The 72,089-nt window shown below is 42.7% G+C and overlaps 3 protein-coding genes and 1 long non-coding RNA gene across 6 annotated transcripts in view; 1 reads left to right on the top strand and 3 right to left on the bottom strand.

The window, feature by feature from the left end:
- Positions 1–11,550, top strand: part of acsl2 (acyl-CoA synthetase long chain family member 2) — a 20,254-nt gene extending 8,704 nt beyond the window's left edge. For 2 of the 3 annotated variants that reach the window (XM_047823063.1, XM_047823064.1), the window contains exons 3-21: positions 227–341; positions 1,117–1,181; positions 1,654–1,755; positions 2,782–2,881; positions 3,305–3,483; positions 3,605–3,637; positions 3,898–3,949; positions 4,045–4,118; positions 5,677–5,754; positions 6,213–6,347; positions 6,615–6,749; positions 7,419–7,514; positions 7,914–7,986; positions 9,241–9,329; positions 9,438–9,554; positions 9,936–10,079; positions 10,271–10,372; positions 10,505–10,576; positions 10,776–11,550. In XM_047823063.1, the coding sequence (XP_047679019.1) occupies positions 227–341; positions 1,117–1,181; positions 1,654–1,755; positions 2,782–2,881; positions 3,305–3,483; positions 3,605–3,637; positions 3,898–3,949; positions 4,045–4,118; positions 5,677–5,754; positions 6,213–6,347; positions 6,615–6,749; positions 7,419–7,514; positions 7,914–7,986; positions 9,241–9,329; positions 9,438–9,554; positions 9,936–10,079; positions 10,271–10,372; positions 10,505–10,576; positions 10,776–10,916 (1,902 nt within the window). In that variant the 3' untranslated portion in view covers positions 10,917–11,550. The remainder of the gene's footprint in view (positions 1–226; positions 342–1,116; positions 1,182–1,653; positions 1,756–2,781; positions 2,882–3,304; positions 3,484–3,604; positions 3,638–3,897; positions 3,950–4,044; positions 4,119–5,676; positions 5,755–6,212; positions 6,348–6,614; positions 6,750–7,418; positions 7,515–7,913; positions 7,987–9,240; positions 9,330–9,437; positions 9,555–9,935; positions 10,080–10,270; positions 10,373–10,504; positions 10,577–10,775) is intronic. The other variant, XM_047823065.1, reaches the window with a different exon arrangement.
- An 897-nt stretch (positions 11,551–12,447) lies between these two features.
- On the bottom strand, positions 12,448–54,140 carry bin3 (bridging integrator 3). The gene is made up of 9 exons (XM_027152756.2): positions 53,986–54,140; positions 44,591–44,639; positions 42,011–42,051; positions 38,787–38,848; positions 37,532–37,668; positions 33,315–33,355; positions 21,445–21,586; positions 19,501–19,635; positions 12,448–13,692 (listed from the first exon to the last, which is right to left on the bottom strand). The coding sequence occupies exons 1-9, from the start codon at positions 53,991–53,993 to the stop codon at positions 13,546–13,548; spliced, it is 762 nt and encodes a 253-aa protein (XP_027008557.1). The 5' UTR covers positions 53,994–54,140; the 3' UTR covers positions 12,448–13,545.
- A 5,816-nt stretch (positions 54,141–59,956) lies between these two features.
- egr3 (early growth response 3) lies at positions 59,957–67,652 on the bottom strand. The gene is made up of 2 exons (XM_027152786.2): positions 66,509–67,652; positions 59,957–63,267 (listed from the first exon to the last, which is right to left on the bottom strand). Exons 1-2 carry the CDS (start codon positions 66,663–66,665, stop codon positions 62,132–62,134), a joined length of 1,293 nt encoding a protein of 430 aa, XP_027008587.2. The 5' UTR covers positions 66,666–67,652; the 3' UTR covers positions 59,957–62,131.
- Positions 67,653–68,877: 1,225 nt separating this feature from the next.
- LOC125146319 overlaps positions 68,878–72,089 on the bottom strand; it is a 3,556-nt gene continuing 344 nt past the window's right edge. Inside the window, exons 2-3 of the long non-coding RNA XR_007144771.1 lie at positions 71,457–71,655; positions 68,878–70,615 (exon numbers count right to left, since the gene is read on the bottom strand). This is a non-coding gene — a long non-coding RNA (uncharacterized LOC125146319). The remainder of the gene's footprint in view (positions 70,616–71,456; positions 71,656–72,089) is intronic.

Raw genomic sequence — 72,089 nt, 5'->3', positions numbered from 1 at the left:
AGCCATCCCAGTAGTATATTTTTTTTTATACGTGTGGGAGTCTGAATAATTATCAATTTAATTTTGTAATAAAGAGCTTCAGGATAAGTTTCCAAAGAGAGTCCGTAAAGAATTTGAACCGTGAATCATCCGAATGAATCGGCGTTTTTTTATTTTTTTTAAGCGTACTCGGAGCTACTTATTTTCCGTATACAGATGTTGTACAGAAACGATGCTGTGATTCCAGGGAGACGCCAGTTGCAGACGTTCCGCCTTACTGAAGGACGACAAACTGCTAGACTTCTACTTTGAAGATACCAAGACCGTGTACGACATGTTTCAGAGAGGCCTGAGGATCGCAGGTAAACGGCTCAGGATGCAGTTTAAGCACCACAAGACACACAGCTGAGCTCATTTAGCCAGTGGGGTCGTAATAGCGCTCATCTCCTGTATTTACCCACATCTCGCTCGAGGCTGCAGGAAATTGCACATCACAGATATCCAACCGGCCGAATCCACTTTTTTTTTTTTTTTTTTGACGAGCTTTCTGGCCAAAAAGCGTTGTAAAAATGCACTTGTGTCTGTTAGAGAGAAGGGCTGTCATTATTTAAAGGCATTATGACCTGAAGCTGTGTTCAGGTCTACGTCCGTAAGACACACACAGTAACACACAGGAAAACATATTGGATTTTGCCTTTAGACTGAAGGGGCTGGATTCATTGTGAAAGAAAAGGAGGTCATTTGGCAGATACTGAATGCAGCCAGTGAAGGTTTGGATTTCACAGCTGACCTGGGAATTGTGTGTGTGTGTGTGTGTGTGTGTGTGTGTGTGTGTGTGTGTGTGTGTGTGTGTGTGTGTGTGTGTGTGTGTGTGTGTGTGTGTGTGTGTGTGTGTGTGTGTGTGTGTGTGTGTGTGTGTGTGTGTGTGTGTGTGTGTGTGTGTGTGTGTGCACAGTGTCACTTGTAATGTAATGCAGCACTGGGACTGGGCTTTTCTTACACACTTCCAGTGTATTCAAGGAACTATGTAATTTAGCATGAGTGTTATTTTCTAGCTTTAAATGGAGCTGGGAAATAAAGAGAAAAAGGTGTGAATACTTTGTGCAAATCGTGTTTCTGATGACGTGACGTTCGCAGGTGACGGGCCGTGCCTTGGCTTCAGGAAACCGGGAAAACCGTATCAGTGGATCTCCTACGCCGAGGTAAGACTACAGCCTTTTAGGAAAATCTGAGATGTTCTAAACTTTGCTCTTGGTATTCATACTTTTCTACGGATTTACACAGAACGACGATTTCTAGACCAGACAACCTAAAGCCTTGAGCTGGGCATGAGCCGTAACCATGACGACAACCGTTTAATAATAGCCTATCGATCTGTACTTTTGATTTGGTTATGAGTAAGAGAAATGTGTGTGAAGCGTCTGGTCGTAAGATGCTAACATCTGGTCAGGTTATAATTGAGAGATCTGAAGCCGTAAATCTCTCAGCGCTCGGCTTCAAGGTACGGTGTTTTGTTTACCACCTCCGGCTCTTCTGTCATCTTCTGCTATTAGGTCCCATCACTGGGTCTTTTTGGTCTAACGTAAGCTGGAATAGGTTCTTGTTTTTTGTTTGTGTTTCACACGCTGCACCTTGTTTTTGTACTGAACGTTGTCATTTCCTGTCCTGCTGCAGGTGGCAGAGAGGGCACAGGTGCTGGGCTCCGGCCTGCTGGCTAAAGGATGCAAGCCTACTCCTAAACAGTTCATCGGCATCTTCGCCCAGAACAGGCCAGAGGTACAGAACACACACACACACACACACACACACAAACACGGCATCGTCATCTTCGCCCAGATCAGGCCAGAGGTACAGAACACACACACACACACACACACACACACAAACACGGCATCGTCATCTTCGCCCAGATCAGGCCAGAGGTACAGAACACACACACACACACACACACACACACACAAACACGGCATCGTCATCTTCGCCCAGATCAGGCCAGAGGTACAGAACACACACACACACACACACACACACACACACACACACACACACACACACACACAAACACGGCATCGTCATCTTTGCCCAGATCAGGCCAGAGGTACAGAACACACACACACACACACACGGCATCGGCATCTTCGTACAGGCCAGAGGTACAGAACACACACACACACACACACACACAGCATCGGCGCCTTTGCCCAGAACAGGCCATAGGTACAGAACACACACACGCACACACACACACACCTTCTATTGACAGTGATGACTGCAGCTAATTAATACCTCCACCCTGAACTTCACCCTAATCTTAGTCTCTGTATCCAGAAGGAAATATTTTGACTCTAGAAGCTGACGTCTGGAAGCAACTCCAGATGTTTGTATTCGTTGATTGAGACTCCAAAGCACTTTTGTAATTCGCTCTGAATAAGGGCATCTGCCAAACGCCGGACATGTAGAAGCTAGAAGTACAAACCGGATCCTATACACAAAGGACTTAGACGTAATTCTTAGGCTCGGCTAATTAATTCTATCCTACAGCCAAAACAAAAACCTTAACCCCAGTGGAAAAAAAGGAAACTTGTTTACGTTTCCATCTCTCCTCATGCAACCAGTAACACACACACACACACACCAAACTGGCCTTCCTCTATTCTGTTAAAAGTAAATAAGTCTATAGGTAAGACCTGTGTGAAGTGTGTAAGTAGCAGTGGGGTGTGTGTGTGTGAGAGAGAGTGAGCTTACAGGATGGACTGTAACTGTGCTGACACTAACGTTGTTGTCTCCCCCTGCTGGCTGCAGTGGGTTATTACAGAGTTGGCGTGCTACACCTTCTCCATGGCTTTAGTGCCTCTGTATGACACACTGGGCCTGGAGGCCATGGTGCACATCCTCTACTTGGGTGAGTGGGTTTTAACCTTACTGCGTGATGGACAACTAGGCTTCTGTTATTGTTGTTTTTTTTTCTCCTTCTTCTTCTACAATTCAAGAATTGTGACCGAAATAGATGCAAAAGCTCTTGGGGATACTTCTGATGACTTATGAGTGTTCGTGGCAATGTAGGTGGTCACGTGATGATGAAAATATCCTGGATTTTAAGGCCATTTCTCTGTTCTGTATATCTTTTCTTTCTGTGAGTTGTTATCGCCCCCTTGTGGCTCAAAGTGTGTTTCGCGTTATAAAATATTAAGCATTTTATTCCTGAATGTGCTTTTCCTTAAGATGATTTCAAGAGACATTAGCAGTGCTCTGTGAAATAAAATTTTTTTGAGATTAAATATGTAACTAAAGTTCAACATACCACCATCTCTCTCTCTCTCTCTAGCGGAGATCTCTCTGGTGGCCTGTGATAAAGAGGAGAAGGCCGAGTCTCTGTTGGTCAATAAGGAGAATGGTTTGATTCCTACTCTGTCCTGTCTGGTGATCTTTAACCCTGTGAGCGCCGCCCTGGTGGAGAGAGGGAGGAAGTGTGGTGTGGAGATTTTGCAGCTCGAACAGCTCATGGTCAGAAAACAGCGTGAAATTTTAAACAAATATGACACGTTAGTAGCGACTGCTTCGTTATGTTTACGTCCTGCTGTAGCGTGTGTGTGTGTGTGTGTGTGTGTGTGTGTGTTTTCTGCAGGATTTGGGCAGGGAAAATCTCCAGGCTCCAGTAGTAAGTAACCTCTGAACTCTCTTCTGCCCTTCCCAAAATGTATAGTGTTCAGAATTGTATCCTGTTGTACAGAAAACATAATTGCACTACAATCAAAACATACAATCGCCCTTCATCCCATCACTGCATAGACGCCTCAACTCACACCCACAGCGTTTTCTCCATCGCTCACGGCCGCCCCACCTATGACTTGTCCGAGAAAGATGCCTCGTTTCCGTTTCATTAATAAGCGAAAGTTGTTTTCTGTATTTGTGTCTTAGCCTCCTCAGCCTGAGGACCTGGCTGTGGTGTGCTTCACCAGCGGAACTACAGGTACACCGCTTTCCCACTTCCGTCAGTCACTCACTCTAATCAGATATGATGGAGGAGAAACCCATGTTAACTTCTCTGACTTGCTGCTCACTTAGGAAAGCCAAAAGGAGCCATGATCACGCACGGCAACATCACCTCCAACACCTCGTCCGTCATTAAGATCCTGGAGGTCAGTCACACGTTGTCACACTTTTTTTTTTTTTTTTTTTTTTGCCAACGAAGGCCTCCTTTTTCTCTATTGTGTTCCTTCTCCTAGACACAAGTATATTGTTATTGAGAGACACGAACAACCGGCAAACAGTAGAGTAGAGTAGAGTTGGTGACCGTGAGTCAGGAGACCTGTGAAGAATCCTAAGCCTAAACCCGTCATGAAGAATGAAATGAAATAAATAGTAGTAGCCTTTGCCACTGGTCACAGGTACCAGCGAAATTTAGCCATCAACCAGCCCATACATACAATACGTACAATGGGGGGTGAAAGAGAGGATGGGGGGTGGACAGGACAGGAAGACAAGGAATTGAAAAGAAATACAGCATAACATGAGGGAAGGGAGGAGAAAAAAAACAACAACCCCCAGACTATGCTCCGGAGGGGACTACAGTGTGGGAACAGGATAAACACCTCAGCAACATAAGCACATAAACAGTACGCCATAAACACACGACCTGCAACAGGGGAGGGGAGTAGGGGGTGGGGAGGTGGAGGTAATCCAGCACAGGCAAGCAGCCATCAGGTCCCGCAGCCTTTATTTTCGGCGCTGGTCACAAATATAAAGTCAGAGGAAAATTATTAAAGGCGAACACTTCCTTCGTTAGCTTTCTACCTAGCGAGGTTCTTCAGTAGGAACGGAAGTGTTCTATTAAATTGTAGCAGAAAAGCCGAGCACGTCATGAGTGAAGGGGTAAAAATACTGACTGACTGACGGGCCTCAATTACTGCCTCGTTTAATCACCACCGATTGATTTCTACCCGACTTTTGCGCAACTTTCTTAAAGATTAAAGGTTTCTGTGAACATTTGTGTGTTATGGTGTTTAAACATTTTGTAAATTTTGCACACAGGTTTGGTCACATTTACTGCACTTCTCTAGAGTGACTTACATTTTATCTCAATTTGTATACAACGGAACAGTTGAGGGTTAAAGGCAAGGCGGCGGCGGCGGCGGCTTCGAAACGTGCCCAAACATTTGAATCCGAGACCCGCCGTACTGTACGTCTCGCACTGAGACGGTGTTACTTGGTTTGTTTGCGAATCAAATATTCATGTAAATCTCCAAATCAGGCTAGAATTAAACCGATGATATCTCTGATGTCCGATAACTGCAGAATTCACACTAGGTTGAATCGGTGGTGGGTTTGAATCGTCTCCTCTGCTATTTGTTTTGTTTTTTTTCCCTTCATTTCTTTTCTTTTTTTTTTTAATCTTCATGTCTATTCATTAGAATCTGTTTATTTCCTTCGGGACACATTCCCTCTCTTCTCGCTCTGCGGCTCTCTCTCGCCGTCTTCCTCTGAGAATTGTGTGGTAAATAAATGGTGCGTCGCACCACCCAGTAAATTCTAAACTCCTCCTTAAACCAGGAGCGTAGAAGACAAACTGCATGTTTAGCTGCGGCTGTAAGTGCTGAACGCTCGCCTTAATCACCCTCTTCATCCGTAACGCCTCGGATATCTCATGCGGCTGATGATCTGTGCAGGATTTACGGCGACGTTTCTGTTTGTCCGCAGGGCTTTTTCGAGATTCGTCAGGAGGACGTGTCGATCTCGTACCTGCCCCTCGCTCACATGTTTGAACGCATGATTCAGGTAACCGTGTTCCAGTTCGGTGTAGTAGGTCAAAGGTCATAATTTACATTTACATTCATGGCATTTAGCAGACACCTTTATCCAGAGTGACTTGCAACTGAGGGTTAAGGGCCTTGCTCAGGGGCCCAGCAGTGGCGGCTTGGTGGACCTTGGGGTCGAACCCATGACCTTCCGCTCAGTAGCCCAACACCTTAAACACTGAGCTACTACACCCCTATAAATACCCCCAGCACAATAAAAGCTGAGCGCAGTATTAGACAAAGGATCATAACTGCAGCACATAACGAGCTACATGTTCATCATCGGGAACAAAAGACGTACGAACGTTATCGGTTTTATTACTTTTTTGTTATTACCTCCTTAGAAAAGTCTGGAAACGAAAGCACAAGGGTGTTATAAAGCCAACATCCGTGTCTTACTCATCACGCTGATCCCTCTTCCTCCCTTCCTGCATTCAGGTGTCTATGTTCTGTCACGGAGCGAGAGTGGGCTTCTACCAGGGGGACATCTCGCTGCTCATGGACGACATCAAAACTCTGAAGCCCACCTTCTTCCCCGTGGTGCCCCGCCTACTCAACCGCATCTACGATAAGGTCGGTGTCTGTGTACAAAAAACACGCATGAAGGTCGGCAGGTCTGACGTGAGAACGTGATTGAAGCCCACTTATTACCCTTACACACACACACACACACACACACCCAGTGGTGATCTTTAGTATCTGATTGATCTTGAACTGATGATTCTAGAACTTTAACTTGAGTAATGATGTGACACATTGCTGTTTCAGAGTAAGAGAGGCTGAGCTATTCTGGTGTGTGTGTGTGTGTGTGTGTGTGTGTGTGTGTGTGTGTGTGTGTAGATCCAGGGTTCAGTGACATCCGTGTTGAAGAGGGCCATCCTACACTACGCCGTGAGCCGGAAACAGGCCGAGCTGAGCAGCGGAATCGTCCGTAATGACAGTGTGTGGGACAGACTAGTGTTCAGTAAGATCCAGGTATGTCCCTCACAGTCAGTAGTGACGCCTCGTGTCCTCTCTGCATCTCACAGCATTCACTGCGTCTCAAACCAACACTTTCCTTCCGGTCTGTTTACGTCGGCTAAACTCTCCGGCGTCCGGATTTTAATCACACTGTTTATACGGTCAGATTCGAACGAGAAGAAATGCTTCCTTTTCCCTCTCTTTCTCCCTCCTCCTCCTCCTCTTCTTACTTATTTTAATCTTCTGCCTTTTCACCCTCTTCTTGTCCTCCCCCCCCCGACCACTTCTCTGTCCTGCGCTTCCTCTTCTTCCTCTCATTCCTTTTCATTCTCTTCTTCTTCATTCATTCTTTCTTCTTCTTCCTTTCCTTTGACTTGCACGTATTCATGTCGTCTCTGTCCTACGCGCCCTCTTCCTCTCCTTCCTTTTCCTCCTCTCCTTCTGAAGCATTATTAAGGCTGATGGTCTTGACTGCTCCTGCGTCATGTGGTCAAGTTTGATCGTCATCTTTCTGAGTGATTATTTTAGTATAATGATCAGTGACTGCATTGAATTTTGTGCTCAGTCCTTTACTCTCTCTCTCTCTCTCTCTCTCTCTCCTTTCTCACACCCCACTCTCTCGCTCTCTCTCTCCTTTCTCTCACTCCCCTCTAACTTTCTCTCTCTCTCTCCCCCTCTCTCTAGGCCAGTCTGGGAGGAAACCTGCGCTTCATGCTGACCGCCTCGGCTCCCATCTCGCCCACAGTGCTGTCCTTCCTCAGAGCTGCCCTCGGCTGCCTGGTCAGAGCTCTCCTTCGAAATAAAGAAATAATAATAATAAATCAACTAATAACATTTACTTCAATTATACTTCTGAAACATCATTACACCGTAAGGCAAGTTTCTAATTGAATTGAATGCAGTAGGAACGGTAATGCGTAAGTGTAAAGCCGACACAAGTGAGTTACATGTTAGCGATTAAATCAGATATATGGAGGAAAAACGCAGTGGGAAAAGCAGGGAAATGAACAGAATACAGGAGCCCACGCATCCTGGAACACCTGGCTGCTTCCAGTCACAGGGGAAATGAGGGAAAATAGATGAAATGACTTCGAATATTAGTGAGGTCTCGGAAAAGGGTAGTTAAGACGTTGTAGTCTTCATAAACACGTGTGTGTGTGTGTGTGTGTGTGTGTGTAGATATTCGAAGGCTACGGTCAGACTGAGTGCACGGCTGGCTGTACGTTCTCTATGCCTGGAGACTGGAGTGCAGGTAACACGCTAGCTTCATGAGGAGGAGATGACGGCGTCCGGCCATTTCATTCTCTAGTGAAAGTCGGACCGCGTCTCTCTGCCCCTTTTCCACCAAAAACAACCGAGTGCTGGTTCAGAGCTGATGCTGGTTCAAAGTTGGTTTCACTGGCGAACCTTCTAAGAACCGGTTTGCCTTTCCACCGGCTAGAGAGCCGTCACGGAGCCGAGTCTGACGTCACTGTATACCGTACGTCTTGCGTTTCCCAGCGCAGCAACGTCAGCGCAGCAGCGACAAACACAAACACAACAATGGCGGATGTTACTTTACTGATAATGCTCATGGCTTTGTGAACCTACATTAACATCCAAACGCTGCGAATCCGACGTGTACGTGCGGCTCCGTGTAATCTGTATAAACAGAGGTTGTAATCGAGAAAGTACATAACGTTACTTTATCGTTATCACAGGAAAAACGTTAGCCTTAGCATGTAGCTCCCTACTATCATGTGTGCTGATAATGTATCATATCGCGGTAAAGTAAAAGTGTATTAAACATTAGTAAACTTTAGGTACATTATCAAATGCGCTAACGGTAGCCCCGCCCCCAGCCCCTGACGCAAGCGGTTCTTAAGTCTAGACCAGCGACGTTTTTTGGTGCTACTTAAGAACCACTTTTCCTGGATCAGAGCCGGTGCTTTGGCGGTCGAAACAGAAAAGAACTGGTTCTAAATTAGGCTCCGAACCAGCACTCAAACTGCCTCGGGGGGGAAAGGGGCAATTGTACTTATCTGTGTAATCCAGACCAGTGTGAAATGTTTAAAGAAACCCAATTCTCCTCCAAATCAACTCCATCAGACGAGACTGGTGTGAGCGGTGGTTTAGTTTTAGCCACCGGAGCTGACGCTCTCTCTCTCTAGCAGATGTCTATAGAACAGATGGGATACGATGATAAAAGCCAGCAGTTTAGTACTTTACACTGAATTCTTCACCCACTTAAGAGTTGTGTAAAATTTCAGAATACAGTTGATTTGTTTAAATAAAGTTATATTAGTATTTAAATGACTGGGATGACGTGGCGGTGGTGATGAACCCCGGATGTTGTTCAGGATAATCAGCTCTTAATGTTTATTCTTTTATGATATGAGGAGGTTTGAGGGATTCTGGGTGGCTGCTCACTCTAGTACAAAAATAAAGAAAGAAATAAAAGTTTATCCTTTGGAGAATTGTGTAAATTTCATGGCAGTAATGTCGAACTGGTGAAATTGTGTCTCAGGTCATGTTGGAGCTCCTCTTCCTTGTTCCATGGTGAAACTGACCAACATTCCAGACATGAACTATTACGCCAAGAACGGACAAGGAGAGGTAAGACGCGTTGGATGTCTAATCTGACCTGATCTGATCCGATCTAATCTGTCAGATGCCACTGAAGATGCTACTGTGTGTGTGTGTGTGTGTGTGTGTGTGAGATAGATCTGTATCCGGGGACCCAGTGTATTTCAGGGTTACCTGAGGGATGAGGACAGGACGGCTGAAGCTCTGGACAGTGACGGCTGGTTACACACGGGAGATGTGGGACAGTGGCTGCCGGTGAGCCCACTCTCTCACACACACACACACACACACACACACACACACACACACACACAGCAGATTTCAATGAGTAAAATCCAATCAGGTCAAAAAAAAAAAATCACCAGATAAATAAAACATGGCAAAAAAATTGGCAAGCTTTATTGACATTCTTCCACATACACAGTATATAAAAGAAGGGAATGCCGTTACTATGGACACGAGGTGCATAAGCGGACACGAGAAGTAACAAACAACAACAGTAAACAATAAACCTAACCTACTGTAGCTCTATTATCCATCCTGAAGTCAGGAAGCATTTTTATTAGTAGGTCCAGATATTATAGAGTCTGTGTGTGTGTGTGTGTGTGTGTGTGTGTGTGTGTGTGTGTGTGTTAGAATGGGACTCTTCGCATCATAGACAGAAAGAAGAATATCTTTAAACTGTCTCAGGGAGAATACATCGCTCCAGAGAAGATCGAGAACGTCTACATGCGTTGTGTACCTGTGCTGCAGGTGTTTGTGCATGGAGACAGTCTACAGGTAAACACGCACGCACGCACACACGCACACACACGCACACACACACACACACGCACACACACACACACACACACACACACACAACTACTCTGCATAATGCTAGTCTGATGCATACTGTTTTATGGAGTCAGTTAGTGTGTTTGGCCCCTTATTTAATAACGTGTGTGTGTGTGTGTGTGTGTGTGTTTCAGTCTTATTTAATAGGTATCGTGGTTCCAGACCCAGAAGTTTTTGTAAACTGGGTCAAAGAGAGAGGAATTGTGGGATCGTATGAAGAGCTCTGTCAGAATCCTGTGAGTTATAATATGTGGGCATAGTGTGTGTGTGTGTGTGTGTGTGTGTTTGTAATCTAATTATGTTCTTTATAGTGAACATACTGTACACAGACCTAATGTAGCGGTGTGCTGTTTGTCTCTTTACCGCAGGACGTGAAGAAAGCCGTGCTGGAGGACATGACCGCAGAGGGCAAGAAAGCAGGACTGAAGTCTTTTGAGCAGGTACAAGGCGCACACACACACACACACACACACACACACACTTTCCTGATAACATTGGATTTTGTGTTATTATTATTATTATTATTATTATTATTATTATTATTATTATTAACTCCAAGCTAGAACAGGAAGATGAATGCAAGGCAAAGACAAGTTTAACTAACACACCACGTACGTTCTCCATCCTTTTCTGTCCCAGGTGAAGGATTTGTATCTGCACCCAGAGATGTTCAGCATCAGTAACGGCCTCCTCACTCCCACCCTGAAGAGCAAGCGCGTGGACCTGCGGCGCGTCTTCAGCGAGCAGATCGCACACATGTACAGCGAATCGGCCTTATAAAGACACGGCACCGGCTGCTGAATTTTATTAACAACATTTTAACTTTATCGACTTTTAGTATCCATGCTGAACTGGAAATAAGCTCTGGGGATCATAAGCTAGGTATCACACAGGACGCACCGCCGCGCTCCAACCTCTTACGCTAACTCACCGCGTACGTAACCGAACACAAAGAACAGGTGAGGAAGCAGCGAAGCGTGTCGAAAAGAGTTTCTTACCAACTTCGGTTAAATCTCGTGCGACTTTTATCAGATCTACAAACGTGCGCCGATCCCTCGGGTCGCTCTGACTTTTGACGCCATCGTGTCCGTCCACTACCTGCCGCTTTAACGGCCGCCGTTTGTTAAATAGTTCTTTATTCCTAACAGTTCTCGATCACGTCACGTGTTTTTTTTTATTTAGTTAAAAGCAAAGAAGTCGCACGTTCATCGAAAGGCCGAGACGGACGACGGTAATTTCTCTGTAATTTATATAAACGTGTGTGTGTATAATAAACATTTGTGTGCTGTACAGATCGAGACTTAGACCTGCAGATGAGGGAAAAGTCCCACTAATTCCAACCAGCCTAGAACCGTACTGTATTTTATACATGCTGTCTCATCAAGCAGATGAATAAAGAGATGTTCTAATCGTGTCGTGTCGAGGTGTCTGCTAACTAGAAAACCTTTTAAAGTGCCGCCGAAGTCTCGAATCCTTTTATTTCCGTAGCGACAGCTTACGGCGGGGATCGTACGGACGACAGGCCACACGGATCGACGAGGGATACGGTGGAGTTTTCTCTGAGGAGAAACGAGTCTCCGGGGTTTGTGCCGTGTAACAGACACGTTTTCCTGCACGTCTTTTTTTGGTGTCTGAGTGCGGCTTCTAGTATCAGAGGGGAAAACTGAGAGATGAAGTGAAGTGACATACGGCTAAGTACGGTGAACCATACTCAGAATTCGTTCTCTGCATTTAACCCATCCAAAGTGCGCACACACACACACCGTGAACACACACCCGGAGCAGTGGGCAGCCATTTATGCTTGCTGAGAGAACAAAGATTTATAGCTGCAAGTCGTAAACGTTTTATAGAGGCTCCACAATATTAAACCCAACTATAACCAGATTCAATTAGTTCTGGCTTTAGGGTTGTTCCAGTAACTCTGAAACTCAGTGTTTTATTCCACACCTCGTTGTTTTTGGTGAAATCTTTCCTCTTTGTTTGGGGAGAAACGTGCTTCGCTACTTACTTCGTATCTCAACACCAGGTGTTTAGTACGTGGGGATGTGGTAGCCTAGCGGTTAAAGCGTCGGAAGGTCGTGAGTTCAAAACCCGGGGTCGATCGAGCTACCACCGCTGGGCCCCTGAACAAGGCCCTTAATTGAGAAAATGAGATTGTAAAGTGGCTCTGAATAAAGTGTCTGCTTTACAGCAAAAGGCTTTATAAAGTCAACAAATTTAATGACAAATGACATTTCAGGGTTTTTTTTTTTGTTTTTTTTAAACCAACAACCGATTTATTGTACAAGTTGATAAAACAAATACAAAATGTGACCGATACAAATAACAGATTTAAAAGTACAGGGGATTATAACGAAAGCAAACAAACGCAAGTTTTAAAAGACGGGCGCACACACACACACACAAAAAAAACATTTTAACAGGTAAACAAATAAAAAGGAGATGAATGCTGTGAGAGATGATGATGATATCAGGAGAATAAAAAGGATTCCTGAAGAGAAAGGCACGTATTTGAGCAAAAATGACACGGAGATGCGGTTACAGGCGGCGATGAAGCGCCGAAAGCGACACAAACATCTGTATGGGAGGAAACAGCTGTGGCTTTTTCAGAGGTTGGTCCCCAAATACGGTCGTATGACATCTGAAACTGTAGGGCTGCAGCCAAAACAATATGACCTTCTTAAGCCCCAAAGACACAGAGATAAAGAAGTTCAGTGTATTTTTGGTTCAGTAGAGGGCGCTACAGTACCGGGCAACATGTTTGAATTCGCTTCACACACTTTAAATACTCGACCAACGATGAATAAATACTTAATGAATAAAAGCTAGTATTAAAAGTTACTACATATTGCTATTTTTTCCTCAGAGATTTGTTTCGGTCTAGTCTTGATTCAGACAGACAGACAGAGATGAGGGGTTGAGAGATGGAGGGGTGCAGACAGAGACAATGGGGTTTAGTGTTCAGAGCGAAGGCCGGACGTTTAACGAACACGTCGTGGTTCCTGACGTACACTTTATACATAAAGAACAAGCACGGTTCCAGTGATGCTCTGCTCTGATCTGATCTACTCACCATCAGATCTTTCACTTCTCACAAACTGCGCTCCCTTCCTTCCAGCTCATGGTGTAGTGAATCTGCCTGACGAAGCCCTTCCTCTCCTTTTACTGTCGTCAAGGAACAAACCGGGAATCGAACTAGAACCCTGATCACAAAAGAGACTCGACCTTCTGAACAGAGGTCGAAAAACAAACAGAGGGACAATTCTCTACCTCTTCGCTACGTCTGACCTGCCGCTGTTGCGTGTCACAGCCGTCTGACCGATCGATGAGAGAAAGAAGAAGAAGAAGAAGAAGAAGAAGAAGAAACCTGGGACAGAAACCAGAGACACCCGCTTTTTTTTTTTTGCTTCAGTCGTCTGCTACGATAGACAGAGCACGCAGTTCGTTGAGCTTGGACTCGTTCTGCTGTTCCCGCTCTTGGTCCGTCAGGCCGCCTTGATCGATCTGATCCGTCAGGTCACTGAAGATCTTGTGCATCTCTGTGAAGTAGATCACCTGAGACGAACGGACGAAAAGAAAGAAAGAGAAAGATTTCATTTTTATTAAAAACATGAGTTTTTCGCTGTCCTGCTCCTCCTGTGAGTTTGGGGTCCTGCCTGAGATGCAGAGATGATTAATAGCTATTAATCACATTACAAGACACCAGGAGGAGTGGGCTACGACAAACCGGCTGGGAAATACAGTCGTTCCACCGGAAACACACACACACACACACACAGGCCACTGCTCTTGCTAGTACAAAGCAAGTTTAAGTGTCTGAGAATAACTTTTTTAAATGATATTTAAACAGATTTTTTGGCTGCATAAGAGTACGTTCACATTTCACCGAATTCTAGCGGTTCATTAGTAGCTTATATATTTATTTAACTTTATAGGTTATTTAATTGAGGAGCCGATGCACGTCTTTTGTTCCGCTGCTCAATTAACAAACGGTAAATTATATGGTTAAAGCAATCCGTTAAACACTCCAACAAAACAAACTTCCTCGATCCTCCACCTCCAATTCCAATATTTATCCACGAGGACGACCACAAAGCCCCGAGTCCCCTTTATCCCCGGACCTTAATAAACATTCTGGACGCTGGAAGTAGGCATAATTCATCCTGACTGGGAGTCGCGCGGTCTCTGTCGCTGCTTATTATCCTGTGCTCTAATTAAAAGATCAATCCGAGTCGGTGCCATGCTGTGATGTTAGAGAGACCGGTTCCTGCCCGGGGGCTCATGGGAAACGGATACCACTCTGTCCTGTTTATGTATCTAACTGGCAGATTTGCCACATCAAGCGCTGCCTGACGATCCGTTTACATGCAGCACGTGGGAGCGGCGTGGAGACATAGGGGCTCCCGTCACACGCTCCGAGAGACGGTCGAAACACGATGGAGCCACTGGGTGTGGGGAAAACATGTAGTCCTACGCGTGCATCCGCTCGTGTCCGTCTACGCCTAGGCCTGACTGCTCAAAACCAAAATTGGCACAGAAATATACATTCCGGACTTTTTTCTTTATTTATTTAAAACAAAATCATGACGGGTTAATACGACAGCCGATTCTTAAGACTTTTAAACTGTCGCGGCCAACAGCAGCTATCATTTACTGGGGACGGATTCGAGCCGTGATCAGAGACTGATGAAACAATGCCACATCCTCCCTGAGTTTACTAACACCGTCTGAAACCTGGCCATGGGGTCACGGAAACATTCAAAATTAGCTAAGAGTGCTCGGGAACTGAGGACGCTCGAGGGCTTTTAGTCAAGAAGCGCTTTTAATTTATAGAGTAGTACGAAAGTCGAAGGGGTTCCACGGTTGGTCTGTAGTGTGTGTGTGTGTGTGTGTGTGTGCGATTCCGACACACGAGAGGAGAAAAGAACAACAAAACAAAACACTTTACTCTTAACTCTAAAAATAAAAACCCTTAGATTAAACATTACGTCTGTTCACTTAGCTGACGCTTTTATCCAAAGTGATTTACAAACGAAGAAATACGAGCAAAGCGGTAAGCTAAACAGAGGACAACGTATGTAGTGACAGCACACAATGTTTTTAATTGAGCGCACAAAGAAGAGATGTGTAAGAGCTTAGGGTTTAGTGCAGTGTTCACTTAAGAGGTGGGACTTAGCTTACGGGCTATAGGCAAGTGATGAATAACCGAACGACATTGAGGTAATGTAAGAAAAGTGAGGAGCAAAAAAAAAAAAAGGTGCTGAGGATTAAACGATCGTTTGAAGAGGAACGTACGAGTCGTTAGGAAGGATGTTTCGGTGCATGATGTTTAATAAGCGAGTGAATGTTACAGATTAAAAAAAAAAGAAAGAAAAAAGAAAAAAAAGCTGGCTTTCCCCACATATTATTTAAACACATGTGAGTGATGCAGGAGCTCAAGAACGCAGTCTCTACAGACGGTGAATAACGGTTACGAGTGTGTGCGGGTGTGTAAGACGCAAGACTCGGACCCGGTGGACTATCTGTCCCTGGTGCAGACGGACATCCTTATGAAGACTCTCCAATTTTGACAGAGGTCCTAAACACCACCTGTGTGTGTGTGTGTGTGTGTGTGTGTGTGTGTGTGTGTGTGTGTGTGTGTGTGTGTGTGTGTGTGTGTGTGTGTGTGTGTGTGTGTGTGTGTGTGTGTGTGTGTGTGTGTGTGTGTGTGTGTGTGTGTATTTGTTCCGGAACGGTGAGTGATGTGGTGGAGCTCTGAAAGGAAACGGGTGAGTTTTTGCTTCTATCTGAGCAGAGGCGATCTCTGAACTGTGTGTGTATGATTCAGCAGGATGAGGGGACTCTCAGTTCCAGCAGATCGATGAGTCAGAGTGTTTAAGATATGTCCATCGTGGACTGTGGGCGCACACACTCACACACACACACACACACACACATACACACACAGGCTAATCTCTGACTATAAGAGTCTGTTAGTTGAGAAATCAGGCTTGATAGCTGTTGCACATCTCAGTGAGTCTAAATACAGCATGTGTGATAGCGAGTCTCTGCGGTCCACCTACACACTGCCTCTTTAACGCAGCGATTCTCCTCTCTCGAACCGATGTACTATTCATACCTCTCTGAGCTTAAGCACCACTGTGTGTGTGTGTGTGTGTGTGTGTGTGTGTGTGTGTGGAAGAGGCTATTCATTTCCACCGATACAGCTAGTTGACTGGTTAAGGGTCGTTTGTAGGGGCCGTTTTCGTAGCATTGCCCCTCCAGTAAGCGGTCAGTAGCATGGCTTTTCCTGTAGCTCAGACTCCACTACGGTCTTATAAAAATGTACAACGGATTTCACTTTTTTTTTCCCCTCGTGATCTAATCTGTGGAATCAAACCTGGTCTCGCAGTCGCTTCTCTATTGATCGTGATGTACGCCATTGGCTTAAAGCTTCTGCTTCTCTCTTCCTCCTACTCTTTCGCCATCTCTGACAGGAAGGAGGCTCTGCCGATCATGTTGGATGCACGACGAGTGATTCATGCTAAGGCTCCACGTTAATCAGCTAATAAGATTACACAAACTGGGGACGCGACGGGAACGACGCTAATCCGGGCTAATACGGGAGGAGAATCGCCAAGGCGCTGCTTGATCTTGTTGATCTCTCTCAGCTTGGTTGGAGTAAATTCGGGATGGAGAGAAGAACAGGATTGGCTGCAGGACAGGATTCTGAGACAGACACCTCGACTAACCACATCACCTAGTCGGGCCCTGCTACAACACCTAAAGTCAAATGGACGCTAATTTCATCCCAGATTCCACCACCCCACCGGCTCGACTAACCCCACACCGGCTCGACTAACCCCACACCGGCTCGACTAACCCCACACCGGCTCGACTAACCCCACCACTTATCATTAACTTCTCCTGACTGGGCCAGCTCCTGGTTTAAAAGGTTCTAGTAATAAGAAGGGTTAAAACATAAACAGTGTGAGTTAACCTTCAGCACCCACTGCAACAGCTGTTCCCACTGCCCCGTATCAAAACGCCGAGCTTTTATAAAGCCTCAGGAACATTATGTCTACTGCCGAGCCAAAGATAAACACACACAAACAATCACAAGGTTACAACCGAGTAAGGACCGAGTAAGCCACATGATGTGTCTGTCCATTTAAAGCTCATCATCAGTGCGTGGGGCAGAAAGTCAGTGGTAAAAACAAAACTGTGGTATAGAGAGAGAGAGAGAGAGAGAGAGAGAGAGAGAGAGAGAGAAAGAAAGAGAGCAAGAGAGAGAGAGAGAGAGCAAGAGAGAGAAAGAAAGAAAAAGATAGATAGATAGATAGATAGATAGATAGATAGATAGATAGATAGATAGATAGATAGATAGAGACAGTAAGAGAAAGAAAGAAATACAGAAAAAGAGATATAGAGAGAAATAGAGAAAGAGAGAGAGGGAGAAAGATAGATAGAGTGAGTGAGAGAAAGAAAGAAAGAAAGAAAGAAAAAGAGAGAGAGAAAAATAGAGAGAGATAGGGAGAAAGATAGATAAAGAGAGCGAGAGAAAGAAAGAAAGAAAGAAAGAAAGAAAGAAAGAAAGAAAGAAAGAAAGAAAGAAAGAGAGAGAGAGATCAGCACAAAGAAAAAAGCAAATAATTATGAACTTCCTGAAGTGACAGCCTGAGCTGATGCAGGATTGTGGGGGTTAATCACATTACAGACAGCAGGAGGGTGGGGAGTGTGTACATCTAAGTGTGTGTGTGTGTGTGTGTGTGTGTGTGTGTGTGTGTGTGTGTGTGTGTGTGTGTGTGTGCGCGTGCATGCGTGTTTGACCATTTCTACGAGGTGGTCAAGGTTAATCACATTAGAACTGGGTGGAGAGAGCAGTAGAGGGGATTACGGCGCTGTGTGTGTGTGTGTGTGTGTGTGTGTGTGTGTGTGTGTGTGTGTGTGTGTGTGTGTGTGTGTATAGTGTTTAAGAAAAAGAGACAGGAATCCAGAGTGTGTTGTCTTCTCCAACATTAAACGTCAGAGCCATGTTTTGATGATCCGCTGCACAACGTACAGGTCTAGAAAGACCGGCGTCTGACGTTAATCCCTTAATTACTTTACAGACGTGTAGAGAGAGAGAGAAGAATAAGAAGAATAACCACGATGATGACAGTGATGCGGTTGAGTAATTAACTCCAGCTACCCAATTATATTTATTGCTAATTAAAGATGTAGCTAATTACACGCTGCGCTAAGTGGCAAGCGGGTGACATTTTTAAAACGAATACAAAACTTGTCGTGTAGGCCGTTTTTAACAGAGGCCTCCTTTAATAAAGCCACAGTGACACTTTTATTGGCTCGTAATTGGCTCGTATAATTACGATGCGACGTAACGCCACCTGTGTTCCATAGGTTTAACATTCGGCGACGGAAATCGAAATCGCTCGTTCCCTGATGGCCCGACGTTTCTGCTTCACTTTTTTTTTTAGCGTATATCTGTGTGATTTCACTGGAGTGTGAAGTGAAGCTTTCACCCGGTCGTGTTCGGTCTCGGAGTCGACACCGCGTCCTGTCGGACGGTGAGGTCCTCGTAACGTCACCGGCAGGAACCGTGGCTGTGTTAATCGCTATTAATCTATCGTCGCTACTTTATATGGCTCGGCTTGCTGCGGGAAGGAGAATAAATGCAGGTCTGTGGTGTGTTTTTTGTGAAATATTATCTTCTTAGCGCTGAATATTTACCGGAAAAGAAAAAAAGAAAAAAGTTTTGGCTTGAAATTTTTTTTTGGTCATGTTTGGATATGAGCCAACATTTTTACACACGATAACATCTGAAGTTTTTTTTCCCCCCCAAAAGCGCCACACGTTTAAATAAGAAACGGTTAATTAAACATAAACGCCATGATGTACTGTGTAGTAAAATCCTGGTCAGGTTTATTAAAAGTTCAAGCTTAAAAAAAAAAGTTTAAAAAGGAGTTGAGATTAACTGGTATGTGTGTGTATGCATGTGTGTGTGTGTGTGTGTGTGTGTGTGTGTGTATGTATGTATGTATGTATGTGTGTGTGTGGCTTCGAAATCCTCCCTGAGTTGAGAATAACTGGTGTGTGTATGTATGTATGTATGTATGTATGTATGTATGTATGTATGTGTGTATGTATGTATGTATGTGTGTGTGTGTGTGTGTGTGTGTGTGTGTGTGTGTGCGCGTATGTTTGTGTGTGTGTGTGTGTGTGTGTGTATGTATGTATGTGTGTGTGGCTTCGAAATCCTCGGTGAGTTGAGATTAACTGGTGTGTGTGTGTGTGTATGTATGTATGTGTGTGTATGTATGTGTGTGTGTGTATGTGTGTGTGTGTGTATGTGTGTGTATGTGTGTGTATGTGTGCGAAACTCACCTGGGCTCGGATAAGTGCCTCGAAGCTCGGCTGAAAGTAGTCGATGCGGCTGTTGTAAAATTTGGGCATCTCTTCCAACAGTTGCTTATTCTTGGCTTCGAAATCCTCCCTGACCGGCCTCAACTCTTCCTTTGCCTAAAAGGGACACACACACACATACACACACACACACACACACACACACACATACATACATACACACACACACACACACACACACACATTACCCTACTATAGAAAGACAGGCAGATTTTTGGGGGAATTCTGAAGTGGTTTGTCACTAGAATAACATTGCTGAACTGGATTCAATGACACAGAGTAGGAAGTGGAGGTGGTGAAAATGAGAGAAAACGAGTGATGCAACGATGTAGTGGTGAGAGCAGAGATGGATAGAGTGAGAAGAACGTGTCTCATAATAGTGAAGCTTTTTTTTTTCCCATTCTTCTTCTTTTTTCTCCTTTATGGCGCAGGAGAGAAAACATTACTGGAAGCGAGGAACACAAACACACACGGGGTATTTAATCAGAAGCTTGTTTAGTGTTACTCTACGGCCCTGATGAAGCCTGCTTTCTCCGTGTGTGTAGGTGGTCAACTCGTATAATTTCTGCACCTAAGCCTTTTGTGTGTCTGTGTGTCGACACACTATTGAGTGTATACATATACATAGAGTGACCTTGCGGCACCCGACTCGGTGAGCAAACACTCGTTCGCTACTACAGTGTCTCAGAGTTAGCGTTCACTCACTCGCGCACGCACGCACACACACACACACACACGCGCACACACACACACACACGCTCTAAACCTAATTATCTGGTTCTGAGCGTGCGCTGGAGCCTCTAAAGTGCAGCAGCGGAGTTGAGAAGCTGCTTCTCTTGCGTGGGTGCTCGAATGCATCCATGTGCTCTATTTCTGTAAAGGCTCCAGTCAGCACTTGTTACTCTGCGCTCTGAAAAACACCGGCGGCAAAGCAGCACAGCGCAGCACAGCGCAGCAAAGAGACTGGGATCGGGCTCGGGAGCCACGACGGGGCAGAACACGCATCGTGCCCTGTTCTATAGGCCGACTGATACGGCCGGACCGGGATAACATCTACGAAGGAATGAGTGCGAACCGGCAGACGGACCTGTAGAGGAGAATATGAATTTTTCGGCCGAACAGAAAAGACACAGGCCTCAAGCATGAGTTTAAATTCAAAGAGACACAAATACTAAACGACTGGTCCTGATTAATTACAAACATATTTTTAAAGAGAGAAAATAAATAAATAAATAAGGCAAGACTAAGTAGCATGATCGAATTATTATTGATTTTCTACCTGTGTGTGTGTGTGTGTGTGTGTGTGTAACAAAGAACTGAGATTTTGTATTAATTCAACACACATGCAAATGATATATATATATATATATATAAAATTAGGGATAAGTATGAATTTAATCCTAAACTTTTTTATATTTCTGTATAAAAGCTGCATGAATGGTCATGTTGTGGTCCGACGTTTCTTCGGTTCCTCGCTCAGAACTACCATGTGCCTCATGCGGATGTTACTCCACCAACTCCCACAATGATTAGAGCTTTATTTTAAGTTGTGTTTAACTGGTTAATTATAGGTTAAACCCTATTGTGGACCTGTGACAGAGACAATCCTCGATCAGCACGAGTGGCAGGCATGAAGCCAGGGCAGGTGTTTTCGTTCCGATCGAGCAGGAGCCACATCTGATTTCACCTTTTTTTTAATCAGACGATCTTGGCTTTCAATAGACTCGGGTGTGGCCTCGACTCGGTTGAATGAGAGGAATGAAAAGCTGCACCCACACCGGCCCTTTGCGGATAAGATCGGACGAACCTCTGAACTCCGGAGACCTGCGCCACCTAAAGCGGCACTGCGGACATTCTTGAACTAAGCCGTTTGTGGTGTAGCAGTGAAGTGGAAGCTGGTTGTACCTGATGGAGTTTGACCATCATGGGTCCAGTCTTCTCCTTCTCCTCGTATTTCTCCACTTTTGCCTGCAGTCTCTTATAATCCTGCAAGGCTTGCTCTCTCCGTTTCACCGCCATGTTCAGACTGGGGAACACACTGCTGTACCTGATACACACACAATGAACAAAATGTTGAAAACACACACACACACACACACACACACACACACACAAACAATTACAATAATGAACATCTCCTTCCGATGTTTTCTAACTTCTCTATTGATTTCCGTCACGATGAGCCGTACAGCGATCGTGTCAGAGATCGATCGCCTGATCGTCAAAAGTCAAGCTTTTGCATGAAGAAGATCGTTCGACGGTTTTGACCTCGGTAACGTCCGGACACTGCCGAACATATTCCAACGTCCTCGCCTAGTTAAAGCGGCGAAGCGACAACGCTATTAATTGTATCTTAACCAAAAGAAAAACGAGTGAAAATGCTGCTATCGGGATACTAAAAATAGAATGGGGAAAAAATAATAATAATAATAACTTCGGTCTGTAACTTAGCAACAGGAGCGGGTGGTTTGGTTCGAGGCCTGACTGTGCTCCTGCTTAGCACTGCCAAGAACCGTCAGGGAAGCAGCACAAACACGTGAGATTCTTTCAGGCCAAAAAACACAACTGAACAACTAGAGAAAATAGCGTTTCTATTATTTTTTGCAAAGGAAACCAATAGGAACGATATGAATGGAGAGTGAGGGCTAGTTCGCGGTTCAGGGTCTTTATACATCTGTAATTTGAATAAAAACACCACTGGAATAAGCAGGTGCCGGATGGAAACATTGATGATGTAACGAGAATTAACTCGCATATCAGTTCTAGTTTTATATTTGTGTTTGTTTAAAGTTTGAACGTCACTCCAGCATTATTTCGACTTCAGGACTCGCTCGTACAGTTGTGTATAATGACGGCGAAATTTGGCTGTTCAGCACTCGCGTTATCTCGGAGTCGTGGGCGACACGAGGAGGACGAACGTGGAGGGTTTTTTTTTTTTTTTTTTTTTTAAATGGATGAATGATAGCTTAAAGGCTTTAGTGGTTTTTAACCACAAACCAAAAAGGAGGGATTGTAGTGTAAACAGAGCACATAGTTATGACATCAGAAACAGTAACAATGCTCACCTAGAGGCAGAGAGAGAGAGAAAGAGGGAGAGAGAGGTAGAGAGAAGAGTGAGAGAGAGTAAGAGAGGGAGAGAGAGTAAGAGAGGTAGAGAGAGAGACAGACAGAGAGAGAGAGAGACAGAGAGACAAAGAGAGAGAGACAGACAGAGAGAGAGAGACAGAGAGAGAGAGAGAGAGAGAGAGAGAGAGAGAGAGAGAGAGAGAGAGAGAGAGAGAGAGAGAGAGAGAGATGGCCCCACTATGCTGGGTTTTGTTAAGACAAGCCCCGAATTGTTTCCAACAGGAACTAAAACAGGGAGCGGCACAATATCATGCAGAACACGTCACCATCAACCCACACACTCCCTTCAACACTACATCACCTTGGCCCACTTACCCCACTGTTTAGCCATTACGGGGGGATAAAGAGTCTCTCTCTCTCTCTCTCTCTCTCTCTGTATCTATCTGTATTAATAAACAGTCTCTCTCTCTCTCTGTATCTATCTATAATGATACAGTATCACTCTCTATCAATCTATAATGATACAGTCTCTCTCTCTCTCTCTGTATCTATTTTGATACAGTCTCTCTCTGTATCTATCTATAATGATAGTCTCTCTCTGTATCTATCTATAATTATACAGTCTCTCTCTCTCTGTATCTATCTATAATTATACAGTCTCTCTCTCTCTGTATCTATCTATAATGATACAGTCTCTCTCTCTCTCTCTCTGTATCTATCTATAATTATACAGTCTCTCTCTCTCTCTGTATCTATCTATAATGATACAGTCTCTCTCTCTCTCTCTGTATCTATCTATAATGATACAGTCTCTCTCTCTGTATCTATCTATAATTATACAGTCTCTCTCTCTCTCTGTCTATCTATAATGATAGTCTCTCTATCAATCTATAATGATACAGTCTCTCTCTCTCTCTGTATCTATCTATTTTGATACAGTCTCTCTCTGTATCTATCTGTAATGGTACAGTCTCTCTCTCTCTGTATCTATCTATAATTATACAGTCTCTCTCTCTCTCTCTGTATCTATCTATAATGATACAGTCTCTCTCTCTCTCTGTATCTATCTATAATTATACAGTCTCTCTCTCTCTCTGTATCTATCTATAATGATACAGTCTCTCTCTCTGTATCTATCTATAATTATACAGTCTCTCTCTCTCTCTGTCTCTCTCTCTGTGTCTATCTATAATGATAGTCTCTCTCTATCAATCTATAATGATACAGTCTCTCTCTATCTCTCTCTCTGTGTAACTATCTATAATGATACAGTATCTCTCTCTCTCTCTCTCTCTCTCTCTCAATCTTTAATGAAAGTCTCTCTCTCTGTATCCATAATGAAACAGTCTCTCTCTCTGTATCAATAATGAAAGTCTCTCTCTCTCTATCTATAATGATACGGTCTCTCTCTCTATCTATCTATAATAATAATAATAATAATAATAATATATATAATACAGCACAGTAAGAGATATATATGGAGAATGTTGATGTGATTAATAAGTAAACAAATGAAGACTTAAGTCCTGAGTGAGTTTTTTTATAAGCACAGTTTTTACTCTCATCATTTTTGGTATTTTCTTGAATCGGGTTTCTCAAAGCCTCCACTGCATCACTTAAATGTCCTGAGCGCTAAATATCCTGTGATTACTCTGTAATTATTCAGTGAAATGTCTGTCACTTAATAGTTAAACTAAAATCAGCGCTTAAGACAGAAACACAATTTATTAATTATTGGTAATTAAGCCCTGACAGTAGTGTTACTACAGCCTTCTTCTTATAACTGGTATTGCTGTAAATATCACCTATAGCTGTAAATAGAAGCACTACTTACAGAAATAATAAAATGTGGCTTTTACACTTGACCACAATAACATGATTTTTTTTTTTCCCTCCTACCAAATAAACGTGACTTGCTGCATGTGCAAGTTGTCGGATGCCAGAAAATTACATAAGGACGTTAACACGGAGGAACACGAACACAACGCCGTTATAAACCTAGTCCGCGCTAAACGGAATGTACCTTTAGTATTCATGCATTGGTCCTTTTCCACATCGAAATGCGATGATGTCACACACTGAGTGTCTGAGCCATGACCGTTATGCCATTTACACCGTAATGTCACCTTGGGCTGAAATTCACATCCGTTGCATTGCTCTCTCGGTCCAAATCTTTCCCACCGAGTTAAACTGAATTTGAAAGATTCCAGATTCTTCTAGTGCAACATTTTGATGTGGTGGTAAATCGTATGGTGAACACAAGAGAACAAGCTCAGAGGTATCAGGTTTTGAACAAATATTAAATGTTCATACATTTGTGGGTCAGAAGGTTCACAGGTCCTTTATTTTATAAATAATACTGTTATTACTCAAGTGGCCATAAACTGGAACTGTACAAAGCGCTGACAGAGATGGAGGAGGAGATGGAGAATGGCTGGGTTGCCAGATTGGGGTTATTTAAAAAAGACTCTAGTCACCAAGTTCTTGGTTCATAGCAAACAGAATAATTCGTGATCGAATAGCTTCTAGCACAAGTTTAATCGACTTTCAATTAAATTTGTTTTGAAGCCGTCTTTAGTAAATGTCTTCCTGCCCCACCAAAGTCTAAGAGCCATAGCTGGCTCACAATGTGTGTTTTTGTTTGACATGTAACCTGATGGTGTGGTGACTGCCCAGTTTATTACTGTTTAATGGGTAATTGAGCTGTGGATGTGTGGACTGGGCTGGGGCTCTTTTCTGCTGGTGTTTCTTGGTCATCGTCTTTAGACATATTTTTCTGCTGTTTTTTTTTTTTTTTTAGGGAAAAGACAACAAGCTGGGCTAGACTGGTTCAACCCGACGAGGGCATGGCCTGTCTGACTCACACACAAACACACACACACACACACACACACAGGATTGGGCTCAACATATAATGAAATGTCCTGCTTCTCTTTCGATGTTTCCCTAGACATCCCTAGTTGGTTCAGCAACACGCACACGCACACACACACAGAGACACACGCACACACACACACACACAGAGACACACGCACACACACACAGACACACGCACACACAGACACACACAGACACACGCACACACACACACACAGAGACACACGCACACACACAGACACACGCACACACAGAGACACACACACACACAGAGACACACACACACACACACACACACACAGACAGACACACACAGACAGACACACACACACAGACAGACACACACACACTGACAGACACACACACACTGACAGACACACACACACTGACACAGAGACACAGACACACACACACGCACAGACACACACACAGACACACACAGACACACACACAGACACACACAGACACACGCACACACAGACACACACACACGCACAGACACACACACGCACACACACACACAGACACACGCACACACAGACACACGCACACACAGACACACACACACACAGACACACACACACACAGACACACACACACACAGACACACACACACACACAGACACACACACACACACAGACACACACACACACACAGACACACACACACACACAGACAGACACACACACAGACAGACACACACACAGACAGACACACACACAGACAGACACACACACAGACAGACACACAGACAGACAGACACACACACAGACAGACACACACACAGACAGACACACACACAGACAGACACACAGACAGACAGACACACACACACACACACACACCGATCAAATGTATAATTTTACACTGACTGAGGGTGTGGTGGCTGTTCAGTGTAGATTGAAATAGCAGCTGAGTAAAGGACAACATCGGGGCAAACATGAACACACACACACACACACACACACGTTTGTGAGACACTTGAATTGCCTTGTGCAATTTCATAGCTAGGGCTGGGTAAAAAATCTGTATATAGTCTGGCTGTTCTACATAAAATCAGCAGAGGAAAACACTTCCTGGTGCAATGAGTGCCTTAATCTGGTGTTTGTGAAGTTGGATAATAGATCAGATTTTCTAGAACATTTGATTAAACGCTGGCTTCATTACGGTAACCTGCGCGCTCTGTAGCCTCAAATCCCTTTTCACTGCTGACAGGAACGGGACCTGACGTGGGTTATTGTCCCTCTGCCTCACGCTTTGTTGTTGTTGACTGTAAAGAGTGGTTACGGGAGCGTCCGTAGCCTTCCTGTCAGCTTGAACCCCTACAGACATTCTCTCCTCCGATCTTTCTCACCTAAAAGATGTTTCCCATCATGAACGTGATGATGTTTTCCAGTGTAAACTCTACCGACTGCTGTGTCTCAGAACATTGTGTAACACTCATTTCAGCTGCTTTCCACAGTCACCGAGAACCCAACCATTCCCAGATCAGATGTTTGACATGAACATGAACTGATGCTCTTCACCCGTATGTGCCTGATTTGATTTTATACACTTCACTGCTGCCACACGATTGGCTCACTGTGTAACTGCACGAAGGTCCGAATGTACAGTTGCCCCAAACCCTGGAAGGTCTGGACAAAGTGACCACTAGAGTAAGAGGCAGACAAATGACCAGGATGGACGTTCCATCCACTTATAAGGATCAGTGTTGTATAAAGTACTAGAAAGCAATACTTGAGTAAAAGTACAAGTAGCGTACTAGAAAAAGACTTTGGTAGAAGTGAAAGTCACCTTTTAGAATATTACTCAAGTAAAAGTCTTAAAGTATCTGATATTTACTGTACTTAAGTATCAAAAGTCATTTTCTGATATTTAATGTACTTAAGTATTTGAAGTAAAAGTAAAAAGCAATTTTCGGTTGTATAAAGACCAGGGGCGGTTCTAGGGTTTCATCTTTAGGGGGTTTTAGCCCTTAGTGAGAATTTAAAACAAGAAGAGTTTTATATTATATATTATATGACTACATAGTAAGCCAAAAGTTATGGTATTATTACATGGTAAAAGTGGACACCAAAACATTTACGCATGATGTAACGATGCCAGTTTTGTATCACATCAGTTCATGTATGTGTGCATTCTCTACAAACAGTGTGTCCGATGAATGCAGTCATTAATAAAAAAAAAATACGCACAAGACAAAAACCAAATCAATAAATGTTATTTTTATTTAGTAATTAATGAATTGTTTACATTAATATTTTGTTTGTGCTACAACTCTGGTAATAAGAATAGTGACATTTCACTGCTTTATGTTGCCGACTTTGAGTCTTTCCGCCGATTAACGTTATAGATAAACGCCTCCAGCTCTGACTGCGCGTGCACGCTGCGCGTACCTGTGCGTCTCGGTAGCGCGAGCAGACGTGCGTAATACAATCTAGAGGCAGTGATTCGCCAAACCTCCCTTATTACAGTCGCACACATTTCCTCTGAGTTTATTTTGTAGTAACGAGTAACGAAGATGCTTAGTGGGAATATAACGGAGTAAAAGTTTACATTTTATCTCGGAAATGTAGTGGAGTAAAAGTGAAAGTTGTCATAAATTTAAATAGCGAAGTAAAGTACAGATACGGTAAATTTCTAAGTAAGGTTAAGTACGGTAACAAAGTATTTGTACTCCGTTACATTACAACACTGATAAGGATCGGCGACATCGAAAAGTCTGCAGTTCCTCCGTTTTTCTAAAACAAAACATCACGAGGTGTTTGGGTCTTTCCTCAATTTGGAATTTTGATGAAGTTGCAGTTTGTTTGTGGTTCTGAATGTAAACGGATTGTTAAAATTTATTTGGCAAGATACTGCGCCTCAATAATGACAGCGTGATTAAAGGTTAAGAAGACGACGACGAGGTCACTACTTCAAAAAATAAACAACAAAATAAATAAATAAAAATGTAAAAAATAATAGATAGATAGATAGATAGATAGATAGATAGATAGATAGATAGATAGATAGATAGATAGATAGATAGATAGATAGATAGATAGATAGATAGATCGATCGCTGGCTTTTAAAGCGAAGCTGGATCCGACTGACCCCCGCCCTTCGGGAGCGCACATTTCTTTGCTTCTGCTCCTTTTTTTATTCTCATCCTCGCCCATGATTTAATCACCCATGGGAGTTTACTCACTATTTTAAAAGCAGAAAGGATTGTTTCAGGAAACGGCAAGCACGCAGAGGAGGGCGAGTTCTACCTCAGCTCTTGGGGATTAGCTGAAAATGGTAGCTTTTTTCTACTACTGTTTACAAAACCATGTTTGTGTAACGTCGTTGCCCGCAGACGGTTTGCTAGCGGCCTCTAATTAATCGCTCCGTGTTTACATTAGGATACGATCAGGAGTCTAAACATCGACATCTTCTATTGTTTGGCATTTAAAGTATTTTTGCACCTCTGTGAACTTGGGAGGAAGAAGAAGAAGAAGAAGAAGGAAAAAAAAAAGGAATCACATTTATGGTCGTTACGTTTTCCCGAAAGTTCTAAGTTGAAGTAATTTCATGTAAACCGCGTCGTGTCGCGTTCTCCAATCTTATTGGTCCGAGAGACGACTGGAACACGGAGGTTACTCGTAGGTTATGGTTTCTATAGCAACAGCTTGTCGTGCGATCTAAAGGTGGTGATTAACTAATGTAAGATAATATCTAAATATATTCCATATAATAAACTAGCACTAATAAACGAATACTAAATAAACATCGAGTAAAGCAAAAAAGGAATAGCATTGTTTATTTTTCTCTTAAAAAAAAAAAAAAAAAAAAAAAAGAATTTAATGGAAGATGGGTCTAGTGTCCAGGGCTGCACTTTTTTGGACAGTAACATGTATTAGGTGTTTTTAACGTTTATTTATTTATTTGTTTGTATCAAGGAAATGTTAAAGTGTGATTACAGTATATAATACACTGTATTATATATACAGTACATAAAACAAAGAAAAAAGCCATTCTGATAAGAAGGGACAAAGGTATAGGTGTGTGTGTATGTGTGTGTGTGTGTGTGTACTGGCAGGTGTAATGAAGTGTTATCACAATCCTGTCTCATTATCAGTCATGTAATCAGCATCTATGCTTTAGATATACAATTAAATCTAAAACGAATGAGCAGCGAAAGAGAGAGAGAGAGAGAGAGAGAGAGAGAGAGAGAGAGAGAGAGAGAGAGAGAGAGAGAGAGAGAGAGATTTGCAAACAGGAAGATGAAATGTCAGGCGTTGACATTTCTCCAGTGCTGCAGGATTACAGAATTTCAATCTGGTGAAGAGCCGATATTTATTACGGTGTGAAAAAAGTCTCATTATTTTAAATCAGCCCTAAACCTTCAACTACTATAATGTCCAGTTTAAACAAGCACGACATGTAAATGTGTCTGGATATTCCACACGTGTGCAAACACACACACACACACACACACACACACACACACACACACACACACACACACACACACACACACACACACACACACACACACACACAGATTATTGTATGAATCCCATCAGTGCTTCTGTTCCATCTAATGTAACAAAGAGCAAAGGAGGGAAAGGTCAGCGCCGGCGTCAGTAATGCACATTGTGAAGAGACCCAGCAGCGGTATGGAGTGCAGAGACTGAGAGACGCATGGAAAGTTTGTTAGCCTGCAAATGAATCGCTGCATTTAGAGATTTTGATGGCTGAACAGATGGCTAAATCCATTAGAGATCCGACACCTTTTTTCTTGCGGCTCGCATTAAGGATGTCGTTTGAATACATGAACGGCGAGCGGAATATAAATAATTAAGCCGGTCTGGTTCTTCGTACACTAATGGAATCTGGGCTTTCATTGTTTCTTAGCATATGGTTTGGTTAAGTGCATTTTGGCTCGGGCCAGAAACAAAGCTGATGTTTCGAGCGTTGGATCGGGAGGTGAGAAGACACTGACTACGGAAACGCACAGAAACTTTTGCTGAAAGCCACGAATAGCTCGGCATCTTAAAAAGCCAGCATCTGGCATTTTATACAAAAAAAAAGAATTGTGGAGTAACTTCCTCACAAAACAAGCCTGCGTTATCCTACCGGGGGGAAAAGTGGTCAGTTTTAAATGATCATGTCTGTGTGTGTGTGTGTGTGTGTTCGAGTTTGTCTTCCTGGGCCTGTCCTGATCTTTAAAGCCTTTCCTATAGACCTGGTGTTTGTCAATGAGTAACTGGTTTTGTGTGTCTGTGTCTGTGTGTGTGTGTGTGTGTGTGTGTGCGCGCGCGCCTGGGCTTTGAGCCATGCTAAGAGCCTACACGTCCACCACACACCCACTGGCCAAAGGAAATGAGAATCATTCCGTCTTGCCACTGCATACACACACATATATACACAGTGAAGAGTTTAGTCACAGATTACACACACACACACACACACACACACACACACACACAAACACACACACACTTCCACCAATATGAAATAAAATGAATGTTTAATAAAATTTAAATGATATACACTGAGGGTTCAGTCTCTCGCTCTGGAGACTTGCATCATACTTCAGAACTTTTATCTGAGGCAACAATGAGCAGCTCTTTATAAACAAATAGATAAAATTCCTCCTTTCTTTGTCTAAACCATCACACACACACACACACACACACACACACACACACACACACACACACACACACACACACACACACACACACACACACACACACACACACACACACACACACACACACACGAGTGCTCCAGAGCAGAGGCGTTTGTAAGGAGTGTCTCCGCTCCCACTCCTCTTCCTGCCGGCTCGTTAAGGTCTGCTTCCTGTTCCGGCCCCTCCCACGAGAGCAGGCACAAACGGAATAGCACTCACGGGGGCGGGGGAGAAGGAGTGGAGGGGTGGACGGCCAAATAAACTTTCTTCCAGAAGCCCTCTTTCATTCACTCTCTTTCCTCTCTCATCTGATCACTTACATATGGAATAGCTCCTCTCTCTTTCTCTCTCTCTCTCTCTCTCACACACACACACACACACACACACACACACACACACACACACACACACACACACACACACACACACACACACACACTTATTTCTGAACTTTCATATTAGAAAATCATGCTGTAAATAAATAGATAGACAGATATGTATTCTTATTGGTAGGAGTTATTCAGCAACAAGACGCGGCGTGTAAATGTCCTGAACTCGACCCCACTGAACATCTCTGGGATGAACTTCACCCAAACTTAACATCGGTGTCTCGGCTCACTTATTCTCTTGTGGCTGAACCAACACAAATCCCCACGGAAATACTCCAAAATGTAGTGGAAAACTTTCGCAGCAGACGAAAGAGTTTATTATAAAACCAAAGGAGGAAAAAAAAAGTCTGGACTGGGATGAGATGGTTAGATGTCCACAAACCTTTAGGTCACAAGAGGTTTGCTCTTGGTCTCCAAAAAAAAAAATGTAAATACATCAACTCATATTTATATACTCGCTACAAATAACATTAAGCTAACAAAACACTTTAAAAATAAAATAAAATAAATCACATTACTCCTAGTTTTCCAAAACACAATTCCTTAAAGGTCGGGTCTCCGATGTTTGAAAGCCAATATTGATATTTGAAATCACCAAAACAAACACACCCCTAACCCAAACAGGTCCCACCCCTGTATTGATAGCTCCGCCCACACATACATACGTAACCCAGGCAACTAATGGAAAGAAAAGTGTCTTTATCTCAGCTGAAGGGAAGAACAATACGATTGTAGATAAACAAACAAGCAAAAATGCCACACAAGCATAATCATGTAAAGGACAAAGGCATATATTAGTTCTGTGTAACAAAGCAAAACCAACGTTACTCACCTATCGAGAAGGAAAAAAGCGCCTCGGCATCTTAAGTAAAGTCGGCCACATATTCACAGATTGGAATTTCCCGAGTCAATAACTCCTGAGCTAAACGCTGTTACTACACAAATAACACCTCTTTTCTATCGTAGTAATGTAAAGAGGCAGCTACAACCGTGTTTTGTGTAGTAACAGCGTTTAGCTCAGGAGTTATTGACTCAGGAAACTCCAACCTGTGAATATGTGGCCAACTTCCTGCTCCTTCAGTTCTCTCGCTGGAAAGCTGATCCTATATTAACACGTCCTACTTCTTGCCTTATCGGAATCCTTTCTTCGCTTTCTTTGTTTTTATCCTCCATGTCAATGTTAAAACTGCTTTCTGCTAATGTCACACATGCGCACTGAACACTCTCTCCGTCGCATATTGACAAGCCCCGCCCCTTTCTGCTCATTGGCTGCACGTTTGTTTTGTTTGTCGGCCCGACGCGGTTTTCAGAAGCATTTCTCAAACGACGGAGACCCCACCTTTAAACAAACCTGGAGACACAGTGACTCAGGGCAGCGTCATCGCCTCTCACACATCCCCGATCTAAATTGCCTCTAGGTGTGAACGAGTGAGTAAATGTGTGAATCTGCCACACTTTCTCTCCAATTTACCCCCCCCCAAAAAAAAAAAAAAAAAACAACCAAAACCGTTTGCTCTGATTCGTCCATGCAAACGGTCTGACAGACTGATCAGACTTCAGAACACTGCATTAGACCGATATAATTTGTTGTTTTATATGAAACTTTTCTTTCTTCCTATTGTAAGACCTGCACTTTAACTGTCTGTGAGCTGCTGTGATAAGTGAATTTTCCCACGGTGGGACCAATAAAGTCTAAATGTTAAGATAAGAGCGTCTGTTAAATGAGGTGAATGTAAAGCAGGAGATCTGCAAAGGAACAGAGAAAGAAAAGAACACTTACTTTTTTAAAGGATCGATCACGGTCTTCTGAATCTGATTGACCTACGAGAAAAGAAAGACAAAAAAAAACAACACAGAAAAACAGATTAAATAAACTAAGAGAGAAGAAAGTGTGTTAAGTGGCAACCTTCATATCGAATTAGATTGATCATTAAGCAGAGCAGCACAACAAAACAATGAGCCCATCCTTCTGTAGTGAAGTTAATTGGTAGCAGGATACAACACAGCCTGCCAAAAGAGCGCCGAACCCCACCGAAAGACACGGAGAGGGCGTGAGCGTGCCGCCGATGTCACCTCTTTATCACGCTCGAAACCCTGAGGGGACGGACGAGGATGTGAATATTCATCAAGCGCCGAAATTCAAAAAGACGGAAGCGTCGGGGGACGAGACATGAAAGCGAAGCCCCGGCCGGGTTTGAGAGTGCGGTAGAGGGTGGGACGCCCCGACAACATGAAAGTTCTTAGCAAACAAACATTTTTAACAATAACAGACCAGATTCTCTTCGATGTTGGACACCAGGGAGGAGTCGGGGGTGGGGTGGAACGCCTCGCTTGACCCTGAGGCCTTGAAAGTCTGAATGGAGATGACGATTAAAATAATTTACGTTTGTTTGTCAGGATGCGACAAAGCCGCATCAGCCGTCTCAGCCCGGCGAAGGACGCGAGCAAACAGACACGGTGGAAGATTCGAGCATGTGAAGCTCATGAGGCGAGGCGGTCCGAGAGCCCGAACAGAGCGTGATGAACAATCGACACGTACCAGCTCGTTTATTAGCGCACGAACGCTTTATTAGATGTGAACGGTCTCAAAGAGAGGGGGAAAGAAAAGAAACGGGAAGACTGGTGGTGGAGCTTGAGCGTGTTAAAGATGTGGAAAGCTGGGCGAAGGGTGTAGCGAGTATTCCTTAAGGTAAGCGCGGAGCCTGAGGGCGTCGCTGAAGCACCAGCATCAGTGTGAATCAGAGGGCAAAGATCAGCCCGACTCTCTTTCTCTCCCTCTTTCCTTTACACACAGAGCTAACACACGGAGAAAAAAAAAAAAAAAAAAGCAAAAACCCTGAAAAAAATAAATAAAAAAATCGATAACCCCCCACCGCCGTCATGGCCGCTAGTCGTTAACCACTAACCACTCAGCTTTGCAGGCCTTGAAGCCTTTTATACACAGACTTTAAAATATACACACAGTAGGCCTGGGCTGAAGCTACCTTCATTACCATATCACATTTATTCTCTCTCTCTCTCTCTCTCTCTCTCACACACACACACACACACAGACAGACACGAGCGCACACACACACGCACACAATCTGCCCGTGAGCATATTTTTTTAAATCAGGGAAAAGAGATTTCATTGTCTTTATTTAACACTAGCTCGATTTGGTTAGCCGCTGCACTGTAAGTGGATTTCGGTGCAGGTTTGGCATCTGATTCATGGAAGTCTCATTAACCATTCCGGCATCCTGAGGTGGTAATTTGCCCAGGCGCAGCGAGGAACGCCGAGCGGGAAAAAATCAGCTGTGCTAACATCTCTTGTCGCCCACGGCTAACGCATCACTCGCCTGCCAAGTGCCCATATACTGGAATAGCAGGCCATAGAGCTTAGCTGGAGAGAGCAACGCTGCTGAAAGCGTTCGCTTTAGTGAAACTGACAGTGGGGTCAGTGCAGAGAGAGCGCATTTGCATCACATCTGTTGTCGGAGAGATCTGCTAGGCTGCAGCGTGCATTAAAATCGAGCTGTACTTATAGCCTGGCTCGCAAAGGTTGCTATAATCCCTGTGAATATTTTTTCATCGAATATTACAAACGAGGCCAGGTTCAACCAGGCATGCTAATTCATCCCGAAACGTCTCGAACGCACAGATGTACGCTACAAACAAAAGCTCCCTTCGCATCGAGGTACATGCCGGAGCATTTGACTGCGAATCCCGGCTCTACTGCACAGACGTGTCTTGGAATCTTTAACTGTAAATATGCACTTTCACAATGGGGCTATGTGAAGGAGCAGTAGCGCTTATATTCCTGACACTTTTTTATTGTGTTCCCCGCTTTAAGAAACGTCACTGCATGCAAGTTATATGTATATAAGAATTGTAATTTCAACAAAGAGGCATGGTGGCTTAGTGGTTAGCACGTTCGCCTCACACCTCCAGGGTTGGGGGTTCGATTCCCGCCTCCGCCTTGTGTGTGTGGAGTTTGCATGTTCTCCCCGTGCCTCGGGGGTTTCCTTCGGGTACTCCGGTTTCCTCCCCCGGTCCAAAGACATGCATGGTAGGTTGATTGGCATCTCTGGAAAATTGTCCATAGTGTGTGAGTGTGTGAGTGAATGAGTGTGTATGTGTGTGTGCCCTGCAATGGGTTGGCACTCCGTCCAGGGTGTATCCTGCCTCGATGCCCGATGACGCCTGAGATAGGCACAGGCTCCCCGTGACCGAGAAGTTCGGATAAGCGGTAGAAAATGAAGGAATGAATTTCAACAAGTTACTGAGTAACTAAAAGGTTTTGAGAAGTTAGTGCTTGGATCCGTGCTGCTCTGGTCAACGGAGCCACGGGCAGAACCAGAAAAAGAAGTTTTATAAAAAGTTAGAAAGAATTTTAGTCCGCCTTCGTGTTTCCGTGACCTAAAGGACAACGACGACTCGTGAAGAATAAAAGCAGCTGATGGGTTTCCGTGTTTTTACAGACGAATCACCTTTTCCCAGAAAAAGGTCAAAGCCACGAAGAGAGACACTAAAGCATAGGAGCTGCTACCAGGAGCGAGCTTCGTTCGCATCCCATGTCCTTTCCCCTTCGGTGGAAATGTATTTGTTTTACAGTCTGACTGTTGATTTAGAACAAAACAGATTCTGGGACATTGACAAGTGTTTGTAGATAAATAAATTAGTTTGCTCAAAATATCTTCTAATGTGAAAATAAAACGTGCGTTACGTTAAAACATTAAAGCTGTGCAAAAGTCGTATTGTTCTTCACAATGCTTGTGTTTGGCTGCATCTCGTGTCGTCGTACAGGCCACTGTAGATCCAGAGGGGTGGAGCTTTGTGAACATGGGCAGGAATCATTCAAATATCAAACCCACCTAACTGCTAGACACGTAATATCTTGAGAGAAAAACAAAACAAAACAGAAAGGACTAATCTTACCCAATGTGCCTTTAAATCTTCCCTTTCTTTTTCTTTGGAGTTTTGCCACGTTGGATGAGAGGAGATGCCTCCACACCCACATACCACACAATTTCCTTACACCTCCTGAGAATAGGAAACGTAACACTAGCACAGCTCCTGAAGCAGGCCGAGTGTCTGACCTTGCGCAATGCAAGTCACTGAAGATCAAACGCAAACCCGGCACTGGGAAGGAGCGACGTGAGCTTTCGCTCCGGTAGGAGAGCCGTAACCCTTCTCAGCTGAGCTGTAGGGGTCGACGGGGTCATCCGTCCGTATGGAGATCGCTTACTTTTCCCCCCCGATGATGAGAAACGGCCATAGAGATCTGTTTGAATTGTTTGCAGTGAAGAAATGACAAAATTAAGAGAGACTGGAATCTTTCAATAGTGCCCATTTCTTTCGGTTTTCGATGCCTAAGGAGCGTCGTGGGGAGGAGGGAGAGCGGTATCTGTTGTGAGAAAACCTTACTCATACCCAATCTGCTAGAGGGTAACAGAGTTTATTTCAGCCAAAGTGAGAAACAACATTCGCAAAAAAAAAAAGAAAAAAGCGTTTTCCGCTGCCAAACATGAAGTACGCGGCGGAGAGGATGTTGCGAGGCAGAATCGCCGTGCTTCTTTAAGTCGCGTCTGTTTAAATGGTAGAGGATGAAGCTCGTTAAAAAAAAAAAGAAATGTAAACCCGTCACATTTTACACTGCTCACAGTTTGAAGTATCGTTCTTGAAGGATATCAGTGAGAAAATATGATCTATAATATGAATCTATAAACATGACCTGAGGTCACCTTTAAGCAGAATTCTTAGCTATAGTACTTATAAAAGGTGCCCGGACCAACGATCCGGACGACATCATTTTTTGATAGTCAATGAAGAGGGGGGAGAAAAACAAACAAATAAACAAAAAAAACTCAATCGGCAAGTAAGGACAAAATCTGTAGATGAGGAAATAGATAGGGGACCAATAAACCTGCTGGTACGGAGGTGTTTCTGAATAAACCTGATCGTTGAGATGTTAAAATGACGATGACGGTGTGCATGGCGTGACTGAGCTGCCCTCACCTTCTCCTGGTTAAACGCCTCCATTCGTTTCATGGCTGTATCCAGAGACATCACAGACTCCAGGAAGGCTTGGTCCTGCTCACACAGCGGGTTACTCAGCAAGTCACCGGCTATCTTTGTGGCAGCTTTAGACATTGCTAAATAAAATAAATGAGAGAGAGAGAGAGAAACATTTCATTATGCAAGCAGCTTAAAATAAAAAAAAATGTAAAAGTTAGCAAAACCAAGAAGTCATGTTATTAGCATAAAAAACGACGGCGTTTGGGAAGCTTCTGATGAAGGTTGATGTTTCAGGGGTCTGATTGGGGACGACGCAGGCTCTCGGGTCTGATCCGAGCAGCCGGAGTTAAAGCGGTCGTGGCAGAAATGAGCACGAGTTGTAATTGGAGCTGGCACTAAAGAGGCGTCGGGGCGCTTTAGCGAACGCTGAGCTCCATCCGCGCACCTGCTTATTAGCTCTGACGTGCAGCTGCTTGTGAAGCGTGTTTACTGTTTACAAAATTAAGAGTCCGTCTTCTACTCGCTATTTCCGATTGCTTACGGTCACGAGAACGATGTGAAAAAAAAATCATACAAATATGATAAGAAAATTATTTAAGCCATTGTCCTTTAAAATAAATAAATAAATAAATAAATAAATAAATAAATAAATAAATAAATAAAGGTTGGGAAACGTGCATGTCCTAGTTCGCTTGTAAGAAAAGTCTTCACACGTTTCGGAGATGGAGCTCTGAGCACGTGGGAGAAAACTATGTCTACAGGCTCGAAAAGGAAGGGGAAAATTTATTTTAATAATAAACATAAATAAATAAATAAATAAATAAATAAATAAATAAATAAATAAATATCATACCTATCCAATCCTGACCCTTTTCACAATAACTCTCCATTTCTTCCACTGAAGCTCTTTTTTCGCATTTGACCCTGACTCCGTGTCTACGACCGAGACGATTTGTCACGTGTCCTAAACGATTTGAATCGCGGCCACGCGAGAAATTAAGAAAGGAATAAGTACGAGGTGTGTTTTTATGGGAAGATAAAGAACGGCGGCAGGACGGCGTGTCGAGGCCCGGTGTGAACCCGAGCCGACGTTACCAACCCGGAGTCGATCGTTTCCCGATAACGGAACAGCTATAACGGTTACGTTATAGCGGCTAGAAACGACCGTTCCCTTCGGAGTTCATAAGATACGCGAATAAATAAAACGACAGTTTGTTATCAGGTCACCAAGAACATCCTGGATCATGCTACATACCTGTATCAGCCTCTGTGCTTTTCTTCATGTCTTTATGCAGCTTCTTTGTTTGGTCTTCTAACCTGAGAACACGAAACAAAAACCTTTGGAATTTACGCTCGCAGAATTCAGACGATGAACCGTTTCACACACACAAAACTTGTGCTAAACTCGTACAGAAACAATTCCCTTAAAGAGGAAGAGCCCGTTTGTCCTAAATTGAGCCGGATGTTTGGCGTTTGATTATTTTACGTAAAGCATCGACGTCCTTTTGTACTAAGGCTTTTAATACGATAGTTAATACTCCGAGTGTGTGTGAACGGGTCACGGAAGGGAACAGCTGTGTGAAGCGAACATCTGCAATTATGACACTGATGCGCCTCTTTGCTGTGTGTGTGTGTGTGTGTGTGTGTGTGTGTGTGTGTGTGTGTGTGTGTGTGTGTGTGTGAGGGAGCTGTTCATTATATCAATTAAGGAGGAAATGAGAGGTTGGGAAACTCCCATGAGACACCAATCACAGGACTTCTGAAAGCTTTGTTTAGGGAGAACGTACAACGGAGTGAGAATGTAGCGTCGGTGCGTCGTGGAACAAACTGAGCAAAGATCGGAGAAATCGGGGCGAGATATAGAAATAAAAGTGACAAGGAAATGTAGACTCAAAAAAAAATGTGGCGGAAAAAAAAAAACGGAGAAAAGGTGCCAGATGAAGAAGAATCCCCGCCTCGTGCTAGGTGCTAATCGAACCCCAGTGTCCCAGCTGCTCCGTTCTGTGTGCTAGCACGCCAACACCAGACCTCGTTCCAGCGTGTGAATGACATGTAGCGTTACCACAGGTCACAGACTAACAGATTACCTTCGTATATGCTAGGATTACGAAAAAAATACGGTACCTTTTTATGGTTATCGTTGGATAATCCCATGAAACGTTTAATGCTAAATTTATACCGTTATGTTTTTAAGTTCTTGATTCTGATTGGTTGATATTTTTGGTTGTAATTCAAATTCGAAGACTTTACCTGTAGTCTAAAGCCACTTTTAATATAACTGCACAATTAATAGTCCAGTGGGTTGTAAATGTGTGTATAAAACTCCTTCGTTCGTTAGTCGCTATTATTTCACATGAGCATGAGAACATGGAGCTGCCCGCTGTCTTCTGTCTCGCTTTGAGGAGGAATTTTATCTATTTTATCTATTTGTTTATAAAGAGCTGCTCATTGTTGCCTCAGATAAAAGTTCTGAAGTATGATGCAAGTCTCCAGAGTGAGAGACTGAACCCTCAGTGTATATCATTTAAATTTTATTAAACATTCATTTTATTTCATATTGGTGGAAGTGTGTGTGTGTGTGTGTGTGTGTGTGTGTGTGTGTGTGTGTGTGTAATCTGTGACTAAACTCTTCACTGTGTATATATGTGTGTATGCAGTGGCAAGACGGAATGATTCTCATTTCCTTTGGCCAGTGGGTGTGTGGTGGACCTGTAGGCTCTTAGCATGTGTGCACACTCGAGCAAACTGGTGTTGTTACTTTAGTAGTAAGAGTAACTGTCAGAAGCTGTAGATTGTAGATGGAAGTCAGTCTTGTGACACAGAGGCCATATCACTAGACTTTAAAATATCACTTTAATTCCTAAGACTAAACATTTGCGAGATTATGTTCAAAGCTTTAAAATATTTGCGCTCTTTTTAAATATCATTCAGATAAGCATCAGACCACCACTCTGTTGACTCTGTACGGATGATTTTTTTTATTCTTCCCCGCATACACCTACGCCGTGCGTGTCATTGCAATCCCTTTCATAACGGTCCAGTGATTATCTTCCACCAATCGGTGTGTGTTAACACTCCTACTCAAGTACCTGAAGCGCAGAGGTGTAGCGACGTGACGAAAGACGACGAAACGCCAGGAGTGAGACTGGGAAGGGGCCGGCTCGACTTTTACGGGCCATGTACTCGATACTGGAATGAGTAACCTAGTTATTATTGAGCAATCAGGAGTGTCACGGAACATCTGATACATCTCTGTTTATGTCGGTTGTTGGTGCTAGCAACGAACTCGACTCCTGCTTGACGAGAATAATGTTTAAGATTTTGTGTCACAGTGCTCAGTGCTCGCAGAGTTGAACTGCTCTCAATTGCGCTCCCTAGTAAACATGCTGTTTAAACGCCAGGTGTTTCATTAGGTTACTTTTATTGTGGGAAGATGCTGTAGTACCTGTTCTTGATATTTCTCACAGACCACAACGTGCTGCCTGCTTTAATTCATTCATTCATACATACATTTTCTACCGCTTATCCGAACTTCTCGGGTCACGGGGAGCCTGTGCCTATCTCAGGCGTCATCGGGCATCGAGGCAGGATACACCCTGGACGGAGTGCCAACCCATCACAGGGCACACACACACATTCACTCACACACTCACACACTACGGACAATTTTCCAGAGATGCCAATCAACCTACCATGCATGTCTTTGGACCGGGGGAGGAAACCGGAGTACCCGGAGGAAACCCCCGAGGCACGGGGAGAACATGCAAACTCCACACACACAAGGCGGAGGTGGGAATCGAACCCCCATCCCTGGAGGTGTGAGGCAAACGTGCTAACTACTAAACCACCGTGTCATCCCCCCAGCCTGCTTTTACTTGATTACAATTGTTTAATACGTCTAAACTGCGCTTGTTAGTGCCATAATCTACACCGAGCTTTATCCAAGCCATAATCTTTACATCTTCATTATTATTATACAGTAGATAGTGGATTATGGGGAGTGTGGTTAAGCTTATTGCTTAAGGGGTTGGAACGCTGATCAGAAGGTCGTGAGCTCAAAACCCAAAAATCTACCAAATGTCCACTGCTGGGCACTTGAGCGAGGCCCTTAAACCTCAATTGCTCAGTTGTAGAAAAAAGTATGTAGGTTTTTCTGGATATCGGTGTCTGCCATTCTGTAAACGTATTGTAAAAAGTAGTTAAGCTCATATATGCTAGTATGACCTACTGAAATCCAGTGCCAGTCTGATGGACTGAAAGTTTTCGCGTGCGGATCCTCTAACTTAATGTTTAAACTTAATCTTTAGTTTGATACACAACTTTTTTTTTTCTTTAGTGCAGCCAGCCTATTTTGATACGTCGATTGTTACCGTCGAGAAGTGTTCAGGATACGGGAAGATAAAGCTGGACATATTATAAAAGTAAAATCTTTCAGGTATTGCTAACGAAAGGCATCGTTGGACACCTGTCAAAACTTACTTCTGGAGCTTCTCGTATTCCCGCTCAAAGTCCCTTTCAACCTGGGGAAGAAACACAACACAAACATGTAGAGAGAGAGAGATGAGCCTGAAAGACATATGACAGCAAACTGCTCTAGTTCTTCCTGCCTGGCTTTGGTGAATCCAGTGCGGTGCTGTGGATCAGTGGGAAAAGCTGATGTTTGTTAATAACTTGGATCATGACTCGGGTTGTATTTGGGTTGAAGTGAAAACAGAAAGGAAGATTAAACAAATCTGTGATGCCAAAAAACAAGCTCAGGGGAGGGAGGGGGGGAAAAAAAAAAAAAAAAAAAAAAAGCAACATCCTCTTTCCACTTTTGAAATGGAGCAGTCATGCAATCCTGGCTCTGGCTGTCCGTGCCACGGTGCCGGTGTGAGTGTGTTTGGATTGTGTGTGTGAAGTGGGGTTTTAAGGTTCCTGTCCTGCGGCTCTTGTGGGCATTTCCTGTAAATAAACAGTTTACAGGATGGTACCTTGTGCTTGCCATGAAGACTGCTTCATGTGATATGTCTGTCCTCTGAACTGCCCACTCGTGGGGTCTGCATTGTTTGTGTGTGTGTGTGTGTAAGAGTGTGTGTTATAACAGGAAGGAGACCGAGGAAGGGACCGGGGCGGACGAAAGGAACCAAGTGATGACAGGACAAAGTGATGATAGGAGGTGGTTTTGCTTCATCAATACAGAGAAAAGGAAGCACCCACACAAGGACTCGAACACGACCATACACGCGTCTTGTGCTGTTTTAATTGCGTTCGAGACGCAAACGTGGTTTTTGGGAACCGTGTTTGTCTACAATAAACGTTTTAGCAAATTTAAACCGGTCGGAAACGATCTGAATGTTTAGCAACTGAAAATCGATGATGCTGACTAAATATATCTTTCGGTGTGGAGTTTTGTTTTTGCCCCTTGGTATTAGATTCATTGCTAATTTAGTCTCCCAGGTTTCTGGGCCACAAAAACATGGGACTGGGCAGCCCTGTGGACTAGAGATACGAATCGGAGCTGAATTTTTTTAGTGTACAGTGTTTTTCACACCACAGACTCTGCTCCATAGGTGCTGACGTCCCCTTTTGAAAGTGCGCAGGGTTTCGGATTATTGAGATGGATCTCGGCTCTTTATGTTCCGTAACGCGATGGCTTGTTTTTAAAGAGAGCGACGGTAGGAATGTCCGGACACACGATAATTAAACTTCTTGTGGACGCTCTTGAGTGCTGAGACGGCCGCTGTCCTGTTGATTCTGGAAGCGTCCTTGTGGCGAGAGCGCTGGGAAGCGTTTCCAGGCCGTCGTGCCCGATGCCACTTTATTTCAGTGAAAAAAGATCTCGTGTCTCCAACAACCTCGGGGGACGTTTTAAATAGACGCCTTTTTCTACACTGATATGAAATTATGTGAAATTATCTGTAATAATAATAGTGCCGTCTTTAAGAATCCATAAGAACGTTATTCTTTTTTACAACACTGACACTGAAGTATTAATATTAACCCTTCTTAAGTGATAAGTTTGGCAGAAACCCATCGTTGCTTCATATCTTGAGAACAGCATGCCGACAGTGACGCTACGGTGGTGGCAGCATCGCGTTAACGGTGACCCTTGACCACTTGTCCGTTCACTAAATAACTCCCTTCTTATCCGATCGAATTAGTGAAATCACCAGACTCCTTTATTGCATACATTCAACTAATTCTGTGACTTACAAGTTTAGGGCTTTCACAACAGCAGAGGTAAGATTTTGTCATGGATGTCAAGTCAAAGTCAAGTCGAGTCTTTTTTTAATATTTGTCATGCAAGTCTCAAGTCTCAAATTTGCGACTTAAGTCTGACTCGAGTCCCCCATCTCTGAGTCATTTAACTCGAGTCAGAGTCAAGTCTCAAGTCATGAATGTCGAGTCAAAGTCAAGTCGTCTTTTTTTTTATATTTGTCAACCAAGTCTCAAGTCTCAAATTTGCGACTTAAGTCTGACTCGGTCAAGTCGAGTCCCACATCTTGAGTCATTTAACTCAAGTCCGAGTCACGTCTCAAGTCATGAATGTCGAGTCAAAGTCAAGTCGTCTTTTTTTAATATTTGTCAACCAAGTCTCAAATTTGCGACTTAAGTCTGACTCGAGTCAAGTCATGTGACTCGAGCCCCCCATCTCTGATTTTCACCCTGCAAACTAGGAAAGTAAGCGTGTGGGAAAAGATTGATGCCCTTTGCCTTGTCTCTGCTTTCTACACTAGCATCTCTGCATATGGTCATGTTTCCGGGTAGACGTTGGGAAGGCTTTACGCCAGCCTGCATTACTCGCGCTCTTCTACAGCGACTGAAGTGGCCAGATCCTGACTGCCTGCCACCGTCCACTCTTACAAGGTTCAGTGTCTGGTCATAAGCAGGATAAAAATACCAAGGATTGCTTTCTGTGCTCTGGAATAGCAGTGTGGCGGGTGGCCGTGTCGCTGTGTGAGCTGAACAGTCCGTTCCGGTATTGACAGAGCTACGAGAGGGACAAAAGGACGTCCGGCCAAAGCGCAGCACGGACTAGATGTGTTCTTGTTATCGTAACGGCGAGCTGGGACTTACCATCTTCGAAACGATCTGTTTCTTCGGTTGCCCGATCTTAAACGGAATCCTAGAAAAAAAAAAGAAACAAAAAAAAAAAAACAAACAAACGTTAGTCTTCCTCATGGTTAAATTACTCGAATTTATTTCCCGATAACATCACCAATACTAGACACCATTTATTTTCGCTCTCCCCCCCCTCCACCCTCTGACTACAATACAGACGAATGTGTCTGAGATATGTGACCACGTCGGGTCCGAATCACCGTCCGCGAGACTCCGCGTTAGCAGGAGATTCGCTGAAAAACACGTTTTAATGGGGATTCATTTATAATCTTGCTAAGTTAACATGTGGACAGATGCACTTTCCACGTTACATTAGATAGAAAGTCATGTGTCGTAAATATGTCTTTAATAATCGTGAATTCTTTTGGTCTCATCACCCACCCCTTGCTCAGTGAATTCATTCTGGCATCCCAAATGTACCCACACAATCACACACACACACACACACACACACACACACACACACACACGTGTGAAATCAGCAGAAGCCACACTTTTACACACATGCAGCTGACTTGCTACTCATGAGTCAACCTGAAGAATGAAGCTGTGTAATCTTCTCTTACATTTCATCCCACGCTGGAAAGAAAGAAAGGGAAAAAAACAAACAAACAACAAAAAAAAGAAACTACTTCTCCTTCGCTGCTCCAAAGAATAAGTTATCGCGACATACGTCCGAGTATCTACTAACGTGTGAAGCCGTTACTAAGATAATGATCCTTTGATCTTGTTTTTTTTTTTAAAGAACAATTCACTCCAAAAAGGTTCCATACATACTGTAAAGGGATACCGGCGGTCGGTCGGTAAGTGGGTGTGTGTACGGCTCTCGGAGTTTTACACGCATGTCTTTTTTCTTCCAACTGACATTTATAAGCCCGCTATCTCTATTTTTCCCTTTCGATACCCCCCTACCTTTTTATTTCTTTATTTATTTTGCGGAGATCGATCGAATCTGACACGAGCTTCGAGAAATAATCGGTTTACAAAGTTATGTATTTTAGGAAAGCTGAGCATTGCGACGTTACAGACGGTAAGCTTGGGCGCCGGTGATTTCATTAATGAAGGGTGGAGGATATAAAGGATGTACAGCCTGACTGACCTAAAACGACAGAAAACAAACGTCGATCAATAACAAATCTAATTATGGTGTTTACAAAAAAAAAACAAAAAAAACATCATAAATAGAACCAGTAAGATGAAGACAAAATCCGGACGCTGGTATGTACCGCTACGATATGAACCGAGTGGTGCGAGAGCAGGCGAAGCACGAGTCTGAGCCCTGAAGATGACACACTCTTCTGCAGCACCCAGGAGAAGAACCAAGGTGAGCTCGTGTATGTGGAAGAGGGCAGACAGCACTTGTGTAAGAGGTACAATTTGAACTTTCAATCGAATTGGTTTCCACAGCTTGAACTTTTTTTGTCTAATTAATAATAATCGGGGGTGAAAACATCAGAGTGGGTTTTACAGCCAAACTGACTGTAATGGTGTTGATGGAATCGGAGCTCAGACGCACAAATTCGCAACGTAGGATAGGTTATCGTCATCTAAAGCACTATTCGGACGGGACTAGTTTTACGTGGGGACGTGGAGTAATGCAATTTTACCTCAGGACGTCTGTAATATTAATTGGCCAATTCACACAGGACAAGACATCTCAGTAAAACTAGCAGAAGTGGGAGGGGTAACTTGCTTTACGCACCACAGTAACCTCCTTGTCGTCATGTGCGTATGACGTTGCTTCCTGTTTCAAGCGCCTCCATGCTTGCAAAACGCACCAAAAACTTCTTTTAAACACGAAATGACGGAATTTTTTCTTTTCAGATGGGATTAGTATTACCTGAGGTCATTTTTCCGGACCTTTTTACAGAAGGTAAAAGTCGCCGTAATCTTTACTGACATTGTCTGTAATGATTACCGAGATGGCACATTCGGACGGGACTAAAATCACAGAGAAGCTCTGGTAATAATTACTTTACCCCCACGTCCCCACATCAAACTAATCCCGTCCGAATAGGGCTTAAGATCATCTAATCTGTACAGTATATATTATTTCTCTGGGTGGTGGAACTAAGCACCGAGCTGCTTTTGCTCAGCAAAACGTAGCGATCGGCATTTGGGCCGTCTTTAGAATATATTTATGCCGATTCTCACACCAAAGTTGCTGCTTAATTATAGCTCAGGGAGATCTTGTGATGGAGAAAACATGTCTTACTGCTACAGTCACAGACTGCGCTGGAGACACACACACACGTGTACACACATACATACACAGGCTGTTATTGGTGTGACAGTAATAATGTCCCTGCAGAATGACGGACGGTTCGTGATGACAGCCGATCTGAGACGGCAGCTGCGTCAAAGCAAAGGTGTGTGTGCTAATGAGACGGAAAGAGAAGGGTGTGAAAGAGTGCACAAGGGTGTGTGTGTGTGTGTGTGTGTGTGTGTGTGTGTGTGTGTGTGTGTGTGTGTGCTCGCGTGTGTGCATGCCTTGTTTGACAGGTACAGAATCGTAATCACGTAGGGTGTGTGAATGCGTTCTTGATGACGGCTCAATCGAGGAGTTCGGATTTGAAATCTTAATTTGATGGGTTATAAATCTGTTAAAAAAAATGACCTGACAGAACAGCAGTGTGTGTGTGTGTGTGTGTTTTGGTGCTTGCTTTTACATCCTCTCCTCTTGCTATCATTAGAAGTCTTCATGAGACTTCTTGAGACTCCGTCTTCATTACAGACAAGACTATGACTCCCGGGACCCGTGTCGACAGGAAAGAAAAAAGAAAAAAAAAGAAAAAAAAAGGACCTCGACGCACCATCATGGAAAAGTTTGCATCATCATACTAGTGAAATTCTTCGTGTTTAAACTCTGAGTCACGCCACGATCGTAACTTGTCGGATTGCTGAAGCCAATATTATCTAAACAGTAATCGCACCTGTCTAGATGAGAGGAAGAAAACAGAGCCAAGTGTCAATAAAGTTCAAGTCAATTGTTTCTCTTTAGTGATGACGCAGTAGGTTGCGCGAACGTCGTCTTTTTTTTTCTCTCCCCACCTCCTTTTAGTAGATAAACGAGCTCATCACGATCGCAAACTCGAAAGTCGAGAGTTATTTCGCAACCTTAATCCTCACGCACATGTGACTGAGCAAATCCATAATCAGGAGTGGGTTAAGGGTAAAATTGCACATTAGGCTCAATTACTGGTTTTATTGTGTCAGGATTTGGCAATAAAACGAAAGTGGCACGTCGTGGCTTGCGGCTTTGGGGGCGAGCTGAAATTAGGTGTCCTGAACTTCCACTGAGGTTTCTGGACTTTCAGAGGAAATGAAGGGTTCCTTTGAGTTCAGGACTTTAGTTCCTCGTTTGTGTTTCCATTGCAACACAAGAACCGAGAAGACAAATGTTTTAATGCGCGGAATGACAAACATGCAGAAAATGTGGTTCTCTTTCTTTTTTTATCAAGTGTGGACGGAGTAAATTGTCCAGACGAGCTTGCGCGCAAAACCTTCGGGGACTTTTATCCGTTGTGAAACATAATAAAATCATAGATCAGCACTACAACACTACTATCTGGTCAGCAAGTGGTTACAAACATTTCTGCTTTGTTTGTCGGTGTTTAATTTGAGGTTAAGGATCCGAATAACCTCAAAGATTTTTAGACGACCTTGTTCGCGCATGGCTTTCGTCAAACGAGAGGTTTTTTTTTTTAAGGCATCTAAGAAGTGTGTTTTAAATTCGAATCATGCCTATTTTCCATGTAATGAATTCAGTCAGGCCCTTTATTACAGATGGATGGACACACTTTTGTTCTGTGGGAATCCTCAGCTCTTGGCCTTCGCAAGCCGGGACATTTTTTTTTTACAGACGCCTGCACACACAGGACTAGCGGTCAGACCGAGACGGCTGATCCCATGCCCTGAGAGAGGGCACTGCGAGAGAAAGAGAGAAAGAGAGAGAGAGAGAATCAGAGAGAGAGGGCACTGTGTGAGAGAGAAAGAGAGAGAGAGAGAGAGAGAGGGCACTTTGAGAGGGGGGGGAGCGGGAGAGAAACCGGGAGGGGGGGAGAGAGAGAAAGAGAGAGCGGGGGAGAGAGAGAGAGAACAGGAGAGAGAGAGAGTGGGGAGAGAGAGAGAGAGAGAGAGAGCGGGAGAGAAAGAGAGAGAGCGGGAGAGAAAGAGAGAGAGCGGGAGAGAAAGAGAGAGAGCGGGAGAGAGAGAGAGAGAGAGTGTGGGAGAGAGAGAGAGCAAGCGGGAGAGAGAGAGAGAGAGAGAGAGAGAGCAGGAGAGAGAGTGGGAGAGAGAGTGGGAGAGACAGCATGCAGGAGAGAGAGAGATGGGGAAAAATATGTGTGGGGTATTTTTTGTTAGGTACGCTGCTGATGTGCTTCACCACAGTAACTGCCCCGGTGACCCGAGTGAGAGTTTAACAATACCGTCAGAAGACTGAATGAACCTGCAGCACGAGCGACTGAATGGGGAACAAAAATCAGATCCCACACAATATGAGCTGAATTACAGAGCACTCAGTCACAGAGCAGAGAATGAATGAAGCACACAGATCTGTACCTAGAATTAGGATCTGGTTATCAGCTTCTAATGCCAAAGGCTGAATCTGACTCATTTACCCTCATCATTCTCCCCAGTATGGATACACGGTTACAGACGCTTCTTCTGTATTAGCTTCAGTATTAACGTTGTTGTTTTTAAAGATGATTTCCATGTGTTACGTTTCTGCTATTGTGTGCCATGGAAAGTGGGCGGGGCGACACCAAAGCACCAATCGGAATCAACCATCTCCTTACATCTGAAAGGAACGAAAATGATCAGAGAGGCTGCACTACCGTTCAAATGATCGTACACACAGTGGTGTAAAAATAACTGTAAAGAGATGCTACACAAACTGGCTAAAAGTATACGGACATCTGACCGTCACATCCGTTGTATGAGGTTCTTCCCCAAAAAGAACAATTTTCCACACAATTTCAAGCATGCGGTCGTATAGGATGTGTGTAAGCTGCAGTGCTACAATTTTCCGTCACCGGAACTAAGACATCATGTCCAAACTAGCCTGGCAATGCTCCTGTGCACAAATCGAGCTCCATGAAGACACGGTGTACTAAAGTTGGTGTGGAACTTGAGTGTCCTGCACAGAGCCCTGACTCGACCCCACTGAACACCGTTGGGATGAGCTGGCACGGTGACTGCACCCCAGACGTCCTCACTGATCCGGAGTGGAACATTACTGTTTCTCCAGCATCCACCACATTCACCCTGCGTCATAACGGAGGAGGCAAAGTTTCCTCGTCCGTGCTAACAAAGCGTTCCTTCAGCCGCTGCAGAAGCGCCTGCATATGAGATGAGCTCAACTCATGTTATGCATCATGCCACATCAGCACGGCTGGAAAAGCCAGCGAGCGGACTCTATAATGCGGAGATCTTATCAATAAGCAGCACACAGGCTCGGTTGATGCCGGGTGCAACCCTGTGACCCTGGTGTCACGCTGAGCGCGTCACTGTGTCCAGTTGCTTGGCTTGCGTGGAATGCAACAGTCACGCCAACCCATAAAAGATCCTTTCAGCAAGAGGCTGCGTTGTCCAGAGGCCCAACACTGGCCGTGTGTGATGGTGAAACGTCTACATCCAGCTGCTGATGTCACAGCTGGCTGCCGTGATGTCACGCTCACTTCCGTGTTGTCTCAGACTGCGTGCTTCATTTGCAAAAGTGGAACTCGGGAGATATGCTGATGCTGATTTATTCAGCTTTTCGATCTTGACAGGAAACGGACAGGGGGGTTCATTTATGATTAACTCGTGTGGCATTTTAAAGAAGAAATGTCACGTTTAAGTAGCGATTTCAGCAGGGTTAAACCCTCTGCAATGTAAAAGAATTAAATGACGTGTGTCACAGACCTAAAAGAAAATAATAATAAAGTGCTTGATGTATAGTGCAGCTATTTAACAGTCTACAAAGCCTGATAAGGTGCTATAACACCTCACGAGGATGCTGTATTCTTTATCCTGATTGGTCAGAGGTCGGCATGAGGCGACGTTTACATTTTTGGTTATGTAAATCTTCCAGACAGAGAAGTTTACGCGTTCTAGTCTAGTCGTTTTTTTGTATTATTAACATCAAAAGACAGAAAAATAACTTTTAAATCTATGTACATGTAGAAATTACAAATACGTGTCATTATTTAATAAACGATCTAATAACTGTTGACGGAAAAAATAACTGCATGTCAGAGATAAGGTAATATTTTCAAAAACGGAATTTTTCAGGAATGAACTGTTTTACACTTGTAAACAGTCTCATTTAATGGTTTTACAGTAGTCAATATTTTTACTGTAATAGTTAAAAAAAAATCTATTAGAGGTTCTGTGACATTCAGGCAGCACTCGCCATCACCTGCGAATGCTATAAATTGCATTTGTCTGCTTTTCAAACTCTGACTTGTCAAAGCATAACTAATTAAGAGATGCACTAAGATGATGACCAGTAAAACTCTGCTGTCTCGACACTTTCTGGCCCGTATTCACGCAGATCTTCTGAAACATGATAAAGTTTATGTGATTATGTGAGTTTATATTAGATGCGGCATTAAGTTCGCAAATTTTATACTTGTTTTCTTTTCTTTTGAACATAGGGTCAGGTTTGATATGTGGCTTTATATAGACTCAAATAATGCATATTATTGAGCGACTAATAGAGTACAGCGACTACCGACGGGGGTGAAGATCCGTGACGAAGCGTGCACACCTCTTCATCTCGTAGCATGATTTTAAACACAAAGGCCAAATCTCTTTACAGAATGGTTCATTTACACCAGTGGTCCCCAACCTTTTTTTCGCCAAGGACCGGTCAGTTTTTGATAATTTTACCCCGGCCGGCTGGGGGGATGTCGGCTATACAATTAAATTAAAATTAATAATTTTAATTTAATTGTATTTAATCATGCCTTTTTAACTCACTACAACACTAAATCAATGAGAACCCTGAGCTTGTTTCTTTGCAACGAGACGGTTCCATCTGGGGTAATAGGAGACAATGACACCCGAAGTGTGTTGCTTATGTCCAGTTTATTCCGTGGTTTTGTTTTGGTTGCTGTCACTGCAGAAAACCCCGCTTCACACAGATAGCATGTTGGAAATGGCGATAGGGATTTAAGTGCTGTGGTGACAATCTCAGGGTATTCCGCCATGACTTTAATCCAGAACACTGGCAGAGTTTCTAACTTTCTAACGACGTCTGTTTCGTGCTCATTTTTGCTAATTTGCCGGTTAAATTTGAGCAAAAACAATATACACGTACACCAAGCACTGTTAAACATGACAAAGTACCGGTGAACAGAGAGAAGAGCGATACACACCAAAGCTACACCAAAGCTACAACGCCACTGCCGCTCGCAGCCGCTCAGCTCCAGACGTCACCTAAACCCGGCCTGATATCACGAAATTTTGCGCATTACGCGGTATTGGTGCGGTATTTAGGTGACGTCTCTCAGCTCCCGGTTAACCTCTTGTCCATGGAAAGTCACACAAACCCGAGAGAAATACACCACAGTAAATAAAATGGAAATTATTTAATGTTCCTTGGGCGGCCCGGTACCATTGGGGGTTGGGGACCAATGATTTACCCGGGGGTTGGGGACCACTGATTTAAACAAGGCGACAGATTTGTGGTCAGTTATAACGGTAGTTGCTCTACCTACTGATAAACCTTATTACTCTGACTTGTAGGTGTAATTAATAAGTAATGAACAATTGAGTGCTGGGATTCAACTCAACATGTGTGAAGCACATGTGTGGGCATGTGGTAGCCTAGTGTTTAAGGTGCTGGGCTACCAATCGAAAGGTTGTGAGTTTAAATCCCAGGTCAACCAAGCTGCCACTGTTGGGCCCCTGAGCAAGGCCCTTAACCCTCAATTGATCAGCTGTATAAAAAAAAGTGAGATGATGTAAGTCGCTCTGGATAAGGATGTCTGACAAATGATGTAAATGTAAGCAGTTACCGTTGATTATCGTTGTATCACTGTCAATTTTGTGTAACATCACAGTGTTATAAAAATTAAAAAAAATATATTTTTCTTATGAAATTATATCCTCCTAATAACGAGTGATCGTATACGAGCTTCACACCAAGATTTTTTGTTTTTTAATTAAAAATTGTCGTTGTCTTTGGTCTCAAGGACAATAAAAGCCTCTGATCTAATCTCTTTCTTTCATTTCATTTATTACGCCAAAATGTTTTTACAACAGATATTATAAAATGTGGAAATGATAGATAGATAGATAGATAGATAGATAGATAGATAGATAGATAGAATAGAAAGTGGCATACGGCTAAGTACGGTGAAAGTACAGAATTCGTTTTCTGATTTTTGACCCATTCAAAGTGAACACACACACTGTGAACACACACCTGGAGCAGTGGGCAGCCATTTATGCTGCGGTGCCAGTTGGGGGGTTCGGTGCCTTGCTCAAGGGCACCTCAGTCGTGGCCGGCCCGAGACTCGAACCCACAACCTTAGGATTACCATTAGGCCACGACTTGCCCCAAATAGATAGATAGATAGATAGATAGATAGATAGATAGATAGATATAAGTCGACGTAATTCGAATGAAGGTTTTTTTTAAAGATTTCTTTTTTCAAGACCTTTGGCACATTAAATAGTTTATTTACAATGAAACTATAAAACAATTCATCTGACATTATCTTATTTAAAGCATAACATAGGAGTGGTTTTATTTTTTGTGCTCAGATGGTGATAACGTGTGAGAGAAAACAGGGACGTTGGAGGTTTTTGTTGTTGTCTGTTTGAACAAATTAATTCTTAAGACTTTCTATATTAGTTTTATCACTGAGGTTGTATATAAACACGTATAGGTCTAAAACCAAATCATTTATTTTCCTTTGTACGACTTGTTACAAACTAAAATGTATTTATTTATAGCGTGTCATTCAGCTAGAGCCTTAAATTTAATCACGATTAAATTTATTCGATAATCAAACACCAAACTAAACTTAGCGACAAACGTTAGCATGCTAAAGCTAATACACAACCGAAAGGATTAGCAACGCGGCTAAAATGTCTGGCTTTTTTTTTAATCAACATAAAGACACTTTACACATGACAAATGGTCTACGTTATCAATCACAGCCTTGTTTATTTTTAATAACAGTTAGAGTTTTCCTTCATACGTACAGACATACAGTAAAACTTAGCGAGCTACGTGCTAGCAAGCTAACGCTAACGTTAGCTGCCTAGCCGAGACAAACCGACCGTAACAGCTCACTATTCGTCAAAAACGGTGATGAAAAACTCCTTTATAAGACGTCTTTAGTGATACATACCAGCTCATTGTGTCGTGTTTACTCCAGTTTGACCGTGAAACACAACTTTATTTCCAAAAGCATCGCCTTGCCTACAACCAAACAACAACAACAACTCTGTGACCAGGAACTGAGGACGTTGTCGAAGCTCAAATGGTTAAAAAGTAGTGCACTAGATAGGGTGTGAAAGTCATTCTGCTGCGTCCTAAATAGTATTCATTGCTAGAGAATAATGATCTGTTTGGTATTTTACTCTTTAAAGGGTTTAAAATACGGAAAGCGAAGTGGTTAACTTTAGTGTCATTTCTTTAGTGTCATTACTGTCAATGTCTCGATATCTTTATTCCACTTATATCCCAGCAAATGACCAACCTCATTTTTTAAATTATTTATTTATTTATTTATTTATTTATTTATTTATTTATTTTAACAAAGAATTTGTAGTTTTACTTATTGTGAAGTTACGGATTTTTATGTTTTGTTTCGTTTTGTTTTTAAACAGTTGTTCTGTAATCGAACTTTTAGATTCCAAGAAAAAAATGCAAAGTGCAAACTTTTCTGTCATGAAGACTTTCATGTGGTGGAAAACCTATAGTTAGAGTTTCAAATCAAAATCAAATCAAATCAAATCGTATTTTATTTGTCACATACACATAAATACAGGGTACGACATACAGTGAAATGCTTAAAAAAGGAATGCAATTTAGGATAATAAAAAAAAAGCCAAAAGGAGATAGATAAGTTTAAGTTTATTTCACTTACATCCCAGCAAATAAGCAACCTTTTTATTATTTATTTATTTATTTATTTATTTATTTATTTATTTATTTATTTACTTATTTATTAAGAATTTGTAGTTTTACTTATTGTGAATTTATGGATTTTTTATGTTTTGTTTTGTTTTTAAACAGTTGTTCTGTAATCTAACTTTTAGATTCCAAAAAAATGCAAAGTGCAAACTTTTCTGTCATGAAGACTTTCCTGTGGTGGAAAAACTATAGATAGAGTTTAACCTCAGACTTAATTACAAATTAAAGACACTATAGATGTTCCAAAAATGTTTCTTTACATCCAAACCAAACATTTTCAAATAATTGTATAGATAGCAACATAAAGGAAGTGGATATATATTAATTTGTCTTAATTGTACACAGGTCAGATGTTCAATGTCTAAACACTGGCACTGGAAACTCCTTCAATAAATATTAAATAAGGACAACATCAGAGTAAATGACACTTTCTCAATAAAATTACAGTTTTTGTAATTGTTTAAGAGCAAAATCTACTATACAAGTTGTTAATCAACAACTTCTGACCAAAATCATTATCATATTGTGATACTTGTTTTTGCCTTTCTGTTTTTCCACCCATGTTTCATTGTTTCAATACATTTAGTCCTATATAAAAACCTCATAATGTGACCTTTCTGGGAGTAAGGTTAACGTGACGCTCATTTCGCAAAGCATTATGAAAGAAAGTCAGCAAAAGGTGTGTGTCCAAATATCTTTTATGAACATGTAGTGTTAAATAGTTATGATGTCAAACTAATAATAGTTGCATGATCCTGCTATGGAACCTAAAGTGACTCATAAAACTGGTTATGGTACAGTAGAAGAAAAAGAAGAAGCCTTTATTTATCTGTGACACATCCACAGCAGTAAAATTCTTCTCTTCGCATATCTAGTTTTGGGTTTGGGGTTGCAGGACAGGGTCAGCCATGATACAGCATACTGGAACAGAAAGCTTGCTCAAGGGTCTAACAGTGGCAGCTTGGCAATGCAGGGGCTTGAACCCTGAAATTCCACTCAATAACCCAGAACCTTAACCATTTCATGGACATAATGTGATGCAGAATTTAAATAAAGTCTTTCAAACCATCAAATGGTTATAAGTATACCTAATAGTTCTCTCTATATCCTTTCTCTCTCTCCCTCTCTCCTGCTCTGTCGAGTTATACTTGCCACTCCCAGTGTTCTGAGTTTCCAGCACGACTGCTACTTCTTTCTGGACCTACCTGGTTGAAGTCTTCTCTCTTGGTGGTGCTCTCTGATGAGGATAGATCTGCATGGACAGCCCGTGACCAATGGATTACTGTGTATAGAATCACTCTCTCAGTCTCACTCATTTTCTTATCCGAACTTTTCGGGTCACGAGGAGCCTGTGCCTATCTCAGGGGTCATCGGGCATCAAGGCAGGATACACCCTAGATGGAGTACCAACCCATCGCAGGGCACACACACACTCTCATTCACTCACGCAATCACACACTACAGACAATTTTCCAGAGATGCCAATCAACCTACCATGCATATCTTTGGACCGGGGGAGGAAACCGGAGTACCCGGAGGAAACCCCCGAGGCACGGGGAGAACATGCAAACTCCACACACACAAGGCGGAGGCGGGAATCGAGGAGGGTTACCTAAATGTCACCTAAATGAGGAGGAGGTTCACTTCTGAGCCTGGTTCCTCTCAAGGTTTCTTCATCATATCATCTCAGGGAGTTTTTCCTTGCCACCGTCACCTCAGGCTCGATCATTAGAGAAAATTGTTAAAGATAAATAGCAACTCAATTTTAAACTTCAAATAAATTGAATAGAAATAAAGTGTAACCCAAATAAGTGTGTGGCTTTGGAAAAAAAAAACAGCATTAGGCAGTAATACTGTAGTAATAAATACTATATTAAGGCCTGTAGTATGTCAAATGCATCACTTAACGTTCACATCGAACATGATCTCAGTGACATTTAATGTGGCATGGTGGTGAGATCTTCAGGACAGAATAAGTGGAACGTGGAAATGCCTTGTTGATAGAAGGCAAAGTAGAACGGATAAACTACTTTGAGCTGACAGGAAAGGCTTACCATGACTCAAATGCTCATTCTTTACAACCACATTAAACAGAAAAGCATCTCAGAATGCACAACACATTAACCCTTAAGGTCGATAAGCTACTTCAGAGTGAAGAGCCAGTCCTCTCAGCCGGGAAACTACACTCGGCCCTAAAACTGGACAGCCGAAGACATGAGCTGAATTTTTACCAATCGACTGGTGATATTTCATGCTATGAAAGTGAGTGACAGAGAAATTCATGTCATGCAGTGTGGAACATGGTTTTTTTCCTCTTCATTTCCGAGTGTTTAGAATGATCAGTCACAGCAAGGGGCTCAGAGACCGTAAACTGATGGAGTAAACTCAGACTCTAGCTGAGTGTAATTCCCGAAAGACAAGCGACGGCGGTCGCGTTTACATTGGGGCGACGTCCTCGGGGCATGTCGCTCTGCACGCTTTAGCACAAAAGAGGCTTTTCAGCTTGGCCCTGATCTCCAGATCGGCTGCGAGCCGCCGCGGTCAGAGCAGCAACTATAACTTTATGTGGTCATTATTTCAATCGACAAATGTCTTTCTCTAGAAATCTGCTCGACGCATATTATATCGCAAGCGTGCAACATACAAACAAACTTCTTCGACATGCTCCAGATCTAAAAACCTTCCTTTTCATCTCCAGCTTTAACTTCGACACCGGAGTTTCTTTCCAGACATCTTAAATAAACAGAAAACCTCGAAATGGTAACAAATACACAAGTGTTTAAATCTTCACTACAGAAGAAACGAAACCAAACGTATCAGATGAAGCGTAGGAATATACAGTACACTAGTGTCAGGGTTAGAGCTGCTGGTATAGAAAATTAATCACCGCTTTCAGGACCAGGAGATTTCGACAGCGGCGAGGTGGAAAAACGATTAGAAATAATAGAAATTCTTAGCCATTTGGATACGGCTGTATTTTTCCTTCAAAAAGCTGACCTATTTGATACAGTACATGTGAACAGCAAACTGTCTCTGGATTCAACACACACACACACACACACACACACACACACACACACACACACACACACACACACACACACACACACACACACACACACACACCCAAAGGCTCTGCTTCCAACTGATCTGTGAACACTACCTTCTCTGTTTTCCTGCTTTACTTTGGCCCAGCTTTCTGTCAGTTCTTGGCAATGAACAAAACAAATAAATAAATAAATCGTCTGGAAATAAATAAATAAAAATAAAATCAAAGCAAGAATACTTATGCCAGAAGCTATTTTTGTAACAATAAAGAAAACAACACTTTTTTGTTTTTTCCCCCATACCATGTATAACCATCCCAGAGAAATAAAGATATCAGTCCAAAAGAACAAGAAGCTTCGGAAAAGCGCAGGAGCCAAATCCATTGAGAGCTTCAACGTTTGCCTCTTCCATCAGAGCGCGTAACCTATTCGTGCTGAGATTTTCCTCTTAAAGCAAAGATTTTAGATGACAAGAACACACACACACACACACACACACACACACACACACACACACACACACACACGAATCATTACGATCTGAATCACTAAATCTTGGCCTCGGCTTCAGACGAAATCTGAAAATCGCTGCTTCTCATCATCCCAATAACAAATTTTATGTCATTTTTAAAATAAAAATCTCAGTCATGTGACCAAATTAAAAAAATATATTTTAGGTGTTCATATATTTTACATTTTAGACTGCTTTCTTGAATTTTTGCGACATTTCACTGGAATCGAATGAATTATACCCCTGTGTATATGTTCTGTATTTAAGATGATATCGGTGTAGAACATGAGCTCCTGGATGATACAATTGTTTAATATTTAAACTCAAAGCTGAAACGTTCCAACTTAAATCAGTCGAATGTGCCGCTTGGTATTTAAGGGGTCATTAAGCCCACGAGATGTTGACTTTATATGTTATAGTTATATGCGCAGTTATAACACTGCTTGACATAAGTGCTAATGGATGAGGGGGCATGTTTGTGTCACACCTCTTGAGCTGGGGGTTTGATTCCCGTCTCCAACCGTGTGTGTGAAGAGTCCGTATGCTCTCCCTGTGTTTTGGGGTTTCTTGCCCTTCTCTAAAGACATCCACTACAGTGTAAATCTCTAAATTGTGTGTGTAGGTGTGTGGGATTTTGCCCTGTGATGCGTTGGCACACTGTTCAGGGTGTCCCTTGCCTTGCACTCCGAATCCCCTGAGGTTTTCCGTGACCCTGTGTTGGATAAAAGGTTGATTTATTTTCGATAAATTTGGTATAGAAGCATAGGTCAGAGATATACGAGATGACTAGTTGAGGTTTGGAAGCTGATCATTCGGAGCAGCACGGACGAAAAAGACTAAAGGAAAGACTAAAGCGCCGCTGCATCGCTTTCTTAGAGCTGCAGAGATGAAGCGAGGGCTAAATCCCACTGGCACCACCACTATTCCGAGTGCATTGTGGGAAGGAAACGGTTAATCGGATTGAAAACAGACCAGCATGTTTGATGATGCCGATATATATAACGAGGCGTTCGGAATTGCCATTGTGTCTGTAATAAGACACGCGTCTACGCGACGACGTATGCTGTGAAAGAATGAGACGAAGCCTGCGCTGTTCATGTAGATACATTCATGGCGCTAGATAAGCCAACGTCAACTGACGCCTACGGTCTCGGGCATGCATTCGTTCCGAGGAAACCGACTGAAGACAGAACCACGCTGCTGCCGGGGGGCCGTGTTAATTGGAGGACACATGGCAGAGTTCCAGGACACGCATTGCCCGTGAGTGCTAGGGTTTTCTGCAGGACAGCACAAGGCTCAGCACTACACAGGTCAGTTTATTAGTGTGATGTAAATGGGGGCATTTTCACTCTCTCTGTCAGAGCTGAGAAAAACATCTCAGACAAACACAGAATAATTAGAATAGTGTATGTATGAATTGAGCCCTGGTTTGTTTCTCTTCCAAATAAGATCACGGTTCCTGCCACGAGCGCCTCAGGCCAAGACATAACAATAATAATTACTACAGCAATGCTACACTAAGCCATGCTGTTACAGTATATCGCTTTACAATGTACTCCGGGTCTCCGTGAGGCGAAGACTGCTAATTAAAAGAAAAGATATGGACATATTGACATACACACATGTTCCAAATAACCTTATGGTTTATTTCTTTAATAAACACATCATTCAGTGTGTCTCCATCTTTGTATATTATGCACAAAAACAATATTTCATGGACGTATTATGCATCAGGTTTGACACTGTAGAACAATGCTTCTCCTTTTTTTTTTTAAACGCACTCACAGTTAAAAAACAACAACAAAAAATAAACAACAATAAGAACAAAAAAACAAAAACAAAAAAAACAACACATTCTACATTATGTACACAGTCTTCGGAAATGTACGTTAACACACCCTTTTGCATCCGGTCTCGGATCTCGGAGTACGGGTATCGAAGGGGCGGGTGGGGTGGGGGTTTTGTTGGCGTGTGTGTTCGCACGGACACAGACACACAAAGTAATACTGAAACACATTGCTTTCCTTTAAACTGTACATTCTTAGTAGAAAACACGAGTCGTGTGTTTATATAGGCGGCTGTACAAAAAAGACGATCCTTCTCGGATAGTCGGAATCTCTCGGCGTGTTCCATGTAGGAGGAGGAGATTAAAAAAACAACAACAACGTGGAGATAGCACATTACTGCTGATGAGCTGTAAGGGGAAAAACAAGCAAAGAAAAAAAAAAAAAAAAAAACAGAACATAAATGTCCGAACTGTTTTCATCAAAAGATCGAACAGCATGAACACGACCGAGTTCAGTCAGAAAGCCAGCGTCTCGGATTATCCGTACGTTAATGCTTTAAGGCTGTTATTCCCATCATTTTGGCTGCGTGTGTTGGGACGGATGGAACGTAGCAGGATAAACCAGTAGGAACTCGTCAGCAACGACAATGACACGAACATAAATATCATAATGACACAAACGTGAAAGAAAAGTTTCACATTTCACATCGTATCTTGCCCGACCCCCCGCGACGAGGGGGTCGAGCAGCATGCGTATTGCTCCCGGAAATGTCCTTTCGTCTCAGTGCTAATCCAGACACGCTAGCAACATGTGACGCATGCAGGCATACAGACTAGGGAGGGGGGTGAAAAAATCGTATTAATCACTTTTATAGAAATAAAAAAAATAAAAATAATGAAATGGGAGGACGATTACAAATCTCAGCATTAAACAGAGCACATGTAGCTTTTTGGCTTTACCAGATTACGTACCCGGCGTAAACGCCACAGATCTGATCTTTAATTTCATGCTAATAAGTAAACTGCATTTAGTGAGCTCGGATGCCAAGATACACACTCTTGCTTTTTTTTTTTGTTTTTTTTTTGTGGTATTGTACAAGCAATCTGTTACTGTTTACCAAAAAGCCATCCAGATCCCTTTAATTGTACTGCTGGGATTTTGAGATATTAAGATAATGCAGTCAAATTACACAAGAAACACCCACTTGAATACTACTCAAAAACTCTGAGCCTTTCAGTGCCGCTGTAATATTCAAGGCTTTCCCTTAAAACTCCATCGTCAAGTAGCTTCGCAATAATAATCCCTGCTACGCTCACGAGAGTGACAACACAAAAAAAAAAAAAAAGTTGGCTGTATTAAAAACATATTTGGCACATTCTTTTTAAAAAAGAGGTTCAATTAAATAATTAACAAGCAGTATTTAAAATAAAAAAAAATACAAGAACAACAAACAACAGGAACCAAAGTGCAGCAGAAACAAGGTATTAACAACGTTAAGGAAATTAAATTGCACTTTTTTCGTACTGGATGAGCCGCTGGAAATCTGGTGTAAAAAAATAACTGACTGCAAGTGTAGGTTAGCTTGTATTCTATAGTTGTCGCTTTTTTATTTATTTATTTTTCTTAAATGTACTAATCTGAGCCAGACTGAAATATCGATGGAGAATGTAGGTCCACGGAGCCGGAAATTAGGACTCCCTGAGCCTGTAATGCTTCCCCCCTCCCAAAAAAAAGTGCCCTGTTATTTTTCCCTGGGATGACCTGACTGTCCACTGGCTGCTACCCGACTTTGCTATTCTCCCTGCCATTAAACACTAGTGTGTTCCCTCAACCCCCTAGTAAGGGTCAACGTGAATGTGACTATACCACCTTAAAAAAACAATATATCAAAGAACTAATGCATGAAGAGAGGGAGAGTTTTTAAGAGTCAATGGCTAGGCCTTTCAGAAGAAAGGAAAGAGCTCAGATTTCTTCCTCCCTCTTTCTTATCAAACACTAGTGGCACTCTCAGTCCTATGCGCATGTGGTAACAGTAAGAACGTTGGCCCCGCTGGCTCCGCTGCTCCCACAGGAACGAGGTGGCGATGAGCGAGCAGCTGTTGTCACTGTGGCACTCGAGCTGCCTGCCTTTTCTGCAGGCTTCTTGTCCTTGTGCTTGAGGTGCACCTTGGCGTGGCGCTTACGCTCGTCGCTGCGAGCAAACTTGCGTCCACAGAAGTCGCAGGAGAAAGGCTTCTCGCCAGTGTGTGTGCGGATGTGTGTGGTCAGGTGGTCGCTGCGGCTGAAGGAGCGCATGCAGATGCGGCACTGGAAAGGCTTGTGGCCTGTGTGGATGCGCAGGTGGCGCGTAAGCTCATCAGACCGTGAGAAGCGTCGGTCGCAGTGCTCAGCTGGGCACGCATGGGGACGCTCGTGCACCGGCGTCTTGCTTGGCCGGTTCGGGTACTTTCGAGGGCGGACGGGTTTAAGGGCGAGACCCTGGGGTTGGTGGTGGTGATGGTGCTGGGAAACATGGTGTTGCTGCGAGCTCAGGAATCCAGGCTGCAGCTGCTGTTTGTCCTTAAATGCCCGGATGGTCTCGAGCGGTGTGATAGGTGGTGGATTTACACGAAGGGGCTCGACCGTTTGAAAAGGTTTGTGTTCCATGGCGCCCGCTTCACCCGCGCCACCTTGGTGCTGGAACAGATTGTAGTCGGGGATCATGGAAAAGAGGCTGGCATCCACAGCTTTGGTGTTACTGTGGTACTCAGAGGGTGCATAGTTCAGCGATGACGATGCTGCAGGGCTGTGGTGGAATGCCACCTGCTCCTGGTACATGTCACTGCAGGCGGAATAGGCGGGAAGGGGCGGAGCGTACACTTGGTCAATGTCTGACGATTGGACACTCATGCCACCCGATGAGGACGTCTGAGTGGTGATGGTACCCGGCGAAGGGGAAACGCCGAGGATGCCCGCACTCACCAAGCTGATGATGTTGTTATCCGGGCACCAGCCCGAGCTGCCGATGCTGCCTGATGGCGGGGTGTCGAAGGCAAACTTTCCCAAGTATGTAACTGTTTGACCGCTTCGACTGGATTGAAAACTACTGGAAGCATATGGGAGCTCACTGCTGTTCTTGTCACCTCCCATGCCTAAGTCCATGATATTATCTGTGGGAAGAAAAGGAAAGGTCGACTGAGGAGAAAGCGACACAAAAAACACTTCTATTCTAAAACAGCTATCATTTCAGGGTGGCAAATCAACTGGGTGTTGCTCTTTGCAACAACGCTCTACTCTAACAAGAATAACGTCAAGCTTTTAACTTGGCTACAGAACACAACATCTCTCCATACCTCTGTTAATCGTTCGCTCCAAACGAATAAAAAGAGAATAACGATTAAAAAGTTTGTCGGCTGACTCGAGACTGAACTGACTATCCCCTCCTCCTCCTCTGTGTCTTTTCCTCTTTCCCTCTCTCTTTCTCCCTCCCTCAGGTTCTAAAGTACAACGTGTCCTTCAGAAGATACAGGATTCTCTATAGAACCATGTGTCATATCGAGCAGGCATGCACACTCGCGGTCTCTCTAACACACAAACACACACCTCACAGGGTCGATCTAAATACAAAGTTCATCAATGAACTTGGTTGTGGTGTCATATGTCTATGAAAGCACTCTTTCACAAATCCTCTTCGTGAACATATCGCTTTCTAGTGTCTTTATATATAGAATTTAACACACAGAAAACTAAATTAGACATTAAAAAATACCGGCCCAAGGAATTCAGGCTGGATTTGTCTTGGTGTTCAGAATTCTGATCAACGGAATACACCAAATCACAGTTCAGGGTGAGAACAAACAAAACAAACAAATAGAAGCACAAACGCACATACAGTATGTGTGCAAAAACAAACACGTTCTCTGAGATTGTAAAGAACTCAATCTGCGACAGGAGAGTGTCTAATTCTGGATCGAGCATGTATTTCACTTAGGTCTAATTTAATTTAGTGTGGATTTGTCATTTATGTCACTTTTAACCTCTCTGAGATGAATAACACGAGGATGAGTTAACACTCATTGTGCATTTATGAGTCCAGATGGATACGAATGAAGGACTGTAGGTGCTAAATTAACACTGGTGATATTTTTTCCTCTCTGTGCTGTGTGTGTATGTGTGTGTGTGTGTGTGTGTGTGTGTGTGTGTGTGTGTGTGAGAGAGAGAGAGAGAGAGAGATAGAGAGAGAGAGAGCCAGAGAGAGAGACAGAGGGACAGAGAGAGAGAGGGGCAGAAAGACAAACAGACAGACAGAGAGAGACAGACAGAGAGAGAAACAGAGAGACAGAGAGAGAGAGAGAGACAGAGAGACAGAGAGACAGAGACAGAAAGACACAGAGAGAGAAAGAGACAGAGACAGAAAGACAGAGAGAGAGAGACAGAGACAGAAAGACATACAGAAAGACAGACAGAGAGAGAAAGAAAGACAGACAGAGAGACAGAGAGAGAGACAGAGACAGAAAGACAGACAAAGAGAGATAGACAGACAGAGAGACAGACAGAGAGAGAGACAGACAGATAGAGGGAGAAACAGAAGAGTAAAGTAAGTATTAATGTGTGTAAGAATCTCATTCACATTTATACACGAACCCACGAATCCTGATAGACACAAAAATAACCTCCATCTAAACGAAAATATATTGTCTCTAATTCAAGATCATTAAATATTTCTTCCATCATCATGTTGGAATTTCTTTTTGTATATTTCCCCCTCTATGTAATAACCCAGCACTGTATTCTGAGTAAAACCTAAACTTTATTTATTCGGTTTATAATAGAATTACACACCACTTTATTCTAACATTCTTTACAGTTTCAAAATGACACCTAAATGACACCTAAAACACCGGACAATTTCACGTTTAATACCGAAACATAAAATCCTCTGTTTTTAGACGTCGAACCTTTCGGGTGTTTTTTATTTTATTTTATTTATTTATTTGTTTCATTTTTTTGTTGTTGCTGATATTCGTTTAACGAAGCTGTTGCAATTTAACCCCAATGTTGTAATTTGTAACAATATCTAACTATTTCTAAGCTAAGAATTTACACACTTAACAGATCATTTATTTTTCTGTAGTTTCTTTTTAAAAATCTTTTTTTTTCCGCAAAATGCTTTCTTTTTTTTTCTTTGATATTATTTCTAATTTTTAGGAGATCATTTAATTGATTTGGTCGAAATAATAATTTCACACCTTTATATGCACAGCGTCTGTTTTATTTATTCCTCCCTAATAAATTGTACAATTGCAGTCAAGCCCTTACACAGCCCTTAGAAACTGTGATGTCCGTCTGAAACGCATTACACGAGCACACCAAAATGTGCCGAATTAAATATCTTACAGACATTTATTATAATAAGAGATTTAATGTTTAGCTCTATTTTTTTGGAGCCTCGTGCACGTGTGAAGCGTTTTTGGCACGCAACATATTTCGAAAGCAGCGCGCGCGCCGACCCAAAACCGCCCACCTGCGCCATGGCAGCTCGTGCCTTAAATAACAAAACACTGACAAACCAAATATATAAATAAATAAACAAACAAACAAACAAATAAATAAATAATAGTCATAATAATAATGATTGAAATAATTCTATATGATTGTACAGGTGTTGAGTTTAGCTATAGATTTCTTTACTGTTTCATGAACTGCATTTTATTGAAAAGTAAATTTTAAAATATATATATTTTTCAACTATATAAATAAATATATACTTTACACATTTTAATTACTCGATTTGTCATTTCAATAATCCCATTTTATATCATTTCATCATTTCCAACCTTTCAAATGGTCTAATAAATAAAAGCATAAATAAATAAAAAAAAAATTAAAAAAAAAGCAACCAATAAACCATAAAACCAGTAAATTCCAGTACAAAAACACTGTAGGTGTTCATTCATTCAGCACTGCACTTGTGTTTGTTTCAGCACGTGCGCTCTACCACCTGGATGCTCTCTACCTTCTCCTATCACGTGATATTCCCACGTTAAACGCGTGTCCGTAATACACGTTATCTTAAAAAACGACCACACTCACTGCTGGGATGGTTGTGTGTTAACGCTTTGGACACTTTGTTAATCTGTAGAATGACGATGAGCTACTGAACATCATCTGAGGACGGTGAACAGGTAGCGAGCGAGCGCGCGCACACACATACACACACACACAGCGCGCTTGTATGGGGTCCAGATACCAATAAGATATGTTCACTAATCACTCATCTGACATCCCATCGATCTACCCAGCGGGGCTCGTTTATAGTGTTATAAACAGAGTGTATAAGCATAAGTAGTGTGTGTGTGTGTGTAGTGTGAGTCTGTCCACATATCAGTGAGAGATTAGAGTGAAAGTTACCTGTGTTCATCTGTGAGTAATGCGAGACGGAGTCCGTGCTGGTGAAGATGTTCATGGATGAAGTGGGGATGTCCTCTTCAGGGTAAAGGCTGTCAGGTATGGCGTTGATTAGACTGCTCATGGTAAGAGGGAGCTTCTCTGCTAATTTACCTGTCATAGCAAGAGAAATCAAGTCGGACGTGTGTGCGACAGCGCGCGGGCTTTAACACGCCGGCGGTCTCCAGTCTGTCTTGTATCTAAAGTCCAGAACAATCCCTTTAAAAAGTCTGATTGTATCCAAGTTCCCGGTCGGAATGAAGACAAGACGTCTCGACTCAACCTTCTTCTTATATTGTTTCTTCTCCTTGTTTTGTTTCGTCTCTTAATTTCTACGCATTGCTTTGTTGGTTAGTAGTTGTTGTTTAAAATTTTTTGTTTTGTTTTGTTTTTGTTTTAAAGTCTCTGAATCAAACGGAGCGATGGTGTTGGTGATGATTGCACAAGTGCACTGACTGCTCGCTGTGTAGCTCAGCCGAGGGAACTCCAACGCTTTTTCTCGTTAAAACCAGGGGGGCGGAACAAACCGTGACGTAGATGACCATACATGGAGACACAAAGGAACTGCGGCGTGACGTCACAATGGAAGCACCTCGTAGTGGAACGTTCTGAGCCGCCTGGGGGCCGCGTCCCAAATCGCGACACGCGTGCAGTTCGGGCAGAGAGAAAATCTCGAGTGAAAGGGACGAACGAATCCTGGAGCAAGTCGTTTATGCTTTTATCCCTGGGAATGATTTATTTTATTCCTAAAGACTTTTTTTAAATTATTTTTTATTCGATTGCATGGATGACACGTGTTAAATGGACACGTGCTGGATGCTTTAATGTTATGTTATTTTCAGCTGCGATAAGTCGTGCACGCGTAAAATGCATGAAGCTGAAGTTTATAACCGAGCTGAAAAGCCACAGCAACTCACGCCAACAACGTCTGATTGCTTTTATGCATTTATAAACTTTTTGTGAAGTGCAGCAGAAGGACATGTTTCATGCTTCCACACACTGCGCGTTCAGGTCACTGTCTAAACCCCAGCAGCGTGCACGCGCGTGGCACTTGGGGGAAGTTCGGAGTAAAAAATAAAAAAGGGAAAAATAATACAAAGACAGAGTCCAGCCAATCAGCCACCACGTTTTTGACCGCGCGCGCCACGCTAAAAAAATAAGTGGAAAGTCCATATAAGGCGTTTGTATCCGGCTCCGCCCTCTTCGCTGCCCTTATTTGGTCAGCGCGTTTCCGCCTGCGCGACCTGGTGGAAAAGAGATCGGAACCTGCCGCTATTAAAGGAACCGCAAAGGCCAAACGTCATGGATCATATTTCATCTCCTTAAAGTACCTTAAAGTACCTTAAAGGAGGAAAAAACTTAGCTTTATTTATTGTCATTTAAGGGAAAACAAACTAACTTCATTTTATTGTTTATCAGCTAGTTGCATTTTTATTTTGAGTTGTTAGGATAATGGAGTTAAAATAAAATAAAATTAAAGTTAAGAACTAAAAAATGATCTGATTGGATAAATTAAGGCATATATATATATATATATATATATATATATATATATATATATATATATATATATATATATATATATATATACACGTATATGTATGTATGTATATATACATATATATAATATACAACTTTGATTTGTTGCTAAACAAACAAACAAACAAAAAGTACATGACACAATTGTAATAATCATTATTATTATTATTATATATAGCTCTGTGTAGGATGGACATATACTTGACTCAACACAGTCCAATTAGGAGGCCGGAGAATCCCACGAGACTCATATGTCCAGGTAAAATCCTCCATTCCTGAGCCGGGCTAATCAGTGAGGCACCGAGCCACACTTATTATCGACACTGAGTAAAACTCCAGGCTGCCATGCATGCGCTGGAACGGATGCTGATGCAATATGGAAAGAGAGAGCGAGAAAGAGAGGGAGAGAAAGAGAGGGAGAGAGAGAGAGAGATAAAGTTACAATTTGGACCGCAAATCAGGTTGACATCTGCATGCCGGCTACAAGCCTGTCAACCGATAGGCCAAAAAATGCACAGAAGAATAATAAGTTCCTACTTTTTCCCCCCAGAGGCCTGGGAGCACTGCCATCGAGCCCAGGCTTCTAATGTCTCAGCAGGGCCTCAACAAGCTCCTGAGCTCCCAAACTAACATCTACTATCTAACTGGGATGAAATTCAAACTCTCCATGCCATAATCTTCTGCTCACTGACATTTTACAGACAGAACTATGATATTAGCCCAGCATACATAAATTTTTAATCAGGTGAAAAACAAATCTGTCTGCTCCTAACAATTTGCCTAGAGCTGTGGCCTAGCCAAAAGGTGCCTTGTATGTGTGTACTTACATCATGTGGACTGTTGGCTGGATCCAGCAAAGTATTTCACCGGACCAAATACAGCGCTTGAGTTATACCGAGCTGGTCAATGCATGGAAAAAAAATGGCTGTATTTCCAGGACTTCCGTTTCCCAACTCATTTAAATGACCCGACAACTTTAGAGCATTTGGCAGATACCTTTACCAAGAGCAACTTTAATATATTTCATTTTTTACAGGTTAAGAGCCTTGGTCAAGAACCCAGCAGTAGCAATGCTGGGATTTAAACTCTGAAGCAGTTCAATTTCTAAACTGCTGAGTTTCCACTACCATAAGCCTTCTATAAATCATTTCCATAATAATTTATGCTTTTGCTAAACACTTTACAGAAACAACTTTTGTTGCAGATTCTCTTTCAATTCAAATAATTGACAGGATCTTATGTACAACATTCAAAGGAAGCTCATTGGATGAGAAACTGCCTACACAGAGAGGTTGAGAGATGAGAAAGGGAAAGGGATTTTTTTTTGTATATCATTTTGGCCATTTCTCATGTGATTAATGAAGCGAATAAATGTTACTGCTAAAAGTCAATGATGAGAACAGAAAGTTTACAGATGATTGTATGAAGTGAGTGTTTATAGCCTCAGAATATACTGGATAAAAAAAAAGCCATGTTCATTTATTTGGCTTTAAGCATTCATTCATGTGAAATCACAAACACGGTCATGCACACGTCTCTATTTTTAAAGTCAAAAGGTTAACTAAAAGCACCACAACATAATCACAACCTTATTTATAGCGTTAAATAAATCATTAGCAGTTAAAGCTATAACACTGTTTTCACCATTCAGTCACGTCATTTGCTTATCTGGACCTTTCTACATCCCCAGTTTATGCAACTGGACCTTAAGAAACATTAGTTTGGTGAAAATTATTTTCCACTGGCCATTTAAAGCATGTCTATTCTGTAATATTTTCCCCAATATATTAAATAGTACAGTCTCTATATTTAAATGACCTTTACATCCACCTGGCCTAGTTAATCCCACACAACCGAAGTGTTGCCAAATTCACTATACACCATTCCTATCTCTCAAATTAATCGCCTTGGCAATTGACACTAATACAAATACTAGACGATAGAGACTTGGCCCTAATGAAGCGAAAATAGAGTGAGTGGGAGAGGGGTCTGAATCATGAGAGTATCAGGGGCCGTGGTAAACATAGACACGAAACAGCTAACACACACACACACACACACACACACACACACACAGGCAAATGCACATACACCGGGGGAATCCAGTGGCTCGTTGCCACCGTATGGGCGGGATGTAACATGTGTAGGTGATAGCGTTAAGATAGCATGACACAGCAGGATTTGTCATCAGGGGATTCCTATGGGTTCTCCATCTCCCCACGATCGGAAATATCTCATGATCCGATAAGGATATGAACAGAATTTTTTTTTATACATTCGAGTTTGCAATCACAAATGAAGAATGATCATCTCCCTTTTATCATCCTTCATAAGAATCAGATCATAGGGATACATTTTTGTCCAATTCTGCGATAAAAATGACAGAATTCTGGATATGCCAGGACCCAGTACTTGGCATGCATGCTCGTCTTGGTAGCTCTTTCCATTTCACAGATATTTCATTCATATTGAAGAAGGAAGGCCATTGGCAGTACCAGTTGGGTGGCAGTTGGAGCAGCATGGCAGCAAACACTGAAAGTGAGAATGGAGACATGATTATTTGAATAATACTTTTTATAGACCAAAACAGAGGAAGTAGAACGTTTTTTTTTTCTCTTCTTCAATTCTTCCACTGCTTGATTGCCATGACGTGTATAGCTTGGCAAACTTGCCATAACATTTGCTTAGTCTGTGCTGAAAGCAAATTCACTCTTGTATACCCATCTCCACTTTAATATTTCCCTCTCCAGTTAAATATAATCAAAATGCTTTTCCTTCCTTGTCTTTGCTAGTAGGTACGACATGTTCCTAGTCTTGCTCAATTTTATGTTATTCTTCAGTCTTATCTTGGGTGTCTTTCTCTACCGGGCATGATTTCTGTCTCAAATACACCTAAGAAGAACTGCTTTTCTTATACTCCCAAGTCCTGCGAGCAGAAATGACAGAAAACACATTTGTCACACAATTATCACTGTAGATAATCACTGTAGGTAATGAAGGAGCCTAGAACATTAGTGTCACATCATCCTGGTTCAAGATGGAAAGGTGGTAGAATAGATAGCATGGTTTGATCCAGAGCTTGGGCAAACAGTTTGTGTGGAGTTTTGCATATTTCACACGGTTCCTCCAGGTTCCAAAAAACATGCAAAGTGGGTGGATTAATGAACTGCCTATGCCTAACGGAACAGTGGCCAAGCCAGGGCTATAGCCTCCGTATCCACCTTGACCAGGATAAAGCGAAGTTGACCTAAATACACTTTGTTAACCTCGAAGCAGCTACAAGTGAGGGAATTCTATGTGAGCAGGAAGGCTATTAATATCAGGGCAAAAATAGGAATCGAGATGGAAACATGACAGGACACGCAAGACCTACCAAAGCGGTACGTTTTTTTGTTTCCTCATACAGTACATAATGTTTAGCTTTATTGTTGTGCATAAGTCAATGCCCGGCCGTTCCTGTAGCTGCTGTGTAAACCGTCGTACCATTCAGTCTTTACATCACTATCACCAGGGTTCCCCCGGCTCATTTTGCATGCAGGGATTCCATGGAATTGCTCTCAGCTGTCACAGATCTGTTGAGTGAGATGGCAGGAAAATTCAAAACAACTATGGGCATATAATCAAATTAGTTGTGTTTCTTTCCAGGTTGCATTCAGATCAATTCAAATGACTGTTCCTCGCTAATGTTGCCTGGAGCCAAGCCCTGGAAGCTCTGTTACACGATTATTTATATACATTTTGAAACGATGTGTTATGATTAAACACCACAAACATAATACGTTGTTAAAAAAGCATTTCCAATACAAAACATATATATTTCCAATATTGACAATGGAACAGTGTTTGGTTATTCCACTGTTTTGAATAATGATAATGATTTATTTAGCTCATGATGGTTGGACCGATGGTTGGATGGTTATACAAATTGACTCCATATAATATACAATCAGCTAAAAACATTCATGTATTACTTAATTAGTACATTATATTTGTCACAAGAAATGGC

Source organism: Tachysurus fulvidraco, chromosome 14 (genome assembly GCF_022655615.1).
Source record: "Tachysurus fulvidraco isolate hzauxx_2018 chromosome 14, HZAU_PFXX_2.0, whole genome shotgun sequence".
NCBI classification, from domain to species: domain Eukaryota; kingdom Metazoa; phylum Chordata; class Actinopteri; order Siluriformes; family Bagridae; genus Tachysurus; species Tachysurus fulvidraco.
The sequence above is the reverse complement of the archived record's forward strand: the minus strand, read 5'-3'. Positions and strand labels throughout refer to the sequence as shown.

What these genes read in the sequence shown, in the direction of transcription:
- bin3 (XM_027152756.2), bottom strand. An exon ending in AGGCGTTTAACCAGGAGAAG is followed by an intron (nt 33,356 to 37,531) that starts GTGAGGGCAGCT and finishes CTTTTCTCGTAG; the next exon opens with GTCAATCAGATTCAGAAGAC. An exon ending in AGGCACTTATCCGAGCCCAG is followed by an intron (nt 13,693 to 19,500) that starts GTGAGTTTCGCA and finishes CGTTCGTCTCAG; the next exon opens with GTGATCTACTTCACAGAGAT.
- egr3 (XM_027152786.2), bottom strand. Translation starts at nt 66,665, where the DNA reads ATGACAGGTAAATTAGCAGAGAAGCTCCCTCTTACCATGAGCAGTCTA. An exon ending in TTACTCACAGATGAACACAG is followed by an intron (nt 63,268 to 66,508) that starts GTAACTTTCACT and finishes TTCTTCCCACAG; the next exon opens with ATAATATCATGGACTTAGGC.